At 37.6% G+C, this 60,816-nt stretch overlaps 3 protein-coding genes across 3 annotated transcripts; 1 reads left to right on the forward strand and 2 right to left on the reverse strand.

Annotated features, from left to right (window-relative positions):
- Window positions 1-12,484: 12,484 nt before the first annotated feature.
- On the reverse strand, window positions 12,485-12,883 carry LOC132629100 (uncharacterized). The gene has a single exon (XM_060344837.1). The coding sequence runs from the start codon at window positions 12,881-12,883 to the stop codon at window positions 12,485-12,487; it is 399 nt and encodes a 132-aa protein (XP_060200820.1).
- A 3,512-nt stretch (window positions 12,884-16,395) lies between these two features.
- On the forward strand, window positions 16,396-32,117 carry LOC132629102 (zinc finger BED domain-containing protein RICESLEEPER 2-like). Its single transcript, XM_060344838.1, has 7 exons — window positions 16,396-16,431; window positions 26,216-27,835; window positions 28,192-28,519; window positions 28,617-28,712; window positions 28,977-29,012; window positions 31,162-31,256; window positions 31,794-32,117. Exons 1-7 carry the CDS (start codon window positions 16,396-16,398, stop codon window positions 32,115-32,117), a joined length of 2,535 nt encoding a protein of 844 aa, XP_060200821.1.
- Window positions 32,118-37,201: 5,084 nt separating this feature from the next.
- LOC132627846 (heat stress transcription factor B-4) lies at window positions 37,202-38,874 on the reverse strand. Its single transcript, XM_060343437.1, has 2 exons — window positions 38,442-38,874; window positions 37,202-38,330 (listed from the first exon to the last, which is right to left on the reverse strand). The coding sequence occupies exons 1-2, from the start codon at window positions 38,688-38,690 to the stop codon at window positions 37,470-37,472; spliced, it is 1,110 nt and encodes a 369-aa protein (XP_060199420.1). The 5' UTR covers window positions 38,691-38,874; the 3' UTR covers window positions 37,202-37,469.
- Window positions 38,875-60,816: the final 21,942 nt, after the last annotated feature.

Raw genomic sequence — 60,816 nt, forward strand, 5'->3', positions numbered from 1 at the left:
GAAGATTGTGGATACTCTGGGATAACAATAATGTGGATTACAACTTGATGTTAATGACAGACTAGCTCATCCATGGTCACATCAAGTGTTGCACTCTGCCTGTGTCTTTTTATTTTACTGCAGTATATGGATAGCATACCGTAGAAGATAAAGGAGCCCGTGGAACCGACTTGGAACTATTCCAACTGGCATTAATGAGCCTTGGTTGATCATGGGGGATTATAATGCTATTTTACACTCAAATGACAGAGCACATAGTCCTGTGGTTCAGGAAGTAGAAATTCGATGTTTAATAGAATTTATGGAAGATGTTGGGTTGTATGAATTGAAATCAGTTGGTACATAATACACATGGACAAATGGGCATGTGTTTAGCAAGATTGACAAAGCTATTGTTGATTCAAATTGGATAACTATCATGGATTAGTTAAAGGTTATGGTAATGGATCCTAGATGTTCTGATCACTCCCCTCTACTTCTACACTTTGTTGAGCAAATCACAATGAGGCCTAGGCCATTCAAGTCCATGAACCACTTGGCAAAACATAAAGATTTTATTGGCAAGGTGCAGACTGGCTAGAATAATAGAGTTAAAGGACACTTAATGCGCCAAGTATGGGTGAAACTGAAGAAAGTTAAACAAGAAATGAAAGGGTTGCACACCAAATAATTCTACAATGTGGAGGAGAGAATACTAGATACCAGTGAAAGTGCGAGAGGGGGGGGGGGGGGTGAATTGTTAAAAATTTTCGATCTGTTAGTCGACTAGGTTATACCAGTAGTCGACTACCTACTCAGTGAATATTAAGGTAAGGTGCAGAAAATAAATGACACATGAAATTTATACTGGTTCAGATTCAATGTGAATCCTAGTCCAGTCCCCTTGGGTTGCAAGGGTGATCTCTGCAGCTCTTTTATAAGGTTTGGTACAATGAAGGTTTTGAATGAAGTTCCTACGTCTACACTCAAAACACTCTTATTCTTTTTGATACAAAGCCTCACAAACTATAACTCTCCTTTCTCTCTTATTACACTATGAATCACTCATTCTAACAATGTTTATTTGAAAGTAAAGCAGAACAATGGAGGTAATGAGACAATTGCATAATTCTTGCGTTTGTGAAGCAACCCTTTTTGTAGTGTTTTAGGCTCTTCACGCAGAGAGATCAACCTAAGGGATTTGATCCTTGGAAATGGAATCAGAGATCCTATTTCTAAGAATAAGACTGAGTTTTTGCTGCTTTCCTTGTGTGGCGAGGCAGCAGCAGATTTATTACACTTCATGAGATATGCCTTTGATGTTTTTCCTTCTTGAAACGATTTGATGTTGCTGGAATATTGCCTTTTTATTTTGCAGATATCTTTTCCTTTCTTGAAAGATTTTATACGGCTGAAGATTACAGCTGTTTGCACCGTTAGGGCTGGGAAGCCATTTGTCGAGTGAGCCCAGCTCGTTGGGGCTGTTCTGTGGGCTTCCAATTTGTTGGGGCTGTTTTGTGGGCTCACATATATTCCTTGTGTGATTTAATTACTATACCTGCACAAGTAAAATTGTCATCATAAAAACTTGACACTAACAGTCTCCCCCTTTTTGAGGATGACAATTTTAGACAAAGTGTAGTCAACTTCCCTGTAACGGACGCTCCCCCTGAATAGGTGGGGGCTCCCCCTGACTAGTCGACTAGTCCTTGTAGGCTCCCCCTGAGCAGTTGACTGTCCTTCTCCCCCTTTGGCATCACTAAAAAACAACACAACAAAACAAGAGCAAAAGCAAGGAACCAGCAAACAAACAACACAACAAAACAGGCTAAACCAAAGAACAGATAGCAAACAACAAATAGCCACTAGCAGCACAACCAAGCACAAATCCCACAAAAACATTGTTTAAACAGTTCAAAAAAAACAACTAAGAACTATTCTTGACGGCGGAAGACTGGACGACGAAGAAAGTAGGCTAATGTATTCACAATAGCATCCTTAATTTCCGTCAATGGGGTAGTCAGACGCTCAGGCATGGCGGCAACACTGGCTTGAAGCTTGGTGGATAGTTTGACCGCTTCCTTAATAACAGCATCCAGTTTCAGCCTCAGTTTAGAGACATCAACACCTGTTTCCTTAGTCACATCACGAATCTTCTCTACTTGAAATAATTTGGATGCCATTAAGTCTTTGATGGACTCAATTTTTTCATCCATAGAAGAAAGTTTGGCGAGAAGTTCTTCATAGCATTCAGTGGAGACAGCAGAGGGATCTGATTTTTTCACTTTGGTGGAGGGACCAGGTTGAGATGCCTCATAGACGTCCTTTAACAACCAGGAATCATTGCTCAAAACATATCCCATGCTACCAAACACCCTAGAGTTGTAGCATTGCTTAACTGGAGTGACGGGATAGTCGACTAGGTCGATTTTGTGGACTTCTAGTATGCGGGAGATAAGCATACCATATGGAAGACTAGAAGGATTTGAAGCACACTCAATCATGTAATTGATAATGATGGAGGACAAATTTATTTTTTCCTTGGACAGAAGGCAAAATGCAAAAATAGCATCACGCTGGGAGATAGTAGAGTAGGACCCAGCACGAGGAACAATGGTAGTTGTAACCATATGAGCAAGCACACGTGCCTCAAATGATATATTAGTCGGACCAATTTGATCAGGAACAAAGGTGGAAGTTGAGAGGATTTTCTTAACATCGTCAAAGGACACTTCAAGAGATTCAGGCCAAAAGTTTTTGGGTAATTCCAAAAAACCAGAGCAGGTGCAACCAAAAATAGAGTCAAGGACAGAGCAATTTAGCACAATGTGAGTGCCAAGAACCAATGTTTCAAGTTCATTAGCTTTAGAAGACCTAAGATTGGCATAGAACATACGAACAAGAATTTCATAGACATGAGGAGGGGTTTTAAAAAAAAATTCCCATCCTTGATAGACAAATAATTGTTTAACCTTACAACTTAGAGAGAGCATAAGGTCAAGATCGACATTCCTACCAGAAACGATGGTTTTGTCCTCAAGAGACGAGAACAGTGCGTGATGATGGTCATCCCAAAATTTCTTCTGAAGATCAAGAGATTTATCACAGATTGTTTTGAGTTTCTTGGAGGAGGTGGAGCATGCAGCCTCAGAAAGGGCTCACTTTCTAAGATTACAAATAGGAACAGAGTTGGAGTCGTCAGAGGAAGCAGGGTCATCGGAGATGACGGGGTCATGAGGAGTAGAGGGGAGATTCTTACCCATTTCCTGGAGCCTTGAGCTTTGACGGGTGGAGGGAGTAAGGTTTTTTGTGTTTTTCGCCATTGAAGAGATGAGAAGATGGGCGGAAGGTTTGGAAGGGAAAGGTGAAGAGGAAGATGGAAAGTGTTTATGGGGATACGGGTAAAACAAAAAGGTTTTATGGAAAAGGTAAAAAGTAAATATGGGAAGATGGGAATGTCATAAATTTGATGGGAATACAATTTATGGCAAGATTTGAGTAGCCGAAAATCTTGGTACAGATTGTTAAGAATTTAGACAGATTTATCAATAATTCCCAAAGATCTTCTTAGCATGCAGAAACGTTCCTCAAGCAGGGGTTTAGTAAAAATATCAGCCAGCTGGTTTTCAGTGTTAACAAAAACTATTTCAAAATCTCCCTGAGCAACATGATTTCTGATAAAATGATGCTTAATATCTATATGCTTGGCCCTAGAATGATGCACAGGATTTTTGGATAGACAGATAGCACTCGAATTATCACAGAAAATTTTTACAGGTTTAAAAAACAAGTCATAATCACTTATTTGATAAGACATCCAAATTAGTTGTGTGCAGTATTGGCCAACAACTATATATTCAGCCTCAGTAGTAGATAGAGAGACTGATCCCTATTTTTTGCTATTCCAAGAAATAAGAGATTTTCCTAAAAGCTGGCAAGTACCACTTTACTTTTTCTATCATCTTTATCACCTGCAAAGTCTGCATCAGAAAAACCTTCAAGCGTAAAATCAGTGGTGTTAGGATACCATAAACCATAATTAGTTGTTCCATGAAGATATCTAATGATATGTTTAACAGCAGTAAGATGAGATTCCTTTGGAGTACCTTGGAATTTAGCACACCTGCACATACTAAACATAATATCTGGTCGACTAGCAGTTAGATAAAGCAGTGATCCAATCATACCGCGATACTTGGTTTCATCAACAGGTTTTTCTTTTTCATCCTTATCAAGAGAGCAAGTAGGACTCATTGGAGTTCCCATAGCTTTTGAGTCAGACATTCCAAATTTTTGGACTAGTTCTTTAGCATACTTAGCTTGACATATAAATATTCCAGTGTCAATTTGATGGATTGGTAGTCCCAAGAAGAATTTTAATTCTCCCATCATACTCATTTCAAACTCGCTTTGCATAAGATCAAAAAACTCTTTGCACATAGAGGGGTTAGAGCTTCCAAAAATAATATCATCGACATATATTTGTATGATAAGATTTCCTAAGGAGGATCGTTTAATGAAAAGAGTTGTATCGATCTTTCCTCGGAAAAATCCATGACTTACCAAGAAGGAGCTTAAGCGATCATACCATGCCCTAGGTGCTTGTTTAAGACCATATAAGGCTTTACTTAATTTAAAAACGTGATAGGGAAATTTTAAGTTTTCAAAACCTGGCGGCTGTTTGACGTACACTTCTTCTTCAAAGAACCCATTTAAGAAAGCGCTTTTGACATCCATTTGAAGAAGTTTGAATTTTTTAAATGAAGCATATGCAAGCAAAATTCTAATGGATTCCAACCTGGTAACAGGAGCAAAAGTTTCATCATAGTCAACACCTTCCTGTTGTGAATATCCTTGAGCAACGAGTCGGGATTTGTTTCTAACTACTTCTCCAGCCTCATTTAGCTTGTTTCTGTATACCCATTTTGCGCCAATGACTGAAGCATTTTCAGGTTTGGGAACTAGATTTCACACTTTGTTCTTTTCAAATTGATCAAGTTCCTCTTCCATAGCCTTGACTCAATATTCATCTTTTAAGGCATCACCAACTTTCTTTGGTTCGTATTGAGAAATAAGAGCAATATTTACATTATTTTTAGTAGATGCTCTAGTTTTCCTCCCTTCATGGATGTCTCCAATAACAAATTTTTTTTGGATAGTCAGGTTCACTTCTCCATTCGTTTGGAACTGTTCCAATAGTAATATTAGTCGACTGAGGTTCATCAGAAGTCGACTCACAGGATGCCTTTTCTTCAGTGGGTTTTGTAACCACTGCAGTAAGTATTTGACTGTCTTCTTCATCTGCAATTTTCCTTTTCTCGGCCAGGTGATTAGTATCATCAAATACAACATGAATAGACTCTTCAATAGATAAAGTATGTTTGTTATAAATTCTATAAGATCTACTAGTGGGAGAGTAACCAAGAAATATACCTTCATCACTTCGAGGATCAAACTTACCAAGATTTTCTTTCCCATTATTGTGAACAAAACAATTACATCCAAAAGGATGAAAGTAGCTAATATTTGGTTTCTTACCCGTCCATAGTTCATACGGAGTTTTCTTAAGAATTGGTCTAATTAGGCATCTATTCAAAATATGACAAGCTGTACTTACCGCTTCTGCCCAAAAGTGATGTGGTAGGCTTGTTTCTATGATCATTGTTCTTGCCATATCTTGAAGGGTTCTGTTCTTTCGTTCAACTACACCATTTTGTTGCAGAGATCGAGGTGAGGAGAAATTGTGTGTGTGTCCTTGATCATTACAGAATTCCTCAAAGGCTTTATTTTCAAATTCTCCTCCAAGATCACTTCTAATGGAAGTGATGTAATATCCTTTCTCACGCTGAATTTTCTCACAAAAAAACTTAAAATTCTTTAAAGTATCATCTTTATGAGCAAGAAATATTACCCAAGTAAAACGAGAGAAGTCATCTATTATAACAAATGCGTACCTTTTTCCTCAAATGCTAGCAGTTCTAGTAGGACCGACTAGATCCATATGAAGTAATTGCAAGGGCTTTGATGTAGACACAATATCTTTAGAACTAAAGGAGTTTCTAGTTTGTTTACCTTTTTGACACAAATCCCATAGGTGATCTTTTGTGTAGTTGAGTTTTGGCAATCCTATTACAAGATTATGTCTTGCTAGTTTTTCAATTAATCGCATACTAGCATGCCGAAGCTTCTTGTGCCACATCCACGGATCTTCTCCCATTGATGCCAGGCATATATGACCTTTAGGATTTTTGACAGAGTCCAGAGTGTACACATTTTTATTTCTGCTTCCACGAAGAATCTTTGTTCCAGAGAAGTCTTCTATGACACAGCCTGATTTACTAAATCTTGTCTCAAGATCTGAATCACATAGCTGACTTACACTTAACAAGTTATACTTAAGTCCCTTCACCAACCAAACATTTGAAATGTCACAGGAATTATTAAAAGTAATAGTACCAATACCAATTACCGTTCCAGTTGAATTGTCTCCAAAAGTTACCAATCCTCCATCAAAGTCAGCGACCGATTTGAATAGATTTTTGTCGCCTGTCATATGTCTTGAACACGCACTGTCTAGATACAATTTTCCCTTTTTCTTTTTCTTGTGGTGTTCCTGCAAGACAAATTTTTTTATTCTTGTTTAGGTACCCAAGAGTTCTTGGGTCCTTGATGGTTAGTTTCAAAATATTTAATTTTCTTGGGTTTCCATATCCAACCAAGTGCAGTTGAAAAATGAAATCTACATTTATAATAGTTATGCCCGAGTTTTCCACAGCAAAAACATGTTTGACAAGGTTTTCTTTCCACAATATAGGAATCGGCTGAACTATGCATTCCAGATTTCCTTTCAGTTCTTTTAAGAGTTCTAGTTGACTTATCAGTGTTCAAAGAACCAATTTTCTTTCCTTCAAAATTGCTAGTTATTTGCACAACCTTTTTCCGAGTGAACTTATGTGTATAAGTTGACTGGTTTGACTTGACATGGTTATGGTTGGAAGGTTTCAGTAAAATATCTAATCTAGATTGTAGATTGTAAACTTCATTTTGAATAGAATTTTTTTCTTTTTCACAAATTTCTAATCTTGATTCCTGTTCCTTTTTCTCTCTCTTCAGTTTTCTATATTCATCAAAGACATCATTGAGATCTATAAGAGTTTGATCTAATAATTCTTGAGTTTTTTCACATTTAGCACAGGAATGAGAACTTACCTTACTGCCTTCTTCGAGAGCGATGAAACACATATTTTCACCTTCTTCAGATTCTTCATCTGAGATCTCATCTTCACTCCAACTGCTGAAGGCTCTTTGTTTTTGATAGCCTCTAGTTGGTTTCTTTCTTATCTCAGGACATTCAGATGCAATATGGCCATATTTTCCACATTCATAACATTTTCCGTCATTCTTTTGCTGTCCAGTGGGGTTCTTGCCTTTTCTAAACTTTGAGCTTCCTTTTCTGTAACTTCTTGAACTTCTCATGGCTTCTATCACATGCCTCGAAATCATAGCTACTTCTTCTTCTTTAAAATCATCATCAGATTCTTCAACTTGAGCCTTGAAAGCGGCCACTTTCTTCTTTTCGTCCTTCTGGTATCTTTGGATATGATTCTTTTCAAAAGCTATAAGATTTCCTCTTAATTCATCATAGGTGAACTTATCCAGATTTCCATCTTCAAGAACAATGGCTTTGGTTTCCCAAGTCTTTGGCAGACTTCTAACAAGCTTTCTAACTTATTGTGAGTTAGTATAGGTTACTCCAAGCGATTTGAGTTCTCCAATAATCTTGCTGAATCTTGTGAACATTGATTCGATGTTCTCATCGTCTTTCATCATGAAGGCTTCATAATGGTGTCTTAGAGCATCAATTTTTGTTTCTCTTACTTTTGATGTTCCTTCATAAGTGACTTCAAGTTTATCCCACATTTCTTTGGCAGTGTCACAATTTGAAATTTTTGTATACTCTTCTCTACTCACTGCACAGTAGAGCAAGGCTATTGCCCTTGCATTTATTTGCAGTGTCACTTGTTGTTCTTTAGTAATGTCGTGTGACTCTAGATCAATTGTTGAAGTTTCTGCATCTTCTTTGTTTTCAGTGTCCGCTCGGGGAATGGGTTTAGGTCCTTTTTTAATCATGACCCAGGCTTGATAATCAGTTGATTGCACGAATATTTTAAACCTTTCCTTCCAGTGGTCATAATGTTCACTATTAAAGTATGGTGGTCTTATTGTGGAGTGCCCATCTTGCAATAGTGCTCCAGGAATTTGATATCCGGCCATTTGATCTTTTCTTACGTGCGGTTAAGCACTGAAGGTGAGACCTTGCTCTGATACGAATTGAAAGTGCAAGAGGGGGGGGGGGGGGGGGTGAATTGTTAAAAATTTTCGATCTGTTAGTCGACTACCTACTCAGTGAATATTAAGGTAAGGTGCAGAAAATAAATGACACACGAAATTTATACTGGTTCATATTCAATGTGAATCCTAGTCCAGTCCCCTTGGGTTGCAAAGGTGATCTCTGCAGCTCTTTTATAAGGTTTGGTACAATGAAGGTTTTGAATGAAGTTGCTACGTCTACACTCAAAACACTCTTATTCTTTTTGATACAACGCCTCACAAACTATAACTCTCCTTTCTCTCTTATTACACTATGAATCACTCAGATTAACAATGTTTATTTGAAAGTAAAGCAGAGCAATGGAGGTAATGAGACAATTGCATAATTCTTGCGTTTGTGAAGCAACCCTTTTTATAGTGTTTTAGGCTCTTCACGCAGAGAGATCAACCCAAGGGATTTGATCCTTGGAAATGGAATCAGAGATCCTATTTCCAAGAATAAGACTGAGCTTTTGCTGCTTTCCTTGTGTGGCGAGGCAGCAGCAGATTTATTACACTTCATGAGATATTCCTTTGATGCTTTTCCTTCTTGAAACGATTTGATGCTGCTGGAATATTGCCTCTTTATTTTGCAGATATCTTTTCCTTTCTTGAAAGATTTTATACGGCTGAAGATTACAGCTGTTTGCACCGTTGGGGCTGGGAAGCCATTTGTCGAGTGAGCCCAGCTCGTTGGGGCTGTTCTGTGGGCTTCCAATTTGTTGGGGATGTTTTGTGGGCTCACATATATTCCTTGTGTGATCTAATTAATATACCTGCACAAGTAAAATTGTCATCATAAAAACTTGACACTAACAACCAGGGCGAAATTACTGGAACTTAAAGAGCAGATAAGGAATCATAGGCATGACAGAGGTTTATTTGACGCAGAAAATGAGCTAAAGGGAGAATTGGAAAAATGGTCCATGGTACAAGAAAGCATATTTTCAGCAAAAATCCAGAATAAAATGGCTACAACTAGGACATTCCAACTCAGCATTTTTCTTTGCCAATACAAAAAATAAAAAAGGGCAAAATACATCAAAACACCCTGAACTATACCCGAAATGTCGATATCACACTTAAACTATACGAGCGACCTATTATACACCTTAACTTGTTAAAAGTGAATTAAATGAGCCCTCCACAGACTAAAACTCAGGCGCATATTTGTCCACATTTTTTAGCGTGTTGGAGCTGTAAAAAGGGCCATTATAATTTTAAAAAAATGGAAAATAACTTGATAAATACTAATTAATAATACGGTTCAAACCAATTTTCACCCACCCCACATTTACTTCACCCATCCACATTTACCCATACCCGTTTAGAACCCTAACTCCCACTCCCCTAAATTTGCTGAAGAACACGCCCAAATCGGAGCTCAAGACCAGTTGTTTTTGAATCAAAGGTAACTAATTCAACTTTATTTAGCTTGTTTTACTGTATAAGCTCAAGTATTGTTGTATTTCGCAACTGTAAAAATAGCTCGGATTCACCCTTTTTTTTTGTTGCATTTGTCTGTACTCTTTCATTTCGCAGCTGTACTCTTTCATTTCGTACTCTTGCATTTGTCTGGTTAATTTGATTTTTTTTCTCTTTTCTGTTAAAGATTGTTATACAATGGCTAAAATAAGCTTAAGTAAGTTTTGTAAGCAAGAGGATGATCATGAGTTGAAGGATGTGCGATGCAAACATGGATTTCTTTTGCCATTGTTGTCTTCTTGGACCCCAAGGAACCCTGGTAGAAGATATTGGAGTTGTTCATATTATGGTGTAAGTGAAATTTATTTCAAAAATTGAACTTTGAATAAGTGAATTTGCCTTTCAAATATTGGACTTTGAAGAGTTGAAAGACTGATTTTTTTTATTGATTTTATTACATTTTAGGGTGATAGATCATGTGATTTTTATCTTTGGAAGGATACTGACATTGATCCAAGATCCAAATTTGTTATTCCTAAATTGGTGGGAAGAATTGGTGAACTTGAAGCATCGTTGGAGGCTTTTGGAAAAGATGATTACAAGCATTCTCCGACAACAAACTCCATGGAAAGCAAAATTGATATGAACAATATAGAAATTCAACTAGAAAATTTTGGAGAAGACATTAAGAAGATGAAGGAAAAAGAGAAGAAGTGGAAGAGCAAGTTGGCTAAGTCCAAGAAAAGGGAGAAAGTTCTTTTGATTTCGTTATTGTGTATTTGTATTGAAGTAGTAAGTTTTCTATTTCAAAACTTTTTTTTTAGAGGTGTTTCAATGAAGTTGCCCTAAGCTCTTGTTGTAGTTTGGCATGTCGTTAGCGGGGTTGCACTTGTTAGTGTTATAAACAACTTGTTAGTGTTGGCATTTTGTGAAATGAAATGGCAATGTTGGATGTAATGTTGTTGTTGTGTAATTCTTAGTCTTGTACAATTGCTTTGCAAAATTAGTAAGTATAAGGCATAAAACAGTGACAAAATTTCATTTAACATTGAAAGAACTTTCATTAATCGAAGCCATAAAACATGAAAAGAAATAAATAGACCTATTCTATAATTACGATCTCCGGTGCCTTCTTATTAACGAAAAAGCATATGCGTCCGCTGACCTCTCAAGCTTGAAATTCCAAAACATTTCCTCTTTGTAGTCTGTTGTCATCAACAAACGCCTTCCACCCTTGGCAAAGACGCTTATATGCACCCACTTTATATTGCATATAGTAGGCGTGAGCATTGTGAAGAACAACCGCTTCACGGTCATGGTTTGGAAGGAATTGGAAAGTATGGGAAGGAAATATGAAGTCATCCTTGTCAACGTATGATTTTGTTAACTTCTTCTCAAATGTCGTTAGGATGGTAGTCATTTTTGGTTTGAGGGGTTGCAATGAGAATTAGTGAAAGAACTATGATTAAATAAGAATTGGGTGAAGCATTAACCACCAACCACCTCACTTAAAGAAGCCAAAGGAAATGGTCAAAATCTTGAATTCTGAAAACAGATTACAATGACTTCAAAAAGTGTACCAAGACTTGACCAAAACTGAACAAAATCAGTGCCATTCAACCCAACAATTAAGGCTAATAAAACTGCCAACGATAAAATCAAACAAAACAGCTTATTACTGCCAATTCAAGTGCAGTCACAGCTGCATACCCATTGATCAAAAGAGAGTGACTTTACATAGACAAGAACTAACGTTAAATGCAGTCACAACTGCTAATTCAAGTGCAATCACAGCTACCAATTCAAGTGCAGTCACAGCTGCCCAAAACAAACTTAAATGCAGTCATATCTACCAAACCACTACATATAGTTAAGGCAAAATACATCAAATCATAACTTAAACTGTACCCAAAGTATAGATTTGATGTATTTTGCCTGTAGTTAACCCCAACCAAATGCAGTCACAACTGCCTAAACAAAGTTTTTAAAAAACTACATAAACAAATTCACAAAGCAGTCACAGCTACCAAAAACAGTGAGTAAAGCTAGAATGGTCAAATTCACAAGGCAGTGGTGCTGCCTTGGCTCATTTGTACAGCTTTAGTCCTGGTTTGACTCTGCTTTTTGTTCCTTCCTTGTTGAAGTTGCCTGGAGGTCATAGCTTGTCTTCCTTGCCATTTCACACCACCACTTGCTTTGTGCTGCAGTTCACCAGTGACAATTGCACTAGATTTGTTGTTTCGAACCCTTTCACTAGGCAATCCAGGCTGCTCAAATGAATAGAACTACTTGTTAGTGGAACTTAATTTCAGAAAATGTTATTTAATCTGTAAACATAGAATAGTCTTACATTGATGATAGTTACTCCACTTTGTGTGTGCAACACTCCCATTCTAACCATCTTTGGCCTTTTAGTAGCAACACTCTACAAATTATACCAAAATATTAGCAACTAGTTCAGCACTGAACTGTACATGAAGTATGTGAAATTATTTACCTTTTCAGTTGATCCCTTTGGCCTACCCCTTCCTCTACCAGTTGGAGCAGGTGCCTTTCTTGGGCCAGAACCTGAACTTGGGCCAGCAGAAGCACTTGCACTTGCACTTGGGCCATCAGTTGTAGGCTCTCTAAGACATTTCCTTTTATTATGACCTGGGGTATGACACTTATTGCATGTCATTTCGACCCCCCTTTTGGAGAGTTTTCCTGTTTATTTGGGTTCACTTGCCTCTTTCCTTCTAACAGTCTTAGGCCTGCCTGGCATCTTCCTCACTTCAAGGGGTATAACAGTAGGATTTGTGGATGGTGGCCACATCTTCAAGTTCAGAACTGTTTGAATAAAGTAGCTATATGTCTTTATATAGGTATCTCTAGAATACCATTGAGAAATGTAATCCATCGGGTTCAACCTCTTGTGGTGAAGAGCAGCAATTGCATGAGGACATGGGATGCCTTTCAACATCCATGCTCTACAAGAACAAGTTTGTCTAGGCAGATCCACAACATGTCTAAAATGACCTTCAAGAACCTCATATCCTGTATCAGAATTCCATTCAATACTGCATTTCATAGACCTTGCAGTATGCTCTGTCAGAACTTTCAATGCCATTGGAGAAAAGTCATGAATCCAACTGTCACCAAAACTCCCTCATCTGTCCTACTCTCTTCATCATTTTGACTCTTATTTCTTCAAGCATAGTTATTACAGTCTTGTGCCTTGCAGCCAGTATCCAAGAGTTGAAACATTCAGCCATGTTGTTGTCTATAATGTCACACTTTGTGGTATATTTCATGTAAACCTTGCTCCACCTTCAGGGTTGTAGTACATCAACTTATCAAGACATTCTTCTCTCAAAAGTTTCATGTAGTCTAAGTTCTCATTCAGCTTAGACTCAAAAGTTGACTTTGCACACCTCCAGAAGCATCTTCCTCTCAAGGCCTCTGTATTTTTGGGACCAATTGGCTAAAACATGTCTAGCACAAATTCTATGTTCAACATGGGGCAGCTGCTCTTTTATGGCACTTTCAAGACCCTGTGAGGAATAAAAAACAGGCAGTTAGTAAAGTAAAAGAACAAAACTGCCAAGAGTTATGAAATGGAGTGAATTCAACACTTAAATCTTACCTTCTGCATATCTGTTATAACAGCAATGTCTGTCCCATTTCCCAGCTGAAGATCTTCCTTTAAAATTCTAATAAACCAAGTCCAATTGTGCTTGTTCTCAACCTCAACTACTGCCCAGGCCAGTGGCATCATCGGATTGTTTCCATCTTTACAAACAACAACAAGTAATTGACCTTTTGAGATTCCCTTTAAAAAGCAACCATCCAAACCAATGCACTTCCTACAACCAGCTAAGTATTACTTCTTCATTGCATCAAAACATATGTAGAATCCTCTAAACATTTTTTTTCCACCTTCAAATGTCTCATCACTAAGCCTAACTACACATGTACTACCTGGATTTGATCTTAACAACTCATCCCTATAATCTAAAATCCTCCCAAACTCCAAAACATGGTCACCCATCAACTCAGCTAAAACCTTGTTTCTTGCTCTTCTACACACAGTTCTACTAACATAAAGATCCAACTCCTTCTTAATGGGCTGCTGAAACTAAAAAATCCTAATGTTTGGTTGTTCCTTTATTCTCTCATTATAGTGTCTAGATAAGAATTTGGTATTGCAAAGCTTGTTCCTATTGGTAGGGTCACACATGTGAATTGGATTATAGGTCTTCACCACAAAGTTGTTAGTCTTAGATTCAAGACTAGCAAATAAAAGCCAAGGATAACCCTCTACACACCTAACCCTTACCCTTGTAGGTTCATAAATACATTTTTCAATGGCAACATGCTCATGGACTGCATACTTGGTAACTGCAGTTCTAAATTCATTAACACTTTCAAATTGGAGGCCTGTTTCCCACACTATTTTCTTGGAGGTTTTATCAAAGACAACTCTGTTTGTCACCTTCCTTCTTTTTGTTTTTACTCTCTGTTCAACTACTCCTTCATCATCATCAGATATGTCATCTGGATCAGTCTCAAAACTGGCAGCTTCATCTGAGGGGTAATAAGGCTCATCACCAGCCAACTTGCCTTCCATGGTGTCTCTATTAGCACCTTCAGATTCATCATACCCCACATCTGGCCCTTTTGGTCCTGAACCTAACTTAACATGTTCAGGAATAGGAGCTCTTTCACCCCTCTTCCTTCTTTTTCTTTTTCCAGCTCCCTCTTCCTCCCTAAAACCCCTTAGCTCCTTATCTACATCACTCTCACTATGTACTTCTCCTTCATCAAACAATCCATCTAGGTATGAATCTAAATCACTACCAGTTTCAGAAAAATCAGGGATAACCCTAGTTTGTGACGATTCAGCAGTGGTATGAGGGGTAGGAATAGATTCATTAGTACTAGTATGGGCAGGATTTGATGCAGCAGCAGTAGTGCTAAGGGCAGGATTTGGTTCAGTGGTAGTATTAGGGGCAGGATTTGTGCAGCAGCAGTAGTATTAGAAGCAGTTGGAGGAGTACAAGGGACAGAACTTAGAGAGTTAGGTTGGAGAGGGGCAGTATTTTGAGTTGGTTCAAAAGGAGGTTCATTGAATGACTCTAAATCAGCATCAAAAGATGGAACACCACTACCCCCAATGTCTCGACCAGTCACTTTATCAAAAGAAACATCACTTTGCCCCTCCACATGGGTTACATATTCTAATAAGGGTGGGACCACTAGGGGCTCTTCAACCATGTGACACACAAAAGCCTTCAAAATATCCCCATCCCCCAAACATGCAGCAACTCGGGTTGTATCCCTATCACATTTGATTTCAACCAATACCACACTATCGACAAATTTAACATAAATGGTGCATTTACCAGGGTCATACCCTAATTCTTTCACACAATCAAGCAATTAAAAGTAACAAACCTATCTAAAATCATACGTGTAAATTCAGTTACTTGTCCACCAACGTAGGGTTTTTTGCCAGTCGTTAAATTACCACCATGGTAAAATCGCAAAGTAATAAGTTCATAAGACATATTTCGACCTGAAACAGTACAAATACTTCAATTTCATAGTCAATGAAATACACAACAACCAAATCGACATTTACATATTCAAGCATTTACCCAGTCATTTACACTGTAAATTTGCAGAAAAATTAAAGACGCAAAAAAAAACCCTAGTTCTAATCGCACAATACAGAAACAAAATGAGACAATGGACTAACCTTTTAGTAACACAGCCGATTTTTGTCCTCCAGACGTCAACAAAAAAGCCAACTTCGAATCGTCCAATTTCAAGCAACCACCAACACTTCGATTATAGGTTTAGGATGAAGAAAAACTAAAAAACTCCATGAAATCCGACAATATTGAGCAGGTAAACTATAAAAATATATGATTTAGGACGAATATTGAACGATTTGTTGTTTGTGGTGTCGTTTGGCTTTCTTGAATTAGGATTTAGGCGTCTGATATGTGTGGGTTTGGGTGATTTGAAACGGGTTTGGGGTGTTAAAATGGGTATGGGGTGTTAAAAATGGGTTTGGGTATTAAAATGGGTTTGGGTATATTATAATGACGTGATTATAAAATAAATCAGTTCATTTAATACGTGACTTCACCCAAGGGCGAGTGTCACCCACGACATTCACTGATTGGGGATTTTGATCTGTGGAGGGGTAATTTAATTCACTTTTAACAAGTTAAGGTGTGTAATAGGTCGCTCGTATAGTTTAGGTGTGATATCGACATTTCGGGTATAGTTCAGGGGAGTTTTAAAAACAATCAAATAAAAAATTTCAAATTAGCAGATGAGAGCTGGACTAAATCAGACATTGAGATGAAGCACAAGATCATTGGATTTTATAAGAACCTACTTGGGTCAACTGCAATCCAACTTCCAGCAATAAACCCTAAAGTGTGTGCCATAGGAAACATTTTGACTAGAGGCCAACAGATGAACTTAGTGGAGCCAGTGACCTGTAATGAAGTTGTTGCTGCTCTGAAGGGAATTGAGGACATGAAAGCCCCATGAGTGGATGGTTTCAATGTTTTCTTTTACAAGAAAGTCTGGCCAGTAGTTGGTGAGGATGTGACAAAGGCAGTGATGCAATTCTTTGAAACATATAGTCTTTATAAACCGGTAAACTGAACTTTAGTCACCCTAATCCCTAAGGTTAAAAATCCTTCCTATGTAAAAGTGTTTAGAACTATTTCATGTTGTTCGGTGATTTACAAGCTGATCTCCAAGATCATCACCAGTAGCTTACAAACTATGATGCACTGTTTAGTAGATAAAGGTCAGTCTATTTTTGTTCCTGGGTGGCTCATTAGAGATAATATCATTATGATTCATAAACTGGTAAAGGAGTATGGAAGGAAAGGGAAATCAACTAGATGCATGCTCAAAATAGACATGCAAAAAACATATGATTCCTTATAGTGGATTTTTGAAGAACAAATTTTGAAACACATGAACTTTCCCACCAAATTCATCGGTTGGATCATGGAATTGTTAACTACAATATCTTACTCTATTTGCATTAATGGATGGCCTTCTGAACCATTAGAAGCTAAAAAGGGATTGAGACAAGGGGATCCCATGTCTCCTTTTCTCTTTATTATTGCCACGGAATATTTTTCCAGATTACTAAGGATGTTGAAGATAAACCCAGAGTTCAAATTTCATCCTAGATTCTCTAATAGTTAATACAATTAGGATTTGCGAAAGATTTGCTACTCTTCTGTAAAAGAGATATAAGGTCTGTACAGCTTTTATTTAACTATTTTCAAGAATTCTCACAAGCCTCAGGTCTTACAGCTAACAAAGACAAGAGCTCAATGTACTTTGAGGTGTCAAAGAAGTTTTCCATTGTCACGACCCGACTAGGGGGCCATGACGGGTACCCGGAGCTGGCTACCGAGCACCACTCATTATACTAGCCATCATACCCAACCTGAACATACACAATCTCGAAGGCAACACACACACACACACATATATAAGCCCTCATGGCTACAAAATAATATACAAAATATACACTGATATATCCATAAGACATCAACTACCCACGTATCCTTATCTACTAGCCTCTACTAGAGTACTGTGTCATAAGGATGGGACAGGACCCCGTCATACCCAAAATATATATTCACAAAATAATATGAGCATAAGTAGCACCTCCGGAGTAGTGGAGTGCTCCTGTGAATCCGCTAATAAGATAAGCTCCTACGGGTCTGCACCGTCTCCCTGTCTACTTGTGGGCACGAACACATCGTCCAAAAACAAAAGGACGTCAGTACAAAAAGAGTACTGAGTATGTAAGGCATGAATAATACCAACATAATAACGAAATGATGAAACATAAGGCGAAGATAGAACCTGCTTAGCTTTTAATGGAAAAACACATGTTATGCATATCAAATATACCATCATCGTTAACCCGCGTCCGGGTAACCATCACACGCCGCCCACTAGTGGTGTCATGTCCAGCCATCTAGGCACAGTGTTATCTTAAGCCACGCGCCTTTCACGGTGTCATGCCCGGCCATCTAGGCACGGTGTAATCATAAGCCGCCCGCCTTCGTGGTATTATACTCCGCCATCTAGGAACGGTGTAATCTCATCATCATGTACTTATCATAAAGCATGTATTAGAAATCAGTTAAAGCTACAAGTCTATCGGGGTGACGTAAGGTCGAGAACCCCCGATTCCATTATGGAGTAGTCATGGTCATCATGTCCCACCTTGAAGGAACTAGCGTCACAAGGTGAGTCTAACAACAAAGAATAACATCAAAAAATCATATAGGGATCATTAGTTTCACAAGACTATCATCATTGCCATACCCGTAACACATCTCTTATCCTTATCTCATGAGAAGCTCCTAACAATCATAGACTTGTAGCTTTTGGATTGAAGGAAAATCATGGAAATTGTAAATAAAGATAGTAATATACGAGTCATGCCTTTTGAAAGAAAGGGGTACTAGCCTCACATACCTTTGTATCTCTTCAACTCTATCGGCTAATTGTGTGCCTCACAATCTTGTGATTCTACCTTCAAAGGAATTCATACTAAGATTATATAATTGAAGACATACTTAAGCTTAAGCTAGAACGACTAAGAACTAACGAAAATTGGGCAATATCCCCATTGCTTCAACCACTTTCTCCCACTGTAACAATTCCCAACCATCAACAGCAACACCCACAATATCCTAATCAATAACCTCTTTAAGCTAAGCATTATTCAATTCTCATAATTCCCCTTCAAGAGTATCCATAACCATAATTATAATACAACATTATATTTATTCCTCACATAACATTTCCTCAACATCATTAACATCATCTATAACGAGATTATATTCATCTCATACTAAGAATCATGATTCACATTAACTTACTACCCAGAATACTATTATTCTCATATTTAAGCTCAAATTCCACTTTCTTCCATAATCCAAGTCTTTTAACCACTCAATATTCTCAATAACATGAAATAAACATAAAACTCACCTTAATCACTTAGGAACAAGCCTTGAGTCAATCTAATCCATTAGAATGAACCCCCCCCCCCCCTCACTTGAATACCAAAGAAATTCTTACTCTTCACAAACCCTAATAGGCTTCCTAGTACGTGAATCTCTTAATCTTTGCTTTTGATCTTGGTTTCTTGGTATAGATTTGTTGTAGAAATAGAGGGAGGGTTTTGGAGAGTTCTAGAGAGATATAGGATCTGTTTTTGGGAGAATAATGGAATAAAAATGTGGGTTCTTATATTTATAATCAGGGCTGGAAACTTCCAGATCTGCGGGTCGACGAGCATGGTTGTCGGTCGTCGACGTTTCGACGGTCCGTCGACATGCCCCGTCGAACTGCCGCCTAAGATGCCTGATTGCAGAACCCTGTCGACGGTGCTAAACGGCGGCTCGTCGATGTGTCGACGGTCGTCCTTTGGGCCGTCGACGCTGACTGGTTTCAGCAGTTATTCTGAACTGCTCCATTTTGCTCCGATTCGATTCGTTTCACTTCTAATTCCCTCGTAATGTCAAGAATGCATACTTATACTCCTGTACACTTACAAGGTAAAATATCTAATGTCCAAAACTCTGGTGCGGATTACCGAACCGAAGGTACACACCGCCAATAAGCCAAATTTTCCTTGCAACAAAACGGGAGATGTAACATTCTTCCCCCCTTCTTGTCAAATCTCATCACACCTTTCAACGGTGACACTTTTAGAAATACCCAATCACTAACCTGAAATTCCAAGTCTAGCCGGCGGTTGTCCGCATAAAATTTTTGGTGACTTTGGGCTGTCAATAATCAATCTCAGATAACCTTAATCTTTTCCAACGCTTGTTAGATCAGCTCTGGACCTATTTGATGTACCTCTCCTATTTCAAACCATCTAATTGGGGATCTACACTTTCTTCCATATAGAGCTTCATACGGGGCCATTTGAATACTAGAATAATAACTGTTGTTGTATGCAAACTCAATAAGAGGTAAGTTGTCATCCCAACTACCACCGAAATCTAGCACACATGCCCGTAACATATCATCCAAAGTCTAAATAGTACGCTCAGCTTGGCCATCCGTTTGTGGATGAAATGATGTATTGAGTCTCACTTGAGTTCCCAAACCTTCTTGAAAGGACTTCCAGAATTTAGCAGTAAATTGCACTCCTCTATATGTGATAATAGATACTGGGATACCATGAAGTCTCACTATCTCCTTAAGATACAACCTTGTATAATCTTCTGCCGAATATGTGGCTCTGACTGGAAGAAAATGAGTTGATTTCGTCAGTCTGTCCACGATCACCCATATGGAGTCATACTTGCATCGGAAACGAGGCAACCCTACAATAAAATCCATGTTGATCACTTCCCATTTCCAGGCTGAAATTTCCATCGCTTGCAATAACCCTCCCGACTTTTGATGCTCAGTTTTCACTTGTTGGCAAATGGGGCATTGAGCTACAAATTTAGTTATGTCTTTCTTCATTCCATCCCACCAGTACATTAATTTGAGGTCGTGATACATCTTTGTCGCTCCTGGGTGAATAAAATACCGAGAATAATGAGCTTCTTCTAGAATACGACGACGTAGCCCTGCAATATTTGTAACACATAGCCTGTCTCGGTATCTAAGAACTCCATCTGTAGAAACTTCAAATGGCGACTTCTCTTTCTCAGGAAATGTATCTCTATAGTGACTCAACTGAAGATTTTCATATGGGCACTCTCTCACCTCCATATCTAAGGACGAAATAGTTGGATTGTGAATACCAATTCCTGTATTTCCTGAAACAATTAGACGAACTCCGAGGTTTGCTAGCTGGTGGAGCTCACGAATTAATTCTTTCTTCTCCAAAGGGACCTCACATAGACTTCCTATTAATTTGCGGCTAAGTGCATCAGCTACCACATTTGCCTTCCCGGGGTGGTATAAAATACTCACATCATAATCCTTTAATAATTCTAACCATCGCCTTTGTCATAGATTTAACTCCTTCTGTTTGAAAATATATTGGAGACTCTTGTGGTCTATATAAATATCAACATGAACGCCATACAAATAGTGTCTCCACATCTTTAGTGCATGGATAACCGCAGCCAATTCGAGGTCATGAGTTGGATAATTCTTCTCATGTTTCCACAACTGCCTTGAAGCATAGGCAATGACTTTACCGGGCTGCATCAACACGCAGCCCAACCCAACACCAGAGGCATCACAATACACAACATAACCATCGGGTCCTTCTGCGAGTGTCAGGACTGGGGCTAAAGTTAATCTATCCTTCAATTCCTGGAAACTGCGTTCACAAGCACCGGTCCACTGAAATTTTACTGATTTCTGTGTTAGCTTCGTTAATGGTGCTAAAATGGAAGAAAATCCTTCCACAAATAGGACGGGTGCTCCCCACGGTGATGAACTGGGCCTGATAAATCTTTTCTCAAGCAAATCTTTCGATTGTGCCTTTAGCTCTTTCAATTCTGCAGGAGTCATTCGGTAAGGAGGAATAGATATGGGATTGGTGTCCAGCAACACATCGATAGCAAAATCAATCTCTCTTTTTGGAGGAAGTCTTGCAAGTTCGTCTGGAAATACATCCGAAAATTCGTTTACTATCGGGACAGATTAAAAAGTCGGCGCCTTTGCTTCGGTGTTATGAACTCGGACTAAGTGATAAATATAGCCTTTAGCTATCATCTTCCTTTCCTTAAGGTAAGAAATAAACCTTCCCCTGGGAGACGCTGTATTACCTTTCGATTCAAGCACGGGTTCTCCCGGGAATTAGAATCGGACTATCTTTGTTCTACAATCCACATTATCATAACAACAGATCAACCAATCCATGCCCATAATCACATCAAAATCTAACATCTCTAGTTCAATAAAATCAGATGTAGTCTGGCGATCACATACCACAAGCACACAATTTTTATACACTTCGCTATTACAGGATCACCAACCGGAGTAGATACTTCGAAAGGTTTAATTGGCTAGGGTTTAACCCCAATACGGTCAGCAATATAAGGAGTAATGTAAGACAACGTGGAACCCAGATCAATCAATGCATAAACGTCATGAGAGAATATGGATAGTATACCTGTAACCACATCCGGGGAGGACTCAAGATCCTGGCGTCCGGCTAAAGCATAAATATGGGGCTGGGTACCACCTGAACTGGATGCTCCCTCTCTGCCCCTATCACGGCCTGCTGGAATCTAGGGAGTCTTCCCTACGGGGCACACAGATGAGGAAGAACCACCTGCTGATCATGTGGGCTAAGCCCCAACTCTACCACCCATCGATAGACAATCTCGCAGCATATGCCCAACCTGACCACAGGCATAGCAAGCATCTGAACTTTGGCGAAACGGGACCGAATATAACTTTTTGCACCGACTACATCGTGGGACCGGTAGGCTCCTCAGACTATAATCACCTCCAAACTGGGAATCTGAAGCTCTCGAGCTCTGACCCTATCCTGAATGAATGGGGCGGTCAAATCTTCTACCTGCAAATCGAGGAGGTGCACTAGTCGCAGACTGGCCCGAGTACCTGTAATACTGTTGCAGACCCCCTCTATACTCATTACTAACAGATTTGGCCCTCTTACTCTTCCCTCTATCAATATCGCGCTCACCACTTTGCGGATGTTGCTGCTCTTCTAAATTCTGGCCATGAGCCTGAATACGGGAAATGTCTATCCCCTCTTGGAGTGAAGCTGTTAAACAATATTTGAACAAATGTAGCCCTAAGCCACTCACAAATCTGTGCACTCTATCTCCCATATCGGCTACCATAGTGGGAGCATACCGGGCCAATGAATTAAAACGGAGACTATACTCCCGAGCACTCATATTCCCTTATTTTAGATTTAGAAACCTGTCAGCTCGGGCCTTTCGAACCTCGGGTGGCAAATGGTGATGAAGAAAAGCATCTACAAATTCCTGCCAAACTGGGGGAGGTGCATTTTCCTTCCTCGAAGATACCCAATTATTATACCATAGGACCGCTACATCCCGGAGTCTATAAGATGCCAACTCCACAGACTCAGTATCGGAGACATGGATGATTCTCAGCGTTCTCAGCATCTCATCAATAAAACCTTACGGGTCTACATCCGGCTTTGACCCGAAAAATTCTAGGGGATTTAAACTCATGAAATCACGGGCTCTAGCACTAATCGCCCTATCACCTGGATCCGTACTCTGCCGCTGAGCCTGAACGGTAACTAGCTGTGTCAATAACTGAATAGCTTTGGTCATTTGTTAACCCGAAGTACCCGGTGGAGGAACTGGAGGCATAGGAGCCGGAACTGAAGCCCCCTCTTGTTCTTCTAGAATAGGCGGAGTGTGAGAGGTATTGGATGGAGCCTCATTATGAGATTCACCTTCTTCTATATTTGTGGGTGGCTCCCTTTCCATCGGTCTTTCTATCGTAGCCTTGCCCTTTTGGATGGCTGTGGCTTTTCTCTTTACCGGCATCGCTGAAATCATAACGCACAATTAAGGAGGAGAAAATCTTATAACATGACTCTATCGCACTATCTAACAAGAAGAATAATGGTCATTTTTTCTAAATGCCTCGCAGCCTCCTGTTTATAAGTGTGGTGCGCTTCACACCCATAAATAAGACTCTGCTGGACACGACTCATAGACACACCCTAGGACGGAACTGCTCTGATACCACTTTTGTCACGACCCGACTAGGGGGCCATGACGGGTCCCCGGAGCTGGTTACCGAGCACCACTCATTATGCTAATCATCATACCTAACCTAAACCTAAACATACACAATCTCGAAGGCAACATATGCATATATATAAGCCCTCATGGCTACAAAATAATATACAAAATTTACACTGATATATCCATAAGACATCAACTACCCACGTATCCTTATCTACGAGCCTCTACTAGAGTACTGTGTCATAAGGATGGGACAGGACCCCGTCATACCCAAAATATATATTCACAAAATAATATGACCATAAGTAGAACATCCGGAGTAGTGGAGTGCTCCTGTGAATCCGCTGATAAGATAAGCTCCTACGGGTCTGCACCGTCTCCCTGTCTACTTGTGGGCACGAACACATCATCCAAAAAAAAAAGGACGTCAGTACGAAAAGAGTACTGAGTATGTAAGGCATGAATAATACCAACATAATAACGAAATGATGAAACATAAGGCGAAGATAGAACCTGCTTAACTTTTAATGGAAAACCACATGTTATGCATATCAAATATACCATCATCGTTAACCCGAATCCGGGTAACCATCACATGCCGCCCACTAGTGGTGTCATGTCCGTCCATCTAGGCACGGTGTTATCTTAAGCCACATGCCTTCGTGGTGTCACGCCCGGCCATCTAGGCACGATGTAATCATAAGCCGCTCGCCTTCGCGGTGTCATGCCCGGCCATCTAGGCACGGTGTAATCTCATCATCATGTACTTATCATAAAGCATGCATTAGAAATCAGTTAAAGCAACAAGTCCATCGGGGTGACGTAAGGTCAAGAACCCCCAATTCCATTATGTAGTAGTCATGGTCATCATTAGAGGTGTCAACTTAGGCTTGGCCCGTGAGACCGGCCCGACCCAACCCTTTAATTAAGTGGGGTTGGGCTATGTTTTTTGCATCCCATTTAGGATTGAGGCTCAAAAGCCCAGCCTCACTAAGCCCATCAGCCTCAGAGGCTGGGCCAAGGCTGGGCTGAGGCCAGCCCGTCAGGTAATTAATTATTAATTAATAAATTAAAATTCAAAACTAATTAACAATACATAATAAAAAAACTAAAAAAGGAACCAATACTTTATATATTTATATATTATATACAGACTACAGTCCTATTAATATATATATATATAAAGAGAAGCTAGGGGTTTTTCAATCACTTTCTCTTCTGCGCAGCTTGTTTTGTTCTTTACTTCTTTGTCACGATCCCTCAAAGAGAAGCTAGGATTTCCTTGGTTTCTCAAAACTCAAAAGGTATAATCGTATTATAAGTTTGTTTCTCTTTTATTCACTGTTGATTATAAGACTATCAGTGTGGGTTGATTTGTTCATGTCTGGAAATCTACTCTGGAAAAGAAGAGAAAACATGGTATAACTTTTCCTCCTAAGCGGTGGGAGTTAGAATCCTACGGTCAACACTAATTAATGTTACCTATCCGAAAAAAGAAAAAAGAAAAAAAAAAGACATAGAATAATTTATAGTGGGTGAGAAGTTTGACATAAAGAAACAATATATGATAGCGTTCCCTATATTTTGGGCAGAGTTGGATGAAGTCACTGCCCTGACTTCATTATCTGCATTATTTCTGCAATTGTTTTTACTCCTAAGAAATGATAAGATGAGTCTTACGGCATTCTAATTTCCTATATGATATTTGATAATGTCATATTGTTTTGTTATCTTTCTCTGGTTTGATCATAAAAATTGTTGAATGTGTTGTTTAAAAGTTGGCATCGAGTGAAATTTTGAATTTATGGGTGTTCGTACATTACTCTAGTCTCGTTCTTTAGTTTTTCCTCTATTGTTTGTTTGTTTGATACTAGCCATAAGGTTTCAATCTTAATGACTTTTATGTATCTTTAAAGCTAAATATATTAAATCTTTGTGTTTATGTTCTTAGTATAGGTAGTGGGATTACGTCTTTACTGTAACTTTGATATTTACTAGCCATAAAAATCCCATCTTTGCCCTTTATTTTGTATTTCTAGAGTTCAATTTGTTATGCTTCTGTGTTTGTTGTAATGGGCTTAGGTGGGTTTAAGTTTTAATTGTAGCTTTTCACTGAATGCACACCGTTTCAGTGCTTTCTAATTTCTCAGATACCCAACCGTTTCAAATTATAGACTTAACATTGGCAGTTCATCCAAACAATCCAAATAATTGTTCCTTTAATAAATTAATAAGGACAAAAATACACTGTTTCACCATAATCGTCCGAACATTAGCCAGTGCCACTTCAAATAAGGGTCTACATTTTCTCAATTCCAACGACATCCAAGGCAGAGAAATAACCAATAGATTAGATGATGTCTTGATCGTAATTGGTATTTTATACTTGATTTTTACAACTTTGATCTTTGATATGAATTATACTACTAAACCATAATTAATTATAAGTACTAAAAGTATACAGAGGATACCTACCATATATTCACTAAACATTGTTGACAAGGTTTTTGTGGCCAACCTTTTTTAATATGCTATAACAAAATAGGATAAGAACTATTATTTGTCTAGAAAAAGAACATGTTGGTGCCATTTATGAACCTTTTCTACTTGCAATGGATAACCTTTCCTTTGGATAAATTGTTAAGGAACATGTTAGCAATATGTTATGGGCTGATCTTGAAATTTAACAATCTGCTTGTTTATCTTGTTACAAGAAAACTAATGGAAGATCTGGATATGAACATAGTACACATGAAACTAGTTTAGAGGTGAATGAACCTAAAGAACTTGAACAGAAGAAACCGAGAAAGTTAAAATCGGCTGTTTGGCCTTATTTCAAAAAGATAGGTAGAGTTGAAGATGGTGTGGAAAGGGAAATATGTAGAGGTTGTAAAGACCCATATAAGGTTGGTTCTACTCCAGGACCCTTAGGTAAGAACTATGGAACATCACATTTAAAACGTCATTTACTTACATGTAAAAAGGTTAAATACCGCAGCTTGGGTCAAATGTTTCTGGATAAACAAGTTAAAATACAGTCTAGAAAAATAGACCAATTGATTTCTCGTGAAAAGCTTGTTGAAGCTATCATTAAGCATGATTTGCCATATTCTTTTGTCGAATATGATGGAATTATAACTTGGACAAATTATGTAAGTCCAGAAGTAATAATGCCATCAAGGAACACTTCTGTTGTGGATGTCCAGAAAGTGTATTTCAAAGAGAAAGAAAAGTTAAGACAAGTCTTAGCTAAAATTCCTAATCGAGTTTGTTTAACTTCTGATTGCTGGACAGCAGGTACTTCTAAGGGTTATCTTTGTTTAGCTGCTCAGTTTTTTGTTGATAATTGGAAGTTAGTTAGTAAAATTTTGAATATTTGTCGTATGATTCCTCCTCACACTGGTGTTGAATTTACTGTAACGATATATGATTATTTGAAAGAGTGGGGCATTGATAAGAAGGTGTTCTCTATCACTTTGTATAATGCCACTAATAATGATGGCACGCAGAATATTTTAAAAGGGCATCTTAGTTTGCAACAGAGTTTATTATGTGATGGTGAGTTCTTTCATGTGCGTTGCTCTGCCCATATTCTGAATTTGATGGTTCAAGAGGGTTTGAAAGCAGCTAACGATGCCTTGCTTAGAATTAGAGAAAGTGTGAAGTATGTCAAAGGATCAGATAGTAGAATGAGGAAATTTGAGCAATGTGTTAAGCAAGTGGGAATTAGTACAAATCTGGGTTTACGTTTAGACGTGGCCACTAGATGGAACTCAACATACTTGATGCTTGAGAGTGCACTACAATATGAAAAAGCTTTTTCTAGTCTAGAATTGATTAATAGAAATTACTCTCATTGTCCTACATCTGATCATTGGAGAAGGGCAGAAAAAATATGTGAATTCTTGGAACCTTTTTATGAAATAACTAACTTGATTTCTGGTTCAAGTTATCCAACCTCCAACTTGTACTTTATGCAAGTTTGGAAAATTGAATGCATGTTGAAGGAGAATTCACACAATCCAGATGAAGTTATTAAGGAAATGGCTTCAAGAATGTCCAAGAAGTTTGATAAATACTGGACTATATACAGTGTAGTGCTTTCATTTGGAGTAATATTTGATCTTCGCTTCAGGTTGCAACTTTTAAGGTGTTGTTATTCTAAGGTGGATGCTTCTTCTGCACAAGACAAGGTTGAAACTATGAAGAAAAAATTGTACAAGCTCTATGATCATTATGCAAATAATCAAATTGGAGCAACTACTTCTACTGTTTTGTGTAAACCAACTGAGGAAGGGAGTAAACCAAAACGAAGGGATTGCAGGTTATTCGATGTAAGTAATCTCTACTTTATTCTGGATAAAAACTTTATTCATTTTTTTGTAGATTGTTACTTTTTAATCAGGCAGTTATATTTCCTCCCTCCTCCTCCTCCTCCTCCTCCTCCTCCTCCTCCTCCTCCTCCTCCTCCTTCTCCTCTCCTTCTTCTCTCTCTTCTCCTTCGTCTTCTCCTCCTTCTTATCCTCCTCCTCCTTCTCCTCCTCCTTCTCCTTCTTCTTCTTCTTCTTATTCTTCTTCTTCTTCTTCTTCTTCTTCTTCTTCTTCTTCTTCTTCTTCTTCTTCTTCTTCTTCTTCTTCTTCTTCTTCTTCTTCTTCTTCTTCTTCTATTATTTGTATTTCAAATTAATAGGAATTTAAAAAGTTTGAGAGTCAATCTGTATGCAATGCTGGAAAGTCAGAATTGGACCTTTATTTGGAGGAACTAAAGCTTGATTACGATAAGTTTCATGATTTGGATGTTATCAAGTATTGGAAGGAAAATGAAAGGAAATATCTCGACCTTTCAGTGATGGCACGTGATGTACTCAGTGTTCCAATTACTACCGTAGCATCAGAATCAAAATTTAGTATTGGTGGTCGTGTTCTTACCAAGTATAGAAGTTGTATCCATCCTGAAAATGTCCAAACTCTTGTTACTACAAGAAACTGGTTGCATGGATTTACCCCACTTAATACTGGTAACATTTTTTCTATCGAGTTTACTACTCATTATTTTTGTTAAACTATCTGTTAATGGTTAACTAATTAATATTTTGTATGTGATGTAAATTGTAGATGAAGATGAAGTTGTCAAAGAAACTATATCACATGTTGATTCAAATGTGATTGATGCTCCTAGTCCTTCTGGATGTGTTACAACTACAACTGCAAGTTGAAGTGAAGTTGTTAAGCCTTTTTTGATGAGTGATGGGTTACCTAACTATTTAGGATTTTACTTTTGCAACTGGGCAGAACTTTAGTGCAACTAAATTTGTATATTTTTTGGATTATCAAAGTGTAAAGTTTGCGGGTCAACTATTAACCACTAGTTAGTTATATTTTTGGATTATCAAAGTGTAAAAATTTGCTGCTCAACTATTAACAGCTAGTTAGTTATATTTTTGTTCTTCTTTTGGTTGATATTGATTATTGCAGTGTCGCATTTTGCTGGCCAACGTGAGATTACTGAAGGTTTTTAAATTGATGTATTTGTTGTGCAATTCGTGTTGTGGCTGCGAATTTTGGTTGATATTAGTTATTGCATTGTAGAGTTTGCTGGCCAGCGTGAGATTACTGAAAGTTTTTGAATTAATGCATTTGTTGTGCAATTCGTGTTGTGGCTGTGAATTTTGGTTGATATTAATTATTGCAGTGTAGAAATTTGCTGGCCAACGTGAAATTACTTAAAGTTTTTGAATTGATGCACTTGTTGTGCAATTCGTGTTGTGGCTGCGAATGATAACCATTGTCACGTTCTTTTCTGTTTCAGTTTGCTTCAAAAATATATTGAAGGGCCAACCCTTTCCAGCCCGTGGCCCGCTTAGGGCTGGGTTGGGCTGTCATTCTAAAGGCCCTTCAATAAAAAGGGTCAGCTCGACCTAACCCTTTTAACTCTCTAGCCCGTTGGGGTTGGGTTGGGCCAGCCCGTTTTGACAGCTCTAGTCATCATGTCCCACCTTGAAGGAACTAGCGTCATAAGGTGAGTCTAACAACAAAGAATAACATCAAGAAATCATAAAGGGGTCATTAGCTTCATAAGACTATCATCATTGCCATACCCATAACACATCTCTTATCCTTATCTCATGAGAAGCTCCTAACAATCATAGACTTGTAACTTTTGGAATGAAGGAAAATCATGGAAATCATAAATAAAGATAGTAATATACGAGTCATGCCTTTTGAAAGAAAGGGGGACTAGCCTCACATACCTTTGGATCTCTTCAACTCTATCGGCTGATTGTATGCCTCACAAGCTTGCGATTCTACCTTCAAGGGAATTCGTACTAAGATTAGATAATTGAAGACATACTTAAGCTTAAGCTAGAACGACTAAGAACTAACGAAAATTGGGCAATATCCCCATTGCTTCAACCACTTTATCCCACTGTAACAGTTCCGAACCATCAACAGCAACACCCACAATATCCTAATCAATAACCTCTTTAAGCTAAGCATTATTCAATTCTCATAATTCCCCTTCAAGAGTATCCATAACCATAATTAGAATACAACATCATATTTATTCCTCACATAACATTTCCTCAACGTCATTAACATCATCTATAACGAGATTATATTCATCTCATACTAAGAATCATGATTCACATTAACTTACTACCCAACATACCATTATTCCCATATTTAAGCTCATATTCCACTTTCTTCCATAATCTAAGTCTTTTAACCACTCAATATTCTCAATAGCATGAAATAAACAAAAAACTCACCTTAATCAATTAGGAACAAGCGTTGAGTCAATCTACTCCATTAGAATGAAATCCCCCCCACTTGAATACCAAAGAAATTCTTACTCTTCACAAACCCTAATAGGCTTCCTAGTACATGAATCTCCTAATCTTTGCTTTTAATCTTGGTTTCTTGGTATAGATTTGTTGTAGAAATAGAGGGACGGTTTTGGAGAGTTATAGAGAGATGTAGGATCTGTTTTTGGGAGAATACTGGAATAAAAATGTGGGATCTTATATTTATAATCAGGGCTGGAAACTTCCAGATCCGCGAGTTTACGAGCAGGGTCGACGGTCGTCGACATGCCCCGTCGAACTGCCGCCTGAGATGCCTGATTGCAGAACCCTGTCGACGGTGCCAGACGACGGCTCATCGACGTGTCGACGGTCGTCCTTTGGGCCATCGACGCTGACTAGTTTCAGCAGTTTTTCTGAACTGCTCCATTTTGCTCCAATTCGATTCGTTCCACTTCTAATTCCCTCGCAATGTCAAGAATGCATACTTATACTCATGTACACATACAAGGTAAAATATCTCATGTCCAAAACTCTGGTGCAAATTACCGAACCGAAGGTACACACCGCCAATAAGCCAAAATCTCCCTGCAACAAAACGGGAGGTGTAACATCCAATTTCCCATCCTAGACTTGCTTGGGTTTACAAAGGGAGAAATGCCTTTTAGTTACTTAGGTGTTCCATTAAGTACCTAGAGATTCTCGGTCATACAATGCCAGCCGTTGCTTGAAAAAAATGCTCAGGAGAATTACTTGTTGGACTACCAAATTTTTGTCTTATGCTGGTATGGAGCAATTGATCAAAACAGTACTATTTTCCATACAAATCTACTAGTCACAAATTTTTGTCTAACCAGCAAAGGTGATCAAATTTATAGAGTCAACTTGCCAAAGATTTATGTGGACTGGTGGAGTGAAGATCACAAAGAAAACATTTTTAGCATGGGACAAAGTATGTCTCCCTAGAACTACAGGAGGAATAAACATATCCCAGAACTACAAGAGGAATGAACATACTGGACATCACCATATGGAACAGGGCAGCCGTCACTAAACTGTTATGGAACCTATGTAGCAAAAAAGATAACTTATCGGTCAAATGGGTCCGTTGTTACTATATAAAAGGAAATACTATATGGGAATGTGCACCCAAAAAGGCCTCATGGGTGGTACAGAAGATTTTGAAGAACAAGCAACACTTGCAAGATGTTAGATATATGGGAAATGACCTTATCAATATGGCCAACTTCTCTACAAAGAAGATGTACAACTTCCTTAGAAGAACCTTTCAAAAAGACATGAAGTAGACTGATATGCAATAATCCGGGATCACCAAAATGGTTTTTTATCTTAAGAATAGCTGCATTGAGAAGATTACACACAAAAAATAGACTAATGACATGGGGTATCCTTGATGAACAGGATTGTGTCTTGTGTAATAGAGTGAATGAAACAATGGAACACCTATTTTTTGCATGTGAAAATTCAGGTGTCATCTGGAGTAAATAAACTCCTTCAATGGCAAGGTATTAGTAGACGAGAAATGCAATGGCAAGAAGAGTTGGATTGGTCAGTTGTAAATGCTAGAGGCAGAAGTCCAGCAGCCACCATATTCAGGATGAGCTTAGCAGCAACTGTGCACCTGATATTGATCAAGCAGAATCAAAGAATCTTTCAGGCTAAACAGACTCCAGAACAAGTGATCACAAGGATGATTGTCCCAGATGTGTACTTCTATAGAGGGTCCATGAAAAAGAAACTAGTTAGCATATTAGTTGAACTTAATTTCTATATTTACTGCTTCCGCCCATAACTCCTTAGGCACCTTGGCATTAGAAAGCATACATCGTGCTTTCTCAAGAATAGTGCGGTTCATCTTTTCAGCTACTCCATTCTGTTATGGTGTATGCCTAACAGTTTTATGTCTCAATACACCATGAATCTTGCAGAAATTGTCAAACTCCAAGCCATTATCTATTCGAAGACACTTAATCTTTCTGTCACACTGATTTTCAATTAATGTCTTCCAGTTTCTGAAATTCTCAAAGACATCACTTTTAGCCTTTAAGAAGTATATCCAAACCTTGCGGGAAAAATCATCAATGAAAGTAAGAAGACACCTCTTTCCACCATTGGATGGAACCTGAGATGGACCCCATAAATCTGAATGAATGTCGTCAAGTACCCCTTTAGTTTTGTGCTTTCCAGTGCTAAATCTGACCCGTTTATGATTTTCAAGGACACAATGCTCACAAAAATCAAGTGTACTAATCTTCTCACCTTTCAAAAGGTTTAGGTTGCTCAAAATTGCCAACCCCCTCTCGCTCATGTGACCTAATATCATATGCCACATCTTAGCCTTGTCATCATCTGATAACTATGAGATTGCAGCATTCGAAGTACCTAGAATGGTGCTGCCCATAAGTACGTAAAGACCACCCTCTAGTTTGGCCTTTAACATGACCAGAGAACCCTTGGTCACCTTGCAAATTCCACCTTCACCCGCATGCTTATATCCGAGCTTATCAAGAGTACCAAGAGAGATTAGATTATGTTTCATATCAGGAACATGTCGAACATTAGACAACGTTCTTATGATGCCATCATGACACCGTATACGAGCTGAACCAATGCCTGCTATTTCACATACTGTATCGTTACCCATAAGTACAGTCCCACTCGTCTGCTCGTAGCAATTAAATCAATCTTTTTTTAAGCACATATGAAAGGTACAAGTTGAATCTAAAATCCACTTGTGTGTCTGAATGTCATCTGTTGAAGCAGTCATCACATAATATTCTCCAGATGTATGAGCTACCAGAATCGTAGATGCACCGGTTGTTGTTTTATCAATCTTCTTATTCGGGCAATCCCTCTCAAAGTGACCCTTTTGATGACAACCCCAACATTCAACATTCTTCCTACCCACCCTTTTCCTAGACTTTGACCTAGCTGCTGATTTCCCTATCCCTCTTTGGCTCCAGCGACCTCTAACCGTCAAACCCTTACCATGATCCTCTTTCTCACCATTGTTGATATGGTTTCTTAATTCATCCTAATTTAATGCATGTCGTACCATCTGTAACGTGACCACCTCCTTACTGTACATCATTGAATTAACTACATATTTGTACGCGGTGATAATGAAAACAGTAGAGTGCACGCTAGTTCTTCATCACCCACTTTAATATCAGCATGAGTAAGATCCATAGCCAATTTATTAAAAGCATCAAGATGATCCTGTAAAGTTGTACCTGTCTTCATCTTAAGGTGTGTAAACGCTGCCTTAACAATATTCTACTTGTTACTGATTTCTTCTAGTAGAGATCTTCAAGTTTCTTCCACAAACTCGCAGCTGTTTTCTCGGTACTGAATTCACATAACACGTTTCCTGATAAGGATAATTGAATTGCGCTAAACGCATCCATCTCAATCTTCTGCTTCTCGGCCTCTTTCGTATTTTCGGGATACGAGTCGTCCAAAGCATAGACTGTTCCTTCTCTCCGTAACAACGCCATGATCTTGATCTTCCACATGTGAAATTATTACTTCGCCCATCAAAATTCGCTACCTCAAACTTCATAGATGCCATAGTCTCCTCGTCTCCTAGATCTCAGGACCTGTAGGCTCTGATACCAATTGTTAGTGCGGAAACGATAAAAACGCAGTAATTAACGTTGTTCGGATCAATGTGATCCTTGTCCATTGAGAACAGCCGGCACTTGAATATCAAGGTAGAAAGTAAGTTACAAGATTGAATACTCTTAGGTTATGTGTTTTGTCCTAATAAATCCTAGTTAGCATGTATTTATACTAATAGGTCTAATCCTTTCCTAGAAATGATCTAAATCCCAATCACACTCGAAAACTAACAAAGAAAAAAAAATTTCTTTATTTCTTTCCGTTTTTTAGTAGGAATTGGCTTGAATATCTTCTTAACTTCACAACGTCAAATTAGGTTTTGTTACTATTATAAATATAAATATGGGCATTGCTACCTATTTTCTTAGGTTGAGAGGTAATGTAGTGAAGTGTCTATTATCTCTTACTCTCTTGTTTGCTAAATCTCTTCTAAATAGCAATTGTTAAATCTTTTACTAGTACCAAAATTATTCTTTTGGGTATTTTCTGTTTCCTTCATATTTTGAAAAATTGTAGTTTTTGGTTACCGATAATCGTCCAACTAATTCTTAAAATTCATTGGGACAAGATTAGTACATTTCTGGAATTAAAATTATGTACAAGTATTTCGAAATTCTACAAAAGTGTCAAGATGGTGAAAGAATGCCTTTAAAATGGTAGTCACAGTTCACTTGATCGACTCAGAAGAAGCAAAAAAACATTTTGGAATATGGAGAAACATTTCTGGATGATGCACTATCAATTGTATCATAGAATAATTGTCACTCTATTAGTCAATAAGTATTCAAAGACATGCCCCCAAAATATGGAAAAGTCAAAGAGACCCAATCAATTGGTATATGATTTAGACATTAAGATCCAAAATGAAATCAACATGGATTCTTCTATAGTGCCTTGGTTTTGAATTTATTCCATTGTCTTCGAGTAATAATTATAATTACATAGTAATTAATTAAATAGCACTTACTAGTATCTAGGAAACAAGCCCTCCGTGATTGCACGTTTCGAAAATTGTAGAAACAGAAAAAGGTTCAAACCTTCTACTCGTTTAAAGTAGAGAAAAGAGATGCTTCTAAAAACTTTACAATATACATGTAATTTAATTAGTACTTAGTACAAGTACTATTCAAAGTTTAAATCGTCAATAAAGGTGGTATTTCGAAGGAAATGTCAATAAAGCGTACACTAAAAAGACTCGACATAGAAAAATCCAATCTTTACATCCACTATATTAATAATGCAAATTTTATGGAAAGAAATTTAAAACTTTTTTTTTCGCTTTCCCAAATTTCAAAACTGGTGTGATGGTTCAATATGGCTGTTAAGCAACACACCAACAATCGATTAAAGTGTCTTTAACCGGATGATCCGTATTTCACTTTTTTCTATAGAGCCAAATATTCCCATTCCACCACCTTTTCTTTTCCTTTTCCTTTCCTTTCCTTTCCTTTCCTACTTCTCCTCTTTTCTTTTCTTTTATCTTCTTTTTCTTTGAACTAGGTGTGTATATATATAATTATAAAATAAATTATATGTACAAACTCTATGTACTACACGTGCAGCTTCCTGTCACGTGCCTCTTCCTTCTTAGAAAAAGACAGAAGGAAAGTCTAAACGAACCCACCCCTCATTCAAACTAGGGCTTAGGGTTTTTTATATTTTCTCTTCGTATGAGACCAAATAATTGCATGAGCCAAGATTTTCTCATCCTACTTTCCTACCACTTTTTTTGGTTATACAAGATTTGAGAAGCCTCTTTCTTTCTTAGCTTTCACGGTAGTTGTCCTACGCAGAGGTGGGTCTAAGACGGCTTTAATTGAATTCGTTGCTTTGACTTAAACTTTTATAAATGTGTAAGAAAGTTGCATATACGTATATGATAAGATGATAGTACTCAGGAAAGAGCTACAGTTTTAATACAAGTTTGGCTTAAATCCTATATTTATATTAGAAAATATATTAAATGTGTAAATACTTAATTACGAACTAAAATGAACTATGAATTTGGTGTCCAATTCAGAACGTATAAATTTTAAATTTTGAATCCACCTCTAACCTTATTTATTCACGCGAATTCAAATCTTGAATTTGCATACTGCGAGTAGAATTTTTGTTAAGACAAAAAGAATAGTGGAAAAAGAAAACACCTTGAGAAATCACAGTACTCAAGAAAAGGAAAAGCAAGTACTAGAGATGCTTAATTGGTCAAGCTTTATGTTGAAACTTCACTTAGTATGATTGTTGTATAAAGGAACAAGCAAAGGAGTAGGAAGGAAGGAAAGAAATATGATTTTTTTTCTTAACCACCAGTCAAAACCCATCTCCCCTTCTCTTTCCCTTAGGCAAAAATCCAAAGAGTGACTAATGATAGGGAAGTTAGAAGAAAGAAGAAAAGAGAAGTGACACAAAGATAGTTTCAAAAACAACAAAAATTAGATGCTTAAAGTGGGAAAAGACATAGGTTTTTTCTTCTGGTCTTCAGAAGAAGTATAGAAGCCTTGATAGAAACGTATCAAAAAAAAACACATTTTCCAGTCAGTTTCTTCAAAAACATTTCACTATCATCGAATAAACAACCGTTTTATATATATTTTATCTTTGCTTCTGTACATGATTTTGTTCTCATCTATGTGTTTTTTTCCTCACTTTTTTGTGACTGACCGTGCAGTTCAGTATACGAGAAATTGAGATGCTACACAATCTTAATAATCAGAGAAGCCATAAATCATAATGATGATGATGCCTTCCTTTTCCAAAATCATAGTTTAACTTTCTTACTGATAATAATTGTGATAATTACCTCAATAATTACACACTCCTTAGTGCTAATTAATATTCGCCGAACAAATAAGATTTGAAATAATCGGACATTTTCGACTGTGTCAGCAGCTTTTCTCTTTCTCCTTTTTCTTGATTTCAAATTTTACATACGACACTGAGAACAAAAGACACGTATTTTTTTAAAAAGATATGCCCATATTTGTACGTACAATTCATTAATGTATTGATCAGAGAAACCCCCAGAGCAGAAATTTGTCAATAGAACGTTGTTAAGCTTTTTACATAAGTTGAACTGAAAAAGAAGAAAGCTTATTTCAGAGCCTTACTTTCTCTCGTGTGCATTAATAAATGCAACTGAAATATTTCAGATATATCAAAACCAGAAATAAAGGAGAAGGAGAATTAGAATTCTTCTAAGAGACAGACCATTAATCAAGGCAAGCAAATAATTAAATGCATAACTGCAAATAAAACTAAATAAAAAAGAACTGATTTTCAATTCTAACCAAAACCACCTGCATTCATGGTTGATGGAACATGATAGTACCGGCACTAAAGTTATATTTACATAGACAAAAACTCACACGCACAACGTCTCATGATCCACTAACATTTTGAGAATAATGTAAAAGCTAAAAATAGGTAAAAGCTAGAGGGAGTGAAAGAAGAGCGAAAAAAAAAAGAAGAAAAAAGAAACTTGATCTTTCTTGAAAAATAGGGTGTTGGTGAATAATAATGAAGTCTAAGATGAAGAAGGGGGCATGAGATTTAATCCTAGATCATTTTTGTCCAAGACCAATCGAGCCTTATTAGTCTCCGCCATATTAGAATAAGAAGAAGAATATTCAGGGTGCACTCTTTTCTTGGACATAAGTGGGACACCAAATAATTTTGTACTACTTCTCATACCCATATTATCACCACCACCGGTAGCCGCTTCATCAAGAATCGTCACACTGCTACTCTGTGATGTCTTGCTTGGTGACACGTTGTTGTTGTTGTTGTTGAAAGTACTTCCCATCATAATATTTTTAGGATTTGTAATTTGTTGATAGCTGAACTGATGATGATTGTTCATATTTTTTTGGACAATAGGAGTAGCAGAAGCAGGTAAAAGGGAGCAAGGATTGTACGAACTACTAGGTGCAACTGGCTTGACATGATTTTGAACAAAGTAAATAATGTCATTGTAAAGTTTCCTCATGTGTGCAAGTTCAGACATTAACATATTGTTGCTTCTCCGTAGCCGATCATTATCCTCCGATAACGCCGTAACGGTGTTGTTAGCATTATTGTTTGAAGAAGCTATCGTCGTACTAGGCGAATCGCACCAATTGATATTTTGTTGTTGTTGTTGTTGTAGTAATTGATCATCCGAGTCAGGTGGTGAAATGCTGAGCCGGTTATAATTGGTTGGATAATTAGGAAAAAAACCTGGACCGGTACTCATACTCATTTGATGGTTAAATGAATGGTGATTCATTGGCATAGATTGTGGCTGAGCCGTTTTCCTCCTGTGGATCTCACATAACAAGTGTTTTTCTCCTCTCTTGAAGAACTCGTTAGCAAACTCCCATCTGTCTGGTACAATTTTCCTAAAACCCTAATAAATACCAACAAATTTATCATCAGTATAACTAACAAAAAATGAAAAAATTAAAGGTGTACATTTTTTTTTTTTTAAATAATAAGCAAGGAAGGAGTGTTTACTTACATAGGTATTGAGTTGGCGGACGAAGCTAGAGAAATTGTTGTGTTTGAAGTAATTAGGGAGAAGGTCACGAGCAAATTCAGGTGGACGCCAAACAACAAAGGTAGAGTCATCTTCACCCCAAGAAACAATATGGTCAGTCGATGGATCATCAACTAGTTGGTATGTTTTTGTTAAGAATGGAGCTGGAACTGCTTTGTGTGAGTCCAATGATAGCAATATGCCTTCACAGTTATCTAACATCAAAGCCATTGAACAAGAAGAAAACAGAGAGCAATATGGACGATTCTTGAATGTTCTTCAGAGATAAAAGGGAAAACAAGATGACAAGAAAAAATGTTTAGAAGATGAGAGAATGAAGGAGGTAATAATAAGGAGATTATTTTGAGGATGGGTTGGGTAGTGGGGTGGGCGTGGGGGTGGGGGCAGGGGAGCGGGGTAAGAAGGATTTTTAATATTTTACTGAAGGGAACACCTCGGTTATGTAGTGAGAGAGAATAAGTGTCTGTATGTCTAGGACTGTGAAATAAGGGCCTTTCAAGACAAACCCGTGACATTTCTTTTTCTTCTCTTTCTACTGACTTTCATCCCCTCACGCACACTACTACCAAATATATTAACATGGATTTAACCTTTTTTTTTTTTACACTAACAGTCTAAATTAATGAATTTCAGTCATATATACTGTTTGTATAAATATTTCTTAACACGATCATAACATGCGACATTTTTTATTTTTACGATTTTAAATCATATTTTGAGGAAATTTATAACTTGTAGACGTGCTTTGTATGTAAAAAAATTATACTGTGTAGTTAAGTATACGAAGCATTGCATTTATGCAGAATCCAATATTGGGTGTCTGAGATTCGTGATCTCACACAGAAATAAATTTATTAATTTATCAATTACCAATGTTTATCGTAAAGATTCACTGTCATTAGTTACGGAGTACTAAATTGTGCATATATTTTGTATAACATTACTGTATAAAATTTAAATTGTACAAAAATTATAATCACTCATAAAAAGATGTTGCAGTTACTAGTGAAAGACAAATTGACGGTGCCACCATGCTTCTTTCTATACGCCTTCTCCCACCCCCTTTTCACAGTCTATTTTAGGGTAAAATCTCTCTCATCTTTTTGGCTGCCTTTGCTCTTTAATCCCTCATACTGCTACTTCTGCAAAATACTAGTCTTACTACAGTTTCAAACTAAACTAATTTTCCTCAGTTTCTCTATTTTTACCAACCTTTGACTAGCTAGCTAGGACTACATTTTCTTGACTTGTGACATTTTTAGGAAGCATAGTTAACAGTTTCAAAAACCAACAGTTCCAGTAAGTTTGCTTTTGGTTTTGGTCAATACAGTAAGTTTGGTCAGAAGTATTATTAATTGACGCAAGAATTATAGAAATATACTTAAAATATAATAACGTTGTAGCAAAAAAAAAAGATAACGCAAGTAACTAAGTAATTCTCCTTTAAGTTGCATAAGCACATATTTAAGTAAAACTTTACTACCATTTCTAAGTCCTTCCCTACATTCAGAAGGTTGGGGTTTCTTGATCAACTTTGTAAAGATAGTACTGGATAATCTTTAATACTCATTGGTTTTTGGCTAATTCCCCACATTATGAATGTTTTTGTAGGAATATTGCTGTTTTCATTATTTGTCGAAGAACTTGTATACGTTTCTTTGTATTATGGGAAATATCTATAGCTACTAACTTCTTAATTTGTAGCAATGAATTAGCAACAGTTATCAAATTATTTGTTGGTTACATCAATTTAACGATAGATTGGGGACGAAATTTGTACCTACTTTCAATTTTTTCATTTGAGGTATATATAAGTGTACGAAATCAATCCGTGATTTATATTGATGTATGAAAGTCATTATATACAAAGTAGGTATCTCCCTATCAGAATGATACTCGGCTAAATTATAGGACCTAATTATTATACATAAGGAAGAGAATATTTACAATATTTACATAGACTATTACATAGTCTATCACACCCCCGCAGTCGAAGCGGGAGGTTGTCGTACGCTTAGACTGTCCCTGAAATCATCAAAGAGCACGCGCGGAAGACCTTTAGTGAAGATATCTGCGATCTCGTAACGGGACGGGACGTGAAGAACATGAACTTCTCCACGGGCAACTTTCTCACGTACGAAATGTATGTCCATCTCAATATGTTTAGTGCGTTGGTGCTGAACTGGATTACCTGATAGGTATATGGCACTAACATTATCACAATAAACCAATGTAGCTGTCCGGATGGGACAACGGAGCTCCAAAAGAAGGTTGCGAAGCCAACAAGACTCAGAGACGACATTAGCGACGCCACGGTATTCGGCCTCGGCACTCGACTTAGACATAGCAGGTTGCCGTTTGGATGACCATGAGAGGAGATTATCGCCAAGGAAGACACAGTAACCTGATGTGGATCGGCGAGTGTCTGGACAACCACCCCAATCTGCATCTGTATAAGAAACAAGAGAGGCAATGGAGGATTTGTACAGATGGAGACCAAACTCAATAGTACCTTGAATGTATCGGACTATGCGTTTAAGGGCATGCATATGTGCAACCTTTGGATCATGCATGTGAAGGCATACTTGTTGAACTGCATAGGAGATGTCTGGTCTTGTGAATGTAAGGTATTGCAACGCGCCGGCCAACTTACGATATTGGGTGGGATCATCGCAAGGAGGCCCGGCCGTGGCACCAAGTTTGGCTTTGGTGTCGACCGGTGTTTGACTTGGCTTACAGGCAGTCATGCCCGCACGCTCTATAATATCTGCTGCATAATTTTTGTGAGAGAGAAACATGTCGTGTGAAGTCCGGGTAACAGCGATACCCAGAAAATAACTTAGAGGGCCCAAATCCTTCATAGCAAATTCGACACTAAGCAAAGACATGATGGATTTTCTGAGAGCATCTGAAAAAGCTGTGAGAATAATATTATCAACATATAGCAGAATGTAAGCAATGTCAGAACCTCGACAATAAATAAAGAAAAAGTGATCAGATCGGCTATGTGAAAAACCAATAGTGGAGACATAGTCTGCAAAGCGTTGGAACCATGCACGGGGAGCTTGCTTAAGTCCGTACAACGATTTCTTCAAGAGACAAACATGATGTGGATGCTTTGGATCCTTAAACCCAATAGGCTAATGCATATAAACTGTCTCATTAAGATTACCGTGTAGGAAAGCATTCTTGACGTCTAACTGATGAATAGGCCAAGAGTGTGCAAGTGCAATGCTCAAGACAGCGCGAATAGTAGCCGGTTTGACAACCGGACTGAAAGTCTCGTCGCAGTCAACTCCAACCTGTAGAGACCTGCCATCACAGACAAGACGGGCTTTCTGCCTCTCAAAAGAACCATCAGATTTCTTTTTATGACGAAAAATCCACATAGAACGAATAAGATTCACATCAATGGGACGTGGAACCAACTCCCACGTCTTATTACTAATTAGAGCATTATATTCATCAACCATGGCAACTTTCCAATTGTGGTCATTTAGAGCACTGACAGGATTTCGTGGGATAGGCGAGATGGAGGGAGTGCTAGAAGTATTTAAGCTGAACGGTTGTTTGGGCTTAAAAATCCCATGTTGGCTTCTAGTGACCATGCGGGTAGGCTGCTGGGCAGTCACGGGTGGGGCAGTGGGGGGTAGGGACTGTGGGGTTGGACTGCTGGGCAGTGGGGGGAGAGGGCTGCTGGGCATTACTACGAAGAGAACTAAGGATAGTATTTCCCGGATGGCCGAGTCGGGAATGCCACAAGCTAGGTGATGCGGCAATGAAGGTGGATGGTGGAGTGGTTCATTTTGTGGCAATGATAGGATACAATTTTCCGGTGCTCTCACATCTCATTAGGCGGCTCCCCGTCAGTAAATCCATCACAGAAAACCCAAGAGGATCAAACTCAACAGAAACATTATTGTCCTTAGTGAATTTACGTATGGAAATAAGGTTTTTGATGAGTTTTGGAGCATGCAAGACGTTTCGGAAACGTAATTGATGATTATGAGGGGGTAGGGATGTATGACCATAGCCTCGAATTGGAATAGTGCTACCATTACCAACAATGATTCTAGAATTATTACTCAAATTAAAATAAGACGTGAGAGTACTTGAGTTGGCAGTCATGTGGGAAGTCGCTCCGGTGTCCATGTACCAATTATCATCCGGTTGATGCATGGACAGAGTGTGCATGGCTGCCTCCACGTCTGTCGGAGTGTACCCAGAATAGGTCGGACCATGCATGGAATAGGCCTGCTGAGGTCGTGGACCCGCATCGAAAATGCCGCTGCCGGGCCGCGATGTGGTGGGACGCTGCTGCCACTGTCTCGTCGGATACGGGCAGGGGGGCATTGGCCACTGCTGGGGCGGCCAGGCAGGCCAATAGTAGCCCCCTGCCGGTGGCTGTCCCGTCGGCCACTGGTCGTTGCTGGTCTGTCCGCCGCCGCCGGATTTCCCGCGGTTGTTGTTGTTGTTGTTGTTGTTCCCCTTTCTTTTGTTCCTGTTAGAATTCCTGCCACGATTATTATCACGACGGTTAGTTGAATTATTGTTGCCGCCAGGTGGCGAGGAGGGAGTATCATTATCAACAAGTAGAGCCACGGGACTGGAATCGCGGGCACGTTCCTTGGCTGCTGCGTCTTCGAGCTTGAGTCTGGAGCACACTTCAGAGAAAGAGGGCAGTACATCCTTCTGCTGGATGGTGGTGACAACGTGTGCATGTCTCCGGTAAGCCTGCAAGGAGGCGTAAGACCAGACGTTGGTCGGACACCGGCGACCCCACGTTGGCAAGCTGATTCGCAAGAGACTTGAGCCTATTATAATAGGCCATAACCGAGCCGAAGTCAGCCATTTTTGTGGTGGTGAATTCAGTTTCAAGGTACGCTGCCCTTGAGTGCTTGTTATCTTGGAAAAGTTGAGCAACTCGATTCCAAGCGTTCTCTGCAACATCATCCGCCACGAGAATAGAGGTAAGAATATCATGGGATACGGTGGCGTATATCCATTGAAGGACCACCGCATCTAGCCATTTCCAAAGCGGAAGGTTAGCCGTCTTTGTTGCGTTGTACGCGGTGAGTTCAGTGGTGTCAGTTGGTGGTATGATGTGTTCAAGTACGGAGTGGACGCGGGCTAGAACTTTGAATAGTGTCGCCCATTCGTGATAATGGTCGGTTTCCATGTCTAGAGTGATTGGGATTAAAGATTTCCCATTCGTGACGGTTAAAGCAGAATGAAAATTTTTGTTGTTAGCCATTGAAGAGAGAAGAGGGAGGAGGAAGGGGTGGCGGCTACGGCTAGGGTTAGGAGAGAAGAGAGAGGTGGACGGCTAGGGTTTAGGAAGCTAGGGTTTTTAGGAGAAACCTAGTGTGATACCATGTAGGAAATCAATCCGTGATTTGTATTGATGTATGAAAGTCATTATATACAAAGTAGGTATCTCCCTATCAGAATGATACTCGGCTAAATTATAGGACCTAGTTACTATACATAAGGAAGAGAATATTTACAATATTTACATAGACTATTACATAGTCTATCAATAAGATATAAGAAGCCAAGAAGGGCAATTTGGTCCTCCTTGGAGATACTCTATCCTTTAGAAGCCAACTACATCCATATGAAAACTACAAGAAAAAGAGAAGAAATAGAAGTAGAAGAAGAAGAGTGGTCTATTTTAACTTCACGTCTAACGAGTGACTTCATTTTGTATGTTTCTATTTGTTGTGTTATGGCACCAACCCAACAATACCACACTGTTACTCTCTTCCCAATTTCGAATCTAATCATTTTTAATTTTTCTACTTCTCATCTTACTGCTCCTTTGCAGGCATAAAAGCATAATACGGTAAAAATAAAAAATAAAAAGCATCCATCGAACTACGTGACATGATTCAAAAGCCTGTTCCTAAGTGACAACATTTCACTTCTCCTTCTTCTTCTATTTGCTTCTCTTTTTCTTGTAAATATTCCAAACTTCAATATAACATCAACTCATGCAATTATTTTTTGAAATTTCTCACTCTTATTATTGAATATGTTTTTCTTTCACTTTTTAGACCGTTTCTAGGCTACTTTGAGCTTTGAGCCCCTTGCCCCAACTAACCATTTTTCGGTTCGCTTTTTGACGTCCCTCAGGTGTATTTTGAATTATTGGCCTAAAAAGTTTTCATGAATACTTGCAAAAAAATCATTATAGCTTTAACTTTCCTTGTAATGGCCCAAGAATTTCTTTTACAGAAAAATATTACCAAAGCTAAGTCCTATAGTAGTATTTAATTATGGAAATTTTTTATACATCAAGAGTCACTTCCTTCTACCTTAACCTGTGTCAGAATACGAACATGGTTCATAAAAATGCATGCATCATATATCCTTTAAGGTTGGGGTTGGGGTGGGGTAGGGGCTATTGGGATATCGACAATAAAAGTTAGACACTGATTCATTTTTGATAAGTGATGATAGTTGGACAGTAAAGAGTAGGGACATAGATAACATGGCCCAAAGTGAAACCATAGGAATATGATGACTAATTATTTCAATAAGATACCATAACTGATTATTTTGATCATGGCTATCTATGATACTCATTATTATTGTTAAAAGAAAGTAAATTTCTCTATTTCACCACACCAATCATCACTTCTACCTTTTTCCTTTCTTTTTGGCTGTTCTCCACACTAACTTCTGCCTAAAATTATCCGAAAACTTCCTCAGAAAATTTTACTAGTAATCTTCCTTAAGAAACTAAAATTATATTATCCAAAATTGATTGCTTTTTATTTGCAACATTATATTACAATGAATACAATATTACTTTGGTTTCCTTTTCATGAAGCACATCATTAATTTTGTAGACAAACCTTAAACAATTCGATGGAGCATTCCTTAATTTCATGGTGATCTATCATAAGAATCCATTAATATTATTTTTTTTCGGATTTTATACGAGATAGAAGTCATAAGTGTATGATGTTAATCTCTTTCTTTTTCTTTTGCTTCCGAAGTCAAAGCATATTAGGGATATAGTTATCGTTAGTGTATTGAAGATAAATTCCACCTAAAGTAGTATTTTTCCTATTTAATTTCTATAATGTACCTTACAACTTTAACTGTTTTCATGGTAATACTGATCTCTTTTGTCCAAAAAAATATTTTTGTTCTAACTAAAAATTTCTGAACAACGTAACGCACAGCATGCAGTCTATATATTGGACACGTCAACAACATGGGGGTAGACCTAAATTTGACCATATATACATGGATATCGAATAGGACATGAAGTTAAAGAAGCTCTGAATATCGGTACATTTGTTTATATATTTAAGGAAAAATCCATTCAAACACAACCAATATTAAAGAAACAATTTAAAATATTAGTATTATAGAGGAAGAGTGTCAGCCTTTTTATTCAAGTTCCGATAATTTTTTGTTAATTCTAATTCTGAGAAGAAGTCTCCTAAACCTTCTCTTCTTCACTATTTTTTCTTACCCCATATGCTATTTTGTTCTCAGCCAGTAGTTCAAATTTTACAGTTCACACTCCATAGCCACTGTACACTGTACACTGTTTCAGCGGCTGACATGGAAACAGGGTCCTTGTTTTTTTTATTATTTAACGAGTTTACTTACTTTTGGTGTATAATATTTTTATTTGTTTTATTATACCTTTCTCGTGATTCTTGCAGTTTGGAATTTTCCACATCCTCCTATATTTATTCCCACCACTCTATTTCTCTATTCATGTTACATGCTTATATGTGGGAATATTTCACATGCACCTCTCTCCCTTTGCATCAATCTAGATGTACAATCTCAAATGTACCTTCTATTTTTCACCTTTTTAAACTCATCTGGAACCAATATTTATCATCATTTCTTCCTTTTTTATTTTGTTTTAAGTTTCTAGTCAGTGGTAGGAAGCTAAATGTGTTATGATAGCTAGTTGTAATATGAGTTTATGATTAGTTATGTAAATTATTTTTCATTATTAGGAAATTATGAAGTAGAGAGATTTGTTGATCAATCAACAACAAACTGTGCATAACACTATAATGAGCAATAAGCATTTTTCAGTAATGTAGGAAGGTAAAAATGATCTCAGAATCAAAGCCATTGTGATAGTTGTATCATTGTAGAATGATAAAGAATAGATGATTTCAAGTTTCGGTTGGATAATTATGAAGTTGTTAGGAATAATTATGAAGTAGTTATTGGAAATCTTCTCTACGTAAATAATTCCTTTGTGCAAATAAAAGAAGCCGCTAACTAATCGCTGTTTTGCTCCAATTACATTTTTTAAAATTATAATTTCCATTTTTAAGTGTAAGTAAGTGTTCATTTTAAATGGCCCTCGCTGCTAAGAATATTTCATGTTGGTCCATATTTTATCAAGGATAATTACCAAGGGAATCATGAAATCGGAGGTAGGTAATTATCAATTTTATATACATATTTATTATCCCTCCGTCCTAATTTATGTGACACCCTTTGATTTGGCACAAATTTTAAGCAAGAAATGATTTTTTTTTAAATTTGTGGTCTAAAACAAACCTTAGATATTTGTGTGATATAACTCATTTCATGAAGGGTAAAAGGAAATTTTCACTTTTATTTGTTTCTAAATATAAAAATATGACGTTATTTTTGGTAAAGGAAGAATGCCACATAAATTGAGACAGAAGGATTACTTAATTATGTATTCTAGTTCTATTTTTAATCATTAAGATTTTTTTTTTTTAGTTTGTTGTGAACATTAGATGCGGATAAGTATTTATTGTCATGATATAGACAGTGGTGAAACCACCTAGGCACCTATGTTTAATAGGAGTCAATTAACAGCTCTTCCTCAAAAATTACACAATGTAAATTGGTAAAAAAAAAAAAAATCTAAAGTTTATACTCCATGCGATACGTTAAATCTTCTTAATTTTCCTCTCGAGTTTATTTTTTTTTATTTCAAATTTCGTTACTGAAATTTTGCCATTCCTACTGAATATAGGATGCAAGAAGTAGAAGATAAGAAAGTAACAAAAATCTATATGATCTTCTTTTTTTTTTTTAAAATATTCTATATAATTATAAAAAAGAGAACTGGAAAATCTAAGAGAACATATGGACGGAGCCCACTACTTTATAAGTATACTCCTATTTAATTGATAGTATCAGGAAAGAACATGCAAACACATTGGTTTTTGTTTTGGGTATATATGTAAAATCTTGGGAGAAGGAAGGGATAGTGAGAGGAACCAAGAAGATTCTATTCTATTATATCTCATATTTTTTTTGCAGTGAAAAGTGAACCCCACTTGAGCACCCTCTATCTCACATGACCACTGCCTATAAAATACTGTAACAAATACAAATAAAAAGAATCCTCAAAACCATCATCATCCTTATATAATGTAAAGATGAGAATTCCAAGGAGAGACAGCTTAAAACACAGACCGAATACGGATAAAAACACCTACTCTCTTAAACCTAGATACTCTGTCAACCCCACACAATGACTCGTACAGTTTCATCTTCTTATCTTACTATTTGATTAAGTTAATTAATCTTTGATTATGTGAATAATGACACAAATGCACACCTTTTTGTTAAAGCGGAAATTAGAAATAGAAATAGAAATAGAGAGAAGAAAGAATCAAAACGAGTTTAGTGTAGGACAAGCTACAAGGTTCTTCCCTCTGTCTCTTCTAACACTCTCTTTTGTCCCATATATTGGACCCTTTCTGCAGGGCGAGAAACACCACATTTTATTCCCCCTTCTTTTCTAATAGTATTATTTTTAACTTTTAACTATGACCCTATTAATTTTTTCTAGGTTTAGTTTCTTGCACCATCTAGATTAATCAGCTGTTTCCAAAGCAAGCACTCAATAATCTGTCACTTACTAGTATTTTGTTTTAAAAAATTCAGCTAACCTATTAAGATTCCTTACCATTTAGCAAAATGATGATTTCGAGTAGGAGTGTTAAATAGAAGGGTCGGCTGAATGGCGGGTTAAAAGGGATTAAATATAAAAATGGATAGATTATTGACCCTTTCAAAGATTACTTGGGTTGAAATCAACCGAGTCAAAATGGGGTAACAATGAATAACTCAACTCATTCAACTTTTACCAAATTTTAATTTAGTAAAATGACATAATAGCAATCCACCACAAAAAAAAAGCCTAGAAAATGTATAATATATGTATATAAATAAAATGGCTAACAAATGTAAATATTATTCACCGAGTGACCTAATATGTAACTTCTCCTTTAATTTATTCGTTTGTTTTTTTATAATTTATTTTAATTACCTAAATAGGGTATATAACCTTAAAATATCGTAAACATGTTACCGAAGGTTAACATTAGTGTAACTTTGTTTTATGTTGTAGTTGTATATGACTTAATTTCGTCTCACAGCGTATTTACAACAGATTAAAATACACCGATGATATAAGTTAAATTCTTGTAAAAATGGGTATGACATAATCAACTTTCTAAAACACGGATCAAATAGGGTTCAGTCAAAGTTGGTCGTCTGCAAGATGCATGGGATTGTCTGGTAGTCTGCATTTTGGTCATATATGAAAGAGGAGAGGGGGGGGGGGGGGGGAGGGATAAGAAGAAGATAAATTGGTCACGAGGGGGAGGGGGTGGGGGTATAATTGATTTGAGAGAGTAGTAAATGAAGATAAAATATTAAATTAAAGGGATAAATACATGAATACAATTAAGAAAAAGGGTACACACGAGGAAGTGGCCATCTGAAATAAATGGGCATAGCGCAGGAGAAGAAGGTACCATTTTCTTTGTCTTCTTTTTCTACACATAGTCTCTAATTCTGCACACAACTCTCTATACACTGCCTTGTTTTTATGTCCTTTTTTCCTTTGCTTTTCTAATAATATGACAAAATCCTTCTGTAGTGTCTAATCCTTCTGTAGTGTCTACCCATTTTCCATTTTCCACAATTCTATCTCTCTCTCTATCTCTCTCTCAGAGTTAGTACCTATTTTTCAGGCCACGTCTACTCCATTAATGCATGCACGTTATTTTTCGTTATATTTTCACCTTAATCCTTCTCCTTTTCTTTTTCTGTGCCTTTTTTTCTCTTTCAATACTCTCTACAGTGGATTTTCCAAAAATGAAGATAATTGTCTCCTGGTTTTGAAAGTTGAACTTGTCGCTTCCGTAGATTAAAAATAAAACTTGGAATTATAACAGAAAAATTTCTGAGATAATTGATGTCCCCAAAATTTAAGAAAGATGAATTAGTATTCCTTTTGTTAAGTGAAATAAATAATAGAACCAATATACTACAAATCAGAGATGAATTCAGGAATTAAAATTTAGTTTCTATAACATTTTACATTCATAGTCATCAAATATTTGTTAGATATTGAGTGAATTTAATATACATAATTTCAGCAAAATTTATTGGGTTCACGTGAACTCATAAATTATATATTGGTAAATCCACCCTTGACTACAATAAAAGTATAACTGCGACCACAAAAGATAACCCAATGTATTGTGGTAACCTAGTCGATAACATTTGCTTTACAAACATGGCTCCTTAGAAATATTAAAGGCTATGTAGAAAATGAGTAGATTTCTAAAGTTTCTTCATTGTTTTTGGGGGGGCAGAAAAGAGCCCTTTTATTTGTCAACCATATAGGGATCGGTCAAGGTTGCATCTATGGTATCACAATTTTATAAAGAAATGCCAAAATAAAAAGTTAGTAAAGAAAGAAAAGAAAAAGGAGGAACTTTGTTTCACTAGTATTCCTTTGTTTTTCCTTAGTCAGACTAATTTTTTTTTCTTTCATCTGATTGATTAGGTAGGAAACTAAAGCATCTATAAGTAGAAGATGGATTTATTTAGAATAGTAAAGGGGTTTTGGCCTCCATGCAAAAGCTCCTTTAAGTGAAAATCACCATTAAAAAGCTCCTTCAAGAAAAGATGTGGCTAGACTTGCATGCATGGCTTGGCTTTTATTTTCCTCTCTTTTTTTAAAACACTAAAGAAAGCACATTTTGATACACTTTATTAGAGTTACATTAAAAGCAGAGAAAACAAGGCTCATCTTTCCTCTATTTTCTTGTGTTTGCCTCTTTTCATCTCCTCCTTCTTCTTTTCCTTTTTTATTTCTACCTTTTTTTCCTTTCTTTTTCGATGGCCCCTCTAAGTAAAGAACAATATGTTGTTTGTATATTCCGGGTGAAACCAAACCAAAGAATGAATTAACTACAAAGAGAACAGGAAAAGAGGAAGGTTGAATTGGCTAATTTGTAGCTCATTACAATTTTTATTTTATTTTATGTCAAATTTCTCAAAAAAAAAAAACTTTTAAAGTGAAAATAAAATACAAAAGATATTTGTAGGGTCATTTTTCCTATTCAAATTATAAAAGGATATGCTGGAACCATTTCTCCTAGGATGCGACATTTGACATGTATATACTATATTCCCATAGGAACGTGGGCCAATGCGGATTTAGAATTTGAACTTTATGAATTCTAGTGATATCTTGCTTGTAATTGAACTCGTAACCCATTTATGCTATTGGATTTGCATATTATTATATATGTACATATTGAGTAGATTTCCTAACACATATATACAGCTTAGGTTAGAGTAATAAAATTCTGCAAAACCCGTATAATAAACGGTGTATACGCTTCTGAACGTGAGTGTAACAAATACTTTTATATTAAGTACACAGTAAAAATGAAAGGACAAACATTTTTAAAAAGATGATTGGACCTAATTGACATGAGATGATAAAGGGACCCACAAAATAAAGGGGATCAAAGGAAGAGAAGTTTTGATGATTAAACAGAAAAGTGGAATTAGTGAGGGAATGTCAAAAAAGACATGAATAGAAGGGTAAAAATAGGTTAGAAGAGGGGAACATAAAGGCTGTTGGATCACATGCATATCACCTCTTTTTCTTCTTCTGTTTGCTCTTCTTTTTATACTGTGTGTGCCTCATCAACGTTAAAGATAAAAAGTTTGTCATTAACAAAAATCATGTCCCACACCTACCAAGGCTGCTTCTTGCACCTCCTTAATCCAAGGGATTCCTATATCATGATAATAACTGCTCCTAATAAGAGGCGAACACAGAATTTTCGGTAACGTGTTCATTATTTATTTGAGTGTGCATATATATATATATATATATATCACAGTATAATTTGTTTGATAAAAGATATACAGATGAACCCTCTTTCACATTTCTAACTCCGCCTCGGCTGACATCTTAAAAATTATTTACACTATCAGTATAACTTGACATGTGATAGCAAGATATAACGTTACAATCTTTACCAAATTATTAGTAATAAATACTAGTTATAAATACTTTACCTCTAATTTCCTCATTAACATGTGGAGCTAGAAACAAAGGTACGTGTTCCGTCCAACCAATAACCTCCGTTTATATAGTATTTGGCTTAAGAAATTTATTTAATATATATAAATTATTAATTTAAAAATCATAACTTAAAAGGTTTAAAATCTTAAAACAATAAGGTTAAAATCCTAAACCCGCTTCTACGTATAAATAATTATATAAGATTTTTATACTATTGTGCCTATGGAACTTTGAACTCTTTATTCTAAAGAAAGGAACTGGAAAAACAATCCCCACATTTGGGTCCCTCCATCATATTTGCCATCATTTCGTTCAGATGAAAGACACATCCCAACTCTCATCCATTTACTCACAAAGCATGCTTAAAGTCGAATATATTTAGATTTTTATTTCTACTTTTTTTTTCTCTAAGGTCATATATGACAGCTACCAATAATGCAAAGAGGACATGAATTGTAATTTGATTGGAGTAATGAATATCTCATGATATGGGAAACAAAATTTTTGAAGGAATTTATGAGCCGTTTGATGGGGTTATTATTCATTCATCACACCATATCGATCTTGGAGAAAGGGCTTGAGAGTTGAGTAATAATATCATCACTGAATCATTTTGGGAGTATTTATTTTTGCCTTTCTCTCTGTTTCTTCTTCGGGTTCGGTGATAGGAGGTAAAAGGGTTAATATAACTATATTTTGAATCATTTGGTCTCAAGATTCCCTATATTTTTCCATTTCTTCTAGTTACATATTATAGCTTGAATGTAGAAAGCGGGTTCGACAGAATCACATAATTTGGTTCGAATCTTATATTTATTTTAAAAAATTTATTGAATATGTACGAGTTATTAATTTAATTCTCTATAATTCTTAAAGATTAAAATTTCAAACTCATAAACTTTAAATTCTGGCTTCGTCTCGGGTTGAAATTAGTTTAGGAAAAATAAGTAATATAAATAAACTGTTTGTTCACAATCTTTTCAGCTACTTGATAAGTCAATAAATAATTTTTTAGTTCCCAATAATTCGAAAAGAATTTTTGTAGAAAAATTAGTATATCCATACATATATTGTGATGTATAAATTAATTTAACTGCACGAAGTGTCTTTAATTTTCAGCAGTTATTGATAAATAGTGTAAATATGTAGTAAAAGAATATTTTGTAAATCTTCTATTTTAGGTTAGTATAGTTTGTATCCTAATAGGACATTGTAACTATGGTATATTTACCAACTCAATCAATGAGAAGAAGCACGGAATTAATCTCTTTCATGGTATCAGATACTAGGGTTTCTTTTCCTTCTCTTCTGCTGCCCTAATTCTCCGACGTCCTCTACCCACTTTTCCGACGTCTTCTTCTTCTTCTTCTTCTTCTTCTTCTTCTTCTTCTTCTTCGATTTCCGTCCATTTTTCTTGCCTTCCATCAATGGCAGACACCAAGTTCCATCCTGCTTTGGCAGTCTCCAACATCAAGAATCACATCCCAATCATTCTTGAGATGGAAACGGATCATTATTCGGCTTGGGCCGAATTATTCAAACTTCATGCCCGGTCTCACCGTGTCCTTTCCCACATTCTGCCAACCGGAAAGGAGAAGGCTCCTACCACCGACGACGAAAAGGAGTTGTGGTCCACTTTGGATGCCACGGTACATCAATGGGTATATGCAACCATCTCCACGGAATTATTGCATACAATCATCGAAGAAGACCTATCGGCAAAGGAGGCCTGGGATCGCCTCCGTAATCTTTTTCAAGACAACAAAAACTCCCGTGTCGTTGCTTTGGAACATGATTTCTCTCATGTCAAGATGCGGGATTTTCCAAACGCTTCGGCATATTGCCAACGTCTCAAGACCTTGGCCGATCAACTTAAGAGTGTAGGGGCTCCGGTGACCGACAACCGCCTCGTTCTCCAACTGGTGGTTGGACTCCCAGAGGCATACAAGAATTTGGGTACCTACATCCGCCAAAGTAAGCCTCTTCCACCATTCTCCGAAGCTCGGTCAATTTTGTGCCTTGAGGAAAAGACGTTGGCTGAAATGCACAATGACTCGCCCGCGGCTATGGTGGCTAATTCCAAACGTGATTTTGATGACTCTTCTCATCTGGAAAATTCTGGTCGTTCTCACCATCATCGGGGCAAAAATAACAAAAAAAACCGCGGCTCTAGCGGCGGGAATAATAACGGCGGTGGCCGTGGTTCGGGCGGCGGCAGTGGCAGCCGACGCCGTGGAGGACGCCCCTCAGGTGACCAGCAGCAGTGGCAACAACCCTCCTCACCGTGGCAGTGGGGTTGGATGCCTCAGTGGGCTCCCCCTTGCCCGTATCCTACCACGCAGTGGGCTCGGCCACAACAGCAGTGGCAACCGCCATCTTCTTCGTCTGGCCCGAGGTCGCTGGCCCAGCCTGGCATTTTGGCCTCGCGACCACAGCAGCAGGCATATGCAGCCGCGGGCCCCCCGACGCAATGGACTCCGACGGATATTGAATCGGCCATGCACACGATTCGAATTGGTATAGGGATACCGGCGCCACGTCCCATATGACATCCACAAAAGGTACTCTCTCGTCTTATTTTAATTTGAGCAATCGTAATACTGGCATTGTTGTTGGAAATGGTAATTCAATTCCAATTCGAGGTTGTGGTCATGCTAAATTGCCTCCCCCAAACCCTCATTTATTGTTAAACAATGTCCTTCATGCGCCAAAACTCATAAAGAATTTGATATCGGTTCGTAAATTTACTACTGATAACTATGTGAGTGTTGAATTTGATCCTTATGGGTTTTCTGTGAAGGATTTCCGGACGGGGATGGCTCTCATGAGATGTAATAGTAGGGGTGCTCTCTATCCATTGTCCACCTTTAAATTTTCCACCAATTCACCGTCGACTTTTGCTGCCTTGTCTTCTACCCGTTGGCATGATCGTTTGGGCCACCCGGGAGCTTCTATTTTGGTTTTTCTTAGGCGTAATAAAAGCATTGAATGTAATAGTTCTAGTTCATCTAGTATTTGTCATTCTTGCGTTCTTGGTAAACATGTTAAGTTGCCATTTGCTAGTTCTATTTCCGAAACTTTGTTTCCATTTGACATTATTCATAGTGATTTGTGGACTTCTCCAATTTTGAGTTCTATGGGCCATCGTTATTTTGTTCTGTTTTTGGATGATTTTACCAACTATTTGTGGACTTTCCCTTTGGCTAGAAAATCTGATGTTTACTCAAAATTCATGGATTTTAAGACCCATATTCTTACTCAATTTGAACGTCCTATCAAGAATGTCCAATGTGATAATGGGAGGGAATATACTAATAGTCAATTCGGAAAATTTTGTGCATCCAATGGGATGTCTTTCGGTCTTTCGTGTCCTCATACATCCTCTCAAAATGGGAAAGCAGAAATAAAAATTCGTTCACTAAATAATGTCATCCGGACTCTTCTTGCTCATGCCTCCATTCCTCCGTCTTTTTGGCATCATGCATTGCAAATGGCGACGTATCTCATTAATATTTTACCAAGTAAGCTATTGGGTCACAAATCACCTTTAGAGGTCCTTTACCAACGGAAACCATCTTATTCTCATCTCCGAGTCTTTGGGTGTTTATGTTATCCCCTTTTTCCGTCTACTACTATTCACAAGTTGCACCCTCGGTCAACTCCATGCGTCTTTTTGGGATATCCACCAAACCATCGTGGCTACAAATGTTTTGATTTATCCTCAAATAAAATCATTATTTGTCGTCACGTTTTATTTGATGAGACTCAATTTCCGTTTTCCAAAATCCATACTCCGGCTCCCACCTCTTATGACTTCCTTGATGATGGCCTCTCTCCTTACTTGATCCATCATATAGCCGCCAGCCCTCCACCGCTGCCTTATCCCCCTCCGTCGCTGCCCGTGACTCAGGACCACGCCGACCCCTCCCCACCTGGGCAGCAGCCTCCATCGTCCTCTACGCAGGACCAGTCCGCCCCTCTCTCCCACCAGCTTCCCACCACCCCGCAAAACTCGACCATTTCTCCACCTGTCCAGCCCAATACCCACACACGCATGGTCACTCGTAGTCAGCGCGGTATTTTCAAACCCAAGCACCCATTTAATCTACATGCGGCGGTTACCAAGTCCCCCATACCTCGTAAACCGTTGGATGCGCTACGTGACCCGAATTGGAAATTGGCCATGGATGATGAATATGATGCTCTTATTAAAAATAAGACGTGGGATTTGGTACCCCGTCCACCTAATGTGAATGTTATTCGGTCTATGTGGATTTTTACTCATAAAGAAAAGTCTAATGGTGATTTTGAGAGGCATAAAGCCCGTCTTGTAGGTGATGGCAAAACACAGCAGGTTGGCATTGATTGTGGTGAGACTTTCAGTCCGGTCATGAAGCCAGCAACGATCCGCACTGTCTTAAGTCTAGTTCTATCTAAACATTGGCCCATTCATCAGTTGGATGTCAAAAATGCATTTCTTCATGGCGAGCTCAAGGAGACGGTTTATATGCATCAGCCTATGGGTTTTAGAGACCCATCTCGTCCCGATTATGTGTGTTTGTTGCGCAAGTCCTTATATGGGCTTAAACAGGCACCGAGAGCTTGGTATAAAAGATTTGCTGACTTTGTTTCTTCCATTGGTTTTGCTAATAGCAGGTCTGACCACTCCTTGTTCATCTATCACAAAGGGCACCACTTGGCTTACAGTTTACTATATGTGGATGATATTATTCTTACTGCTTCTTCGGATGCTCTCCGCTGTTCTATTATGGGCCTTCTTGGCTCAGAATTTGCTATGAAGGACTTAGGTCCTTTGAACTATTTTCTTGGCATTGCGGTGACCCGTCACAAGGGTGGTATGTTTCTATCACAACAAAGTTATGCTACGGACATTATTGAACGTGCAGGAATGTCCTCGTGTAAGCCTTCTTCCACTCCGGTTGACACTAAACCGAAGGTCAGTGCCTCTTCTAGCGATCTGTGTGACGATCCCACTCATTTCCGGAGCCTTGCAGGTGCTCTTCAGTATCTTACCTTCACCAGACCGGATATTTCTTATGTCGTACAGCAGATTTGTCTTCATATGCATGCTCCACGAGATACGGATATGCTTGCTCTTAAGCGGATTATTCGGTATATTCAGGGTACTCTTGATCATGGTTTGCATCTCTACTCATCTTCAATTACTGATTTGGTTTCATACACTGATGCTGATTGGGGGGGATGTCCAGACACCAGACGCTCGACGTCGGGTTATTACGTGTTTTTGGGAGATAATTTGATATCCTGGTCATCTAAGCGCCAACCTACTCTTTCCCGCTCTAGTGCGGAAGCAGAATATAGGGGGGTTGCTAATGTTGTCTCTGAATCATGCTGGATACGTAACCTCCTCTTGGAACTACATTGTCCGATCCCTAAGGCTACTTTAGTTTATTGTGATAATGTCAGTGCCATTTACCTGTCAGGAAATCCAGTCCAACATCAGCGCACCAAGCACATTGAGATGGATATTCATTTTGTTCGTGAAAAGGTGGCGCGCGGCCACGTCTGTGTCCTTCATGTTCCGTCCCGATATCAGCTCGCCGATATTTTCACTAAAGGACTGCCACAGGTCTTATTTGAAGATTTTCGGGACAGTCTCAGCGTTCGTAAACCTCCCGTTTCGACTGCGGGGGTGTGATAAATAGTGTAAATATGTAGTAAAAGAATATTTTGTAAATCTTCTATTTTAGGTTAGTATAGTTTGTATTCTAATAGGACATTATAACTATGGTATATTTACCAACTCAATCAATGAGAAGAAGCACGGAATTAATCTCTTTCAGTTATTAGTCGTTAATCCACGATTGAGCATAAACTCTCTTTCTCCTTTTCATTTCATAATAATAAGGTAAGCATCCAGCTCTCGATCCAGAGGCTCAAAGTTAATTTTTCAAGCACATTCAAATCCCAAAAGGCAAAAGTCGTGGCTTTTTATTACCCTTGGACTCAATCTCCACACTAAATTGAATTCTCCTAATCCCAAAGACTGATCGAGCTGAGTACGATTGTCATATCACCGCAAAGTCGAAGCTGGTAAAAATATGTGACTTTACTTCCAACAATTTTTTTTACATCATTAGATTCCAACAACTAACCGGAATTCAGGCTTTAATTCTCAAGAAAGATTTTAGGAAATTCAAATTATAAATATCGGACAAATGGTTAGTCGCACTCTGTGTTTATACTAAATCAATGAATGTGAGACATATGTCTTTCAATTTTTACTTTTTAACTACTAAGATTACTACGTATTTGATTTGATGTAAACAACAGGTGGAGATAAATTTTCATGTATTATATATTCACATTGATTATGAAGTCTATTATGAGTTTACGAGCTTGATGAATATAAGGAGTATCAAAGGATAGAAACACTAAAAACTTCTGATTGCGACAGAAAGAAAGATATTAAGAGCAATTCTTAATTAATTAGTCTATAATATGTTGAATAGAGCTAGCTAAGTGCCATTTAAGATACTCAAACACCGTGTTTTGATACTTTGGTGAAAATCAATGTGACCAAATTGAAAATAATACAAAAAATGATGCTTATGATTATACCTTTAGAACATCATATTAGTTACATGTGAAGAAATTTTACAGTATTTTCCACCTAATTTAAGCTCATGTTGTAGAAATTGAAAGCAATATCTACTTCCTTATATCAACATATTTTTGTGGTACTTTTGCTGTGGTGGGTGATACAGCCATAATTATGTTCTACGTCCGAAGTGGACCTATCTACATGCAAAAGAGATACATAGATTTCGTCAAAGTAGATACACTACCTTAGCACTATGGAGTTTGCAAAGATAAGGACAAGCTAAGGAACTAATTGAAATTTGGAACTTTTTGTGTTACAAATATGGTGAGTTAGACTTGCTTCCCAAAGGGAAATTTATTATTTGAGTCTCCAATAAACTCACGTGCTCTCTGTTACAGACTACTAACTCGGTGCTCCTTCCCCTTTTCCCTTTTGTGTCTATTTGGCATGAAAGAAAAAAATTCTTTAAAATTGTTTATGTGGTAAATATTTATCTTGTAGAATTGTTTTTAGTATAGTATTTGAAATAATTAAATGTTGGAATAACCTGCATCAAAAATATCAAATTAAAAAAAATCCAGCCGTAAAAAGCGACGGCCTACGGATATCATTTTTCTTCTCGTGTTATAAAACATAGTAGTATGTAGTTCTTAAAGAAAACGTTTCAATTAAAGAAAGCAAAATAATTATATCAACTGTAACTTTACCATACCAAACGTTTTTTTTTTTTTTTTTGTCAGAATCATTTTATTGGAAACATGACTTTAGTAAACGCATAAAAGGATAATGCGAATAGCAAGACTAGCTAATTAGTACAGAGCTTTAGTAGTATTTTTCACTGAACACCACCTAAAGCATGCCCAGGCAGAACAAGGTTTCGACTTTATGGGTTTTGGATTTCAAAACGGCAACTTAATTAATTAAGTGCTAATAATTAAATTTTAAATTCAATACTTATAAATAAATAAATATTATACATAAATGAACTTCGTCGTACAAATACACCATATGAAAAAAAATTACTGGATTCAACCGAACCCGTATATGAGAAGCCAAATGTACTAGCTCTCTTTGTTTAGCATAATGAGGACGAGTCGAATGTACTTTAATTAAAGATAATTGAAAGGAGAAAATTTTAGTATATCTTTCTGCATATCCATAAAAATACGATTTTACTTTAATCGGGGTTTGGCCTTTAGATTATAAGTCGTCCCAGGTGGACCAAACAAAGGTTACAAAAGGATGAAACTTTGGCAGAGAATATAAAGGAAAGGAGATGCATGTTTGGGTTCCAGAACAAAAATCCACATAGATACAACATCAACATCCCTGGCATCAGGCCAAAAAGATATACAAAGTTGAAGTTTAGAAGAGGGCCTGATGACCCCACCCCCTCTCAACACCACCAAGTGAAGAGAAAAAGATAAGAAAAACAGCTTTATGCAAATAAGGAGCTGGCTTTCCATGATGATTGAACTTATTACAAATAAAATTTGGTACAATTTTACTGTCTATTCCATTTAGTACACGTCTCCATACGTTCAAAGAAAATATGGAAAGAGGTGAGTTAGAATATAACAGCTAGAGCATGGATAGACCTTTTTTTGTTTGTTTGTTTAATGACAACCCAAAAAAAAGGAATTAGCTACAAAGTCTGTTGCTAAACAGCCCATAGCTACCAGGATATTTTGATAAGCCATCACTAATCCGTCGTTAAATAAGATTAGCAACTAATTGCTACAGTTAGCGGTAAACATCATCCATCACTAATTCATGTATTTTCTATAGTGAATTTTATGATGACCGAGAAATTCTCAAGTGCACTCAGGTACTTTGTTTTACATTAATATAGAAATTCTGGAAGGCAAACTATATACAGTTTGAAACTTGGTCGAAATGCTAGGTTTTAATGATTTAGTCTAGTATAGATCTAATTTGAACTTGTGACATGTACTACACATAATTGTGTGTTGCATTCTTACTACTAAACTGAAGCACTTCAGGAGGCTTGAGCGTGGCTAACCATTTCAGACAGGTAATTTAAGTACTGGAATTTTGTCATACTTATTCACACACACTAAATAATTACTAACGGGGTTTGAAATATAAGAGAGATAAAGATGCCATCATGGTAAGAAACAGTATTATATAGTCTCAATTAAAGGAAAGAAAATATGGCCTAAACAAATGAGTAAGTATTTGTTTTGCTAATAATCAATTTTGTTTTGTGACAGTCTGATTAGAGAATTAATGCCCACAAGGGCTAGCAAGGAGTGAGGACCGTGAATTTTCATTATTGTACAGTCGTTCTACTACAAAAAAAAATCAGTTTTATGTAATATAAACTTAAATTTCAATGTCGTCATTAATGATCAAGA

The sequence above is a fragment of the Lycium barbarum genome, chromosome 2 (assembly GCF_019175385.1).
Source record: "Lycium barbarum isolate Lr01 chromosome 2, ASM1917538v2, whole genome shotgun sequence".
NCBI classification, from domain to species: Eukaryota; Viridiplantae; Streptophyta; class Magnoliopsida; order Solanales; family Solanaceae; genus Lycium; species Lycium barbarum.

Coding starts and splice junctions, on each gene's coding strand:
- LOC132629100 (XM_060344837.1), bottom strand. CDS start 12,883: ATGGCATTGAAAGTTCTGACAGAGCATACTGCAAGGTCTATGAAATGC.
- LOC132629102 (XM_060344838.1), top strand. CDS start 16,396: ATGCAATTCTTTGAAACATATAGTCTTTATAAACCG. Junction 28,520..28,616: donor ATTTACCCCACTTAATACTG/GTAACATTTTTT, acceptor TGTAAATTGTAG/ATGAAGATGAAGTTGTCAAA. Junction 31,257..31,793: donor CATTTTTAGCATGGGACAAA/GTATGTCTCCCT, acceptor GTGAAAATTCAG/GTGTCATCTGGAGTAAATAA.
- LOC132627846 (XM_060343437.1), bottom strand. CDS start 38,690: ATGGCTTTGATGTTAGATAACTGTGAAGGCATATTGCTATCATTGGAC. Junction 38,331..38,441: donor TCCGCCAACTCAATACCTAT/GTAAGTAAACAC, acceptor GGTATTTATTAG/GGTTTTAGGAAAATTGTACC.